The sequence below is a fragment of the Columba livia genome, chromosome 3 (genome assembly GCF_036013475.1).
Source record: "Columba livia isolate bColLiv1 breed racing homer chromosome 3, bColLiv1.pat.W.v2, whole genome shotgun sequence".
NCBI lineage: Eukaryota > Metazoa > Chordata > Aves > Columbiformes > Columbidae > Columba > Columba livia.
In genome coordinates this window covers 78729529-78799926 of record NC_088604.1, presented here as the reverse complement: position 1 = coordinate 78799926, position 70398 = coordinate 78729529, and the positions used below count along the sequence as shown (strand labels likewise).

The following is a 70398-nucleotide window of genomic DNA, read 5'->3' as shown; positions in this document are numbered from 1 at the left end:
CCTGGTGTTACTTTGTCACAGGATACCTATATAATTCTTTCCCTATAAGCCAGTCTTCTCAGCTTTCATGTATTTTTGCTGGTTCCCCCTGCTACTCCTCCAGCCTTGTGTCCATGCTGGTCAGGAGGCATCCAAAAAGAAAGATCTCACAAGAGCAATCAGACAGTTGCTTATCTCTCTGCCCTGGGATATGTCATGCAGGCCAAAACCATCCTGAGACTTCTGTTGACATGACAAATTGTAAACTCCTGTCCAATTTCCTGTATGCTAACCCTGCAAAGTCTTTCACTGCATTTGGGTCTCCTCCTCCCATAGGGTGTTGTAATTTTGGACTATTTCCTCCCTAGACATATTAGTCTATGTGTCCTTCAAGCTAGGTAATTTTCTTCCCATGTCCCATATCTTTTTTTTTTCCCTTCTGTGTTATATTCCACTCCTCGGTGGTGATTGCCTCTTCTCCCCAACATAGTATCAATTGTAGTTTTAATAAACACGCTGTCTAATGCTTTTTCTAGATCATTAATGAACATGGTAAATAAAACTGGAGCTAACACCAGTTTCTAGTAATAACCCTACTGGATGCCTCCCGGCAAGCTGACAGTTTTGTCGTTGATCACTATTCATCACGGAGCCTGCATGTCAGTGTCCCCATGTGAGGTAATTTATATTCATTTAACACCATTCATCACAGAATCAGAGAAAACCACAGCTAGAAAGGACCTCAAGAGGCTGTTTTCAGAAATATTCCTGAAGTTTCCAGCCTGCTCTTAAACATGGGCATGGATGGAGGTTTCACATCCTTGCCAGGCAGATGGGTTTAGGGCTTGTCAGACTTCCCCTTTACCAACCATCTCACTCTCTTGCTGCAGTGGGGGCCCATCATTTTTTGCCATACTCACAACAGATATAGAGAACTGTCTGGAGAACACCTTATTCCCTCCTTCTCTAAGAAATCTTTCACATACTTGAAAATTATTGTCTCTCCTAATCTCCTTCTTGCTGGAGTGAACAACCCACGTTGAATAAGCCTTTCTTTACAAGTCTTGTTTTTCAGACCTTCCTTCCAGGCTCTCCTGAGCTGGCTAAAGATCATAGCAGCACTGGGTAAAGCAGAAGGATCAGCTATGTATTTTACAGGCTCAGCTCCTCTCTGAATGCCGTGGTATGGTGACTGCCTTGTGTGTGACAAAAGGGCAGTTTTTATTAATTTCAGGTTCCTGAGCTGCTGTACTGCTCCACATCTGCTTCACTGGCTGTGTCTCATTTTGTTTCCGTGCAGCTGATTATACCTACCTCTGTGCAAAACTTTGCTTCTCTCCTTATTGAATTACGTCCTGTTTTTCAGACATTTCCTCTAACATGTCAGGATTATTTTTGATTCTAATATTATTCTCTCATGTCCTTGAAGCTCATCTCAACTTGCTGTCATCTGCATATCTGATAAGGACAGTCACTATTCCATCATCCAGTGGCAGGACCTCTGTTGAACCCTACCTACCCCTTTCTTGATTTTTGACAAAGACACCTTCTTTCTGAATACAGTTTTCAAACTGGTTTTGTACCCCTTCCTTGAGGTAATTTGTTTAGGCCATATTTTCTTAGTTTATATCTTGTAACATGAAGTGAGATGGTACCAATCGCCTTACCAAAGTCAAGACACAAGATGTCTCCTTCTTTGTTTCTATCCACAAGCCCTGTCGCAGGCTGAAATTAGATCAATTTGACATTATTTGCTTCTGGCAAATCAGCACTGGCTATTCCTCTTCTCTTGGTTGTTTCCTAGGTGCCGATGATTAGTTCATTTAATTATTTGTTCCAGTGCATTTCCAGGAACTGAAATTGAGCTGACTGGCTACAACTGCCTTGCTGCTCTTATTTCCTCTTTCTGCAGCTGGACAGGGTCCTGCTCTGCGAGGGGTCCCACTCTGGAGGAGCCCCACTCTCCCACGCTGCTCCCGAGGGCTCCCGCTGGGTCCCCTACTGGGCCAGCCCCTGCTCGGGGCACCGCTGCGGTGCTGGCAGACAGATGCTGCGGTGCTGGCAGACAGACGCTGTCCTCAGCCTTTGTCTGACCACCAGTCTGTAGCCAGAATACTTCCCTGGTCACCCTCCTGTCCTGTGCTAGTTATGTCTCTTTTTCATATCTTTCTTGACTTTATCCCTTGTTACATGTGCCGACCTTTGATGCCAACCCTTAGCCATTTACATGTATCTCAGTTTTCTGTTTGCTTCCTCCTTCCCTGTGAGGCTCCTGAAGACTGACTGTTTTAGCCAGTTGATCTTTTTCTATGTTTCTTAACCTTCCTTTGCATTGGGATGACTTATATTTGTTGCTTTGCAATTGTTACTGTAGACGACACTGACACTCCTCAAAGTCTTTGTCCCTGGACTTGTTTCTCCGAATGCTTGCTCACCAGTGCTCTGGGTTGTCTGTGAATATCTGCATTGCTCAGCAAAGCGTCTCTGTGGGAAAACACAGAAACTCAGCCTTTCATTGATATTGTGGACTTCACCGACTTCCAACTGGACTTTCCTGACCTGCACAAGATTTCTTGTTTTCAGCAATCTCTTTGTCTCTTAGAAAAGTAAGCACAGTGAGCCAAATTCTGACCTCATTTACACCAGTAAAATCTGGATTGGTGCCAGGAAACTGCTGAAGTTGTTTTGGGCTTACAGTGATGAGAATGAGAGCGGCATCTGCCTCATTAATTCTCCCAATCCACAGAAAGTAAATGATTCCAAGAGGAAATAGCTCCGCAGAAGGGAGTCCTGGAGAGAATTAGAGACTGACTAAATGGAATTAAGGGGAAAAAATGCTTTAGCGAATCCAAATCAATCCTCTCTTCAAAACATTCAACTTGCCAAAATAAATACAAACACTGGTTTGGGAAGGAAAAGGTTAAAAAGCTATGAAAACAAAATATCTTGGCCTCTTCTAATGATGTCTTGTAGCAGAATGTGCACAACCCAGAAATGGTTGCTGAGTCAGCAATATCATACCTGCTGCTTGGTGTTTATCCATGGGGCTCTAAGGATGGAAACTTGAGTTTCCCACTTCAGCTATGGGGCTCATTCTACATTTTGAGGTTGGATAAAAGACCCGTGGAAGCCAGATAGCATTACAAGTAGGGATGGGTGAACAGGTGTGGCAAATGGAAACCTCTCTCTCAGATGCCTGGCCAGCCCGACATGCAGCCCCTGGAGCCATTTTTTTCCTCAGTTAACTACCATCTTTGCATGTTTCTTCACCCACACCACACGGTGCATCGCACTGGAATTGGATGTGCCAAGAAGAAACACATGTATGCAAAGAGTCTGATTGATGCTGACGTGTTGCCGGATCTATCAGGAGCTGCAAGCAGACAGCCTGCTTTTGTGCACTCAGTTGGAAGGGGGAGATATTTTGAGCAACTGGCAAGAGCCAGCACCTTTCAGGTGGGCAGGTGCACCTGTGTGCTAGTGGGGAGGAGAGCAGAAAGGAGCACAAGGCTCACGCTGTGCCTATCAGTAATAGCTGGAGGCAAGCAGGAGCTGTGACCCACACATGCAAGCTGCCTTTTGCCATCTCCTGCCAGGGAGGTGGCTGTCACCATTTACCCAGCCACCAGCACAGCTGGGGCAAAATAACTGGAGGATGGCTGGAGCTTTGAGCGGTGTGGACATTTCTTCTCTTTTTACAGACATGATCACACCACTGCCAAGAGTAGTCAAATACTAAGTACACTGACTGTCTACTATGGCGGACCGATGACGTTTGAGGAAGAACTGGGCTTTATGCAAGGACTCCCACACTCCAAGGTAAGCTTGGCTAAATGAAAGTGTTCAGGGGGTAACTGTGAAAATGCACAGGGCCATAAAGAACTCCCTGTGGCAGGAGGCTACTGGGAACCGATCTATTTCACATAATTTAGAAATTATAAAGCAGCTTGATAACAGAATAGAAGTGCTGCAGTAGGAAAGAGATTTCTGAGTGAGAACTTCCACTTAGGAAATAACCCAAACATTGTGTGATCCAGTGCTAGAAGCAGAGGCAAGCCAGATGCAGAGAAGAGAAGAGAAGAGAAGAGAAGAGAAGAGAAGAGAAGAGAAGAGAAGAGAAGAGAAGAGAAGAGAAGAGAAGAGAAGAGAAGAGAAGAGAAGAGAAGAGAAGAGAAGAGAAGAGAAGAGAAGAGAAGAGAAGAGAAGAGAAGAGAAGAGAAGAGAAAAAGGTGCATACGCTATAGGAGGCTATAGGAGGGTAACTAATCAAAGAAAGGACTTTTCTGGCATCCTGGTAGATTCTCCAGACTTTGCAGTCTGGAGACTGCAAGACTAGGTGACTTCCTAACAGATGCATGGCAGCTCAAAAAGAAGTTATGGGCCAGCACCAGAAACAAGTAGGGGAGGTATCCTGTATCTCTTATACAGCAGGTTACACTTGATGATCATAATGGTCTCTTCTGACCTTAAACAATGAATCCCTGACATTCAGCTGTGCTCAAGTGTGGCACTTCATTGTACAGCAGTTTTGGATAAAAAATAGCTGTTATCAGTGAATTAAACAAGAAAATTAACAATGTGGTTGCTCCAGCACCCCTTGTGCTCTTTAATTTGATATTTCTTAATTTCATGTTGTCCTTAAATTTTTAGTGTGCTGCAGAACTGTGTATTGGACATGCAGGAGCACATTATAGGGGTAATTAGGAGGCAGCTGGAGTGTTTTGGCAGCTGGGAACAGGACAACAAGCACTTGGCTCTTTGAGAGGCAGCATGGATTTGTGGGAGAAGGACATTATCTGAATGCTAAGATTGTCAGCAGGGAGAGTCAAAGAGCCTGACAATAGTATTTGCATCATCTTGAAGTTAACCACTTCCAGAAGAGAACAACAGTGTGTAGCAAAATAGGAGCTGTTGTTCAGCCTGCAGACTGGTAATCTCTCAAATCTTGCAGCAAAGGGTTTTTTTCAATGCAGCTTTACTGGTTTAAACCCAAAGTATGGCTTCTGTTTGCACTGATGGCATTTACAGAGGCTTAAGGCCAAATGCTTGGGGAAAGACCCTCTGTCACAAGGCACAGCTCTTGGTGCTGTTGTGTGCTGTCAGAGTTCGTGCTGGTCCAGAGCCAGGGTCCACATCCACAGTAGTGCATGGCTGAGATAGGCTTTGCTTCATTTTCTTCACTTTGCTGTGATGAGTCTGACTTGGAGTATTTCTTCTACTCTGCAAACCACGGAAGCTGTTATTCTGCTCCCTTGTTGCCCATGAAGGCTTAAACCTTGCAGCCAGATAATGGTGGTCCTCATAGGAACCTGGTTTTAAGGAGGGATAGGAGTGAAGCTGGGGCTGAGGAGGCAGGACCAGGACATATAAGGTGTCTCTCAATAACATTTTAGCTTGAATGAAAGAAACAGATCTCCTTGTCGTGCCACATAATTGCGGTTTGATAATTCACACTGTGGAAGAGGAATGGAGCATGCAAGCTGAGCCCCCCTTGGGTGACACTGTGGTAGGAGAGGAGATGCAGGTGTGCACCTGTGGTGCTCCAGGCCACTCATGCTCAGGCCATGGCTCCAGGCTGGAGCCTGCCACAAGATAAACTGATGGACAGCACACCAATGCTGCTCCTGTACCACTCTGCTTGCTGAGGGAGACACGGCCTTTACCCTCTGTGGCTGTGTCACAGTCAAAACACTTGAATGTCAATTGTCTCCCAAGATCAGAAGTGATTAAGTTAATTTATATTTCGGAACGACCCATCAAAGGAACTGTCTTGGTCATGATGTGATTATTCTGAAGGTCAGAGTGTTCAGTCTCTGCCCTGTGACGTTCTTAGGATGTGAAGGTTGCCTTTCTGCTGAGAACCAACTCATTCCTGATCTCTCAAGTTTTCCTGCTTAATAAGCCTGCCCTGAGCAAGGCTGTGTTAATTTTTTGCTAATGACTGAGGATTAATGTGGGGGAAATATAAAGCGGTGAGGTTACACGACAGTCCTGGGCCTGGTTGTCAGAAGCCACCTTAACCCTTCAATTTCCCCTGCCACAGATGTGATTTCTAAGGTAGACGTGAACTTCCAGGACATCTGAAGCCCCAGCAGTGACCAGGAAGATCTGAAATTTCTATGTATTTTGCTGCAAAGTCTGCAATTACTTTATTTAAATCCATTTTGTTGAACTGTACTTTGGTTTCTCCTTAGTTTTAATTATCCTTTCCATCCTTCCTTGCTGCCTTCTTGTAGAGGAAAATCAAGGAGGCCTTCCAACTAGGAGGGACAAGGTCTTACTGGCATTGTCCTTACCTCCTCTGCTGGCATGTCCTTGGTAGGAACCATGCTGCAGGTCACTTTGGATGTCAAATGGGGGACGGGTGGTCCAGCCTGGGTGCCCATACTGTTCCCTTAGGTGGGTACTGACGCTCTCTGCCACCCAAGGTGCTTTCCTTACAAGTACACCTGCATATACAGGGCCAAAAGCTGTTAGAAAGAGACTAATAGCTGGGGCCTTTAATTTGATCCAGCATGGCAATTTTTTTTACATACTCTCTATCACATTTTAAATGGACATTCAGTCAGCAAGATGAGGTGTTAGTTCTGACTCTATGTCTTCAAATGTTATGTTGTTGGAAAACTGAAGTGAACAAAAAGGATACTCTGTGTGAACTCCACAAAAGGGCTAGGGATGATGGGGAAGGAAGACTCAGGACTCCTTGAAATTCAGCCAGCTCTTGACATTATTCTTTCAGGCCAGAGGAAATCTCACGTATGCTGTGAAATTCCCTTAAATTCCTGAATCCTCTTCCATTTCTCAAAGACTTGGGAAAAAAACAATTTAGAAATGGGTTGCTGTTTGCAGGCACTCCTCTGCTCTGAGTCCCCACAGTGGTGCTTCTGCCCCGCTGAAGCAGCCACTGCTGCTTAGGGGGCCGTGGTGACCTGCCACCAAAAGCCACACTGTGGCTGGCTGGCTGCGGTCCTAGAGGAGCAGAACCGAAAACTTCCAAACCTGCTTCACCTCCTGGGTTAGCCAGGCTCCCCGCCTTGTCACTGTCGCAGTTGCCATGTCCACTTGTTTGTCCGTGTTGTTTTCCTGAAGCCCTATACTTGCTAAACTCATCCAACAGAGATAAGCCTATTCCCATGGTAACCGAAACACAGAAGATGAGCAGGGTTTGTTCCTCTGGCCATCCCCAGCCTGTGTCTGTGGAAGCATCTCTGACACTGGCACAGCTAGGGGCTCAGGGATGGGACACTTTTGGGGATTAATTTCTTGGCAGGAAGCAGAATGCACAGTCCTAATGAGGCATCTCTCATTCACCCTAGGCTGTAGAACAGATGGAAGGATGTGGGGAAGGCTTCTGCCTCTTCCCCCATACATGGTCCAGCATGGCAAAGGTGCTGTATGCAGGATGCAGAGGCTGAGGCCAGAGTCTTGCCTGCCAGCGACACCGAGTCACCAGCAGAAAACACAACATGAAGGAGAAAGCCAGCACCAGCACGGGGTGTTGGGAGGGAAAGCACATGCCCCTGCAGAGGTGCTCTTCGGCCCAGGGTGATGGGGAAGGCTGGATCTCGTACCTCGTTTGTTTGCTTGCAACATCGGAGGCCATAGAAGGTGAGTCTTCCAGAGCTCCTGGAAGCCTCTGAAGACCTGCCATCATGAAGGCTTTGCTAGGAGGCTGATATGCCCCCAAGGGACTGAAATCCAGGCTTGAGGTACAGCTGGACCTGCCCCACTCCAAGACCTGCCACCACCCAGGAGAAAGGAGTATGCCCATGAAGAGAGAGGATATTAGGAGGGAGACACAGAGAAACTTCTGAAGGTGCTACTTAAGCAATTCTAAGTTAAAATCATTTTTAATTGGACTATTTTTTGGTGTCACATACTATCTCTTGTGGAGATGAGTCCTAAAATTAAAGCTGTTTTAATCTCTCTCCTGCTCTTACTCTCTCCCCTGCTTGTCTTTCTGGTTACAAAGTCAAAAAGAAATCACTGAGACTTCTTGGGCTTTGCTGAACACTGCTATTTTTAAAGTGTTATATGTGATTTACATCAAATCTGACCAAAAACTCCACCTTGGGACCAGACCTCCTTTATCAATGTTGCAGCTAAGTTACTGCTTTTGCATGCAGATTTTTAAGGGGGATAGACAAAAATTGGGCTAGCTCACCACCTTAGTGATGATAGCACAATCCTTTAATGTAACCTTTGCCCACGGATATTGCAACATATCACTGTCTCCTTGTGACAAATGCTACATCATCATCTCTCTCTTTTTTTTTTTAAAATTTTTTTTTAATAAATGTCTCTTAAATGACAGAAATGGGTTTGTATTGAATTACGAGATCCAAACACCTTCAGGTTTTCCTGTGTGCTTCTTTATCACTGTCACAGACCAACCAAAACTCTCCAGGCTTTAAAGGAGTCAGGACTGTGGTCCAGGCTGCGCAGGTCATGCCCTGTTCTGTCCTGGGAATAGATAAAGACATTAGATTTCAGCCTTCCCATTATGAGCCAATTATTACTTCACATGTGCCTGCTTTCATACCTATTGGACCAGCCCAATTTTAAACTCAAGGCCTCGAAATTAATGACTCTCTTATGGCGCAGTACTAAGACAGCCTTTCTCTAGGGGCTGAGACGAGGAGGACAGAGGTGGAAGGGGCCAAAGGTTTTGGTCCCAGACTCACCTTTTATTTCCTTGTCCTGCAAGCACTCCTTAACGCAGCACTCTGCCCAATGCCAGCACTAATTGGGCTGATGTGCATGCACAATGATGTCTGTGCATCTGCTAAGGAGCCACCAGCTGTGGACACACAACCGCAAGGGTGCTTGAGCGTGCCCATTAGTGCAGCTGGTGCTGGTTGCATGCTGCAATCTCCATCTGATGACCCCTCTTTTTGGGAGGCAGGGACAGAGCACCCTTAGGATTTCCCCGTGCTCAGACTTCAGCCCCACAGCGCCGAGGTGGGGGCAGCCATTTGGCTGAGGTTTGCTCCCTTTACCTCCCTGCTGCTGGGGTCTGCACTTTAAACTTTGGGGGATTTGTAGCCTGCCCTGCCAAGCTGAGTTGGATACTTCTGGAAGCAGCAAGATGTGATCCTGGCAGCTTCCTCAATTTAGCATAAAGGTTGGGTATTTCACAGCTTGCATAACCCTGATTTGCTTCGGGATTTTTCTGAGGGGATATGATGCCAAGGGCTGCACTGTAGAGGTTTTATTTCACTTCCAGGAGGCTGCTTGCCATTTCTGTATTATCTCACACGGCCATGGAACACTGCAGGTAATAGAAACCTTTAGTTTTCATTGATTATTCATGGCACAGTTTGCTGTGCTTGGCATCCTTGCAGGCCACAGAGCCTGCAGCCTCCCAACATGCGTAAGGGGACACATTTCCTCGCTACAGACAGTTTGGCTCAAAAATTTCCTTGAAGCATTCCAGCTCTGCAAGTAATGAATACTTGGGTGGCTTTGACTTAGGTTCACTCTTCACAAACCTGTTATGCTGTCTCTGGGCTCCCTGGATGCCCCTGGGCAGGTTTGGTAGCTCTTTTTTTCCAGGACACTGCTCCAAGATACACCTCCTCCTCACATCTAGCCATGAACTCCATGTGCTAACCCCGATCTCTGCCCTGCGGGGAGCTGGCTTGGGTCCCTGCCAGCGTGAGCTGGGACCTAGCAAGTCCTGCAAGGAAATGTTGAAACCTCAGAAAGCTCCATTTTGCTTTAAATTTTGGGGGGAGATCCTGAAAAGCTCTTTATGTAGATTGTATTTTTGCAGCAGCCTGTTTCCTCTTTGCTTCTCCTTCTTTCCTTTTCTCACCTCTTTGTCTGCTAAATAAAACAACCTACATTTTTGACCTGAATTACTTTAAGTGTCCCTGAAGGCATGTGCAGCTCCTAGGACTGTAGGAGGGTTTTCTTCTTTGCTGCAGTTAGCTACCATCATTAGAGATGACAGTCGAGCTGGATCCCCCCCCATCTGAGCACTATATTTGTAATTTGGCATGCAAACAATAACCCCATGTATTCATGTAGCTGTTCGGGAGAAGCTTCGACTGCTTTACAAACAGGCAGGCATCAATCCTGCGGACAAAATATCTCCCCATTTCTACAGGCGAGACGCAAGGAGGTTAAATAATTGCCAGCATTGCACAGCGAGGACCTGAATTTGCCCGCATCTGTTTTCACCTAAATCAGAACTAACTCCAATGCGCTTAGCAGAGGAACCAGCAGCTGACCAGAACCAAGACCCCAATATGAAGGCACCTCCCCTCGCCCCTGCAGCACCCCCTGCTTTCCCCTGCTACTGGCTCCCCTTCTCCCCAGGGAGTCATCAAGCTCCCCCAGGATCCCTGGAAGTGGTCTGAGGACTGTGCACCCTTGGAGTGGCAGGAAAATGATGGGGTGGGTTGTCCTCTCCTCTGCCTTCACCTTTGCTGCCAGAGCTGAGCAGCTAAACCCCTCCACAGAGGTTGTGTGTCGGGCCTTAGCAAAGCCCCACTCAAATCACGCGTTCCAAGTGGTGGGTTTTTTGAAAGGACAATGAAATTGCTCATTCTGGCCCATATTACACTCTCTCCTATAACATGCATGGCAGACCTGGCTGAGTTAAACCAGCCATACTAATTTCTCTTGTTAGAACAGTCCTGTGTAACACACAGAATGCCTAGCTTTGGAGGATGATATTATAAAGAAGGACACTGTAATTTAGTGGCTCATTTAATGTGAACCAAGAGAAATATGAGGCATGCCAATGCTGCACGGGGCTCTATTTATATCCTTTTTGGTGTACAGTATGATTTATAATAAAGGATAATTTTTATATAGTATTAGTGCGGTAATGGAGCTTACTGGGTTACCTCGTCTGAAGTTAGGAAATATTGTATTAGAAGAAGCTCTCCAAATGCTGTGTAAGAATAGCCCTTTCTACAGCATTAAATCATTATTCCAAGCTTCCCAAAATAAATATTAATGCACTCTGTTTACCTAGGAATCTGGGCTCTTGTTAATGCAGCAGGAGGATCTCCACCTCTGAGCTCAGAGGCTGGTGTATGCAGCCTCACAGAGTTCATTTTGTGGCTCCCATTCCCCCCGCTCAGCACCCTCCAGCACCAGTAGCACCCTCCTCTGCTGGGAGCCTGGGAGGAGGGTGAAAGGCAGAGAAAGCAAAAGAGCCATGTTTTGCAGAGGAGTATACTATCACAGCTTACAGGAAGCATTTCTTTCCACTGTCCCCCAGCGCACAAAGCCCTGCAGCCCCCACACCTCTCCCCTGCCCCGGGGCTGCCAGCGGGGAGGGGGCAGGACCAGGATTCACCCCCTCAGAGTTTTTCTGAAGGCCACACAGCGAGTAAGTGTGGAGCCAGGATGAGACCAGAGCTGCTCCTGGCACCTCGCCCTCTGCATGATTCAGAGCTTGTTTCTGAAGTGAGAGGACTGGGTAAAGTTTCATTTGTCTATCTAGAAAGCAGTGCGTTCTACTTCCCATTTAAAGCTTGGGAGCCTCATGATGATTCAGAGCGCATGCAGGAATGTGCCTGTACGCTGATTTTAATACCAGGCAACGTAATGCCTGTCAGTGATTAGTTCTGCCATGCAGGTGGGTAAAGGAATTAAATCATGTTTAGAAATGAGGGGGGAAATAATCAGATAGAGGATGCCAGGAAGAGAGCTCACACAGGCACGGCAATGCCTTTGCAAATGTCACTTCCACTGAAGCTGAAGTGCAAGATGTGGAGGGTTTTCCTTAAAGCAGCTGGCTCCACAGGGCACTGCAAACTGCTGCAGGGAGCTGGTGTTGCTCACCCCTTCAGCAAAGATGCTCAGCCCTTCCCCCCCTCCCTGGGGGGAGGCTGCAGTGCCCCTGCTGCCATGCCCCAGTGTCAGAACGCCTCCCACTGGCTCCTGCAGCTGGGGCTTAGCTTTTGGGGCACAAGGTGATGCTTTTCAATGCTGATGGGGCTGATGGTTACCCCGGCCATCCTGGACCTAGCTGCAGGACTGGCAGCTGTGAGGAGACCACCTTTGGTGCCATCCATAGCACCGGGAAGGTGACATGCAGGAGCGGGCAAGGCCAGAGCTGACTCTGCTTCCTGCAGAGCCGACCTTGGGGAAATTACCCAGCCACTTTGAATAATAATGAATTAAGTAGCCTGGCAGTAACTCAGACTATATTTTATTAACTTGGCTAGAACCAAGTAAAGTTAATCCCCCTCCCTGAAATTTCTTCTTTACTGCCTGGCTCTAATATATGAATATGTGCTGGCAAAGTTTTTGGTAGGTTACGACCCTTTGGTTAGTAACAACCACACAGCAGGGGGTTATCGCTTGGATAGGGGCTGAGCCGCAGCGTGGAGCCCTGCACAGCCCATCTGAGCACCAAGGCAGCAGGTGATGGCTTGCCCTGCCACTTGCTGTGTCACCTCGGGAAAACCCCCAGCAGCTCATCACTTTTGGGGTGAGGAGTGCCTGAGTGTCTGCAGGGCCTTGGTGGTCACTGGGTGAAGGCAGGGACTGTCTCTGGCCCATGGGGGTGAACTGCTCTGCAGAGCTGCCTCCCTCCCTTCCCCCTGAGCAGCAAAACAGCTTTTCTTGGCTCAGCAAACACCACGTCTCAATTTCTCTACAAAACTGGGGGGGCATCCGCTCAGACTGCTAGGTATGATGTCTCAGTGCCTGTCCTTGCTTTAGACATTAAGGTGCACCCCAGGGAGGAGCCTGACATCTAAAGAAAGGCAAAAATCACCTTCTGCACAGGTTCCCCACTCTGGGCCACCCACTAAATGCGGTGGAGGTCAGAAAGGGTGCTGAAGAGCATAACTCTGCCCCGAGCTCCTGCCACTGGCCCTGTGGGAGCTGCCAGGGACCAGCACTCCCACAGAGGTCTCCAGTGGTCTGGAGACACACTGGGACCCCGAGGGGCTTCTCCCCGTGTTTCACAGATGCTGCCTTTGAGCTTAGTGCCGGTGAGAGGATTGCCTTTGCAATTCCTTGAAGAGGCTGTGGGGCAAATTAGCATGTTCCCCAGCCTCTGCATTCTTGTGCCCCACGTAAGCCCTAGCAAGAAATAAACCTGTCCTGCCTTCCTTGTTTATTAACAAGAATAATCCTAATAATACTTTACACATCAGTAAGAGCTTCCATCTGAGGAAATGAAAGCACTTTACAAACATTAATGATTTAAGACGCTTAGCCCATCTCTGAGGTATGTAAGGAAAACCATCCTCTTTTTTACAAACGGGAAGCTGAAGCAAACTGCAGGTGCATGACTTATGGCCACACAGGAAGGCAGCAGCAAGGCAGGGTAAGAGTCCAGTCTCCTTCCCTACCACCTGTGACTACAACTCACCTTTGCTGCTTTTCAGCCAACTTCTTCTCTGTGCCTGTGAAGCTCCAGTGGAGCCATCAGAGGAGCCGCTGCACACTGCCAGGGGCCAAAGGCAGCTTGCTCACTGCAGCATTTGGGGGTGTTTGTCTTCCCAGAACTCACTTGCTCGAGGCAGGCTGGTCTTTGGGTGACTGCAGCTGTTCACTACTGCTCATGGTGTGTGGGACCAGGTTTGCTGCAGCAGTTCCCACATTTTGAAGATGCCCTCCAGGTGTGGTGATGCCTTGCACTCTGTAAATGAACCTGGTCCTTGGGGCAGGCAGGGGAGCCTCCTGGGGGTTTGAGGAGGAGGGTGCCCCAGAGATGTGTTGGGTGCTGCATCCCATCCTGGGCAGCCTTATCTGTCCTTTTGCTGCAGCCTCGCCTGAAAACACACCACAGCTGTGATGGCTGCCAGGCTGGCTGCGAATACGGCTGCCATCGCTTAGCCGCTGTCCTGTTGCCTGCGGGGTGGGTGTGGGGAGAAGAAACCCAATTATAAATAGTCAGATGAACTCCAGCTCACTGGGCAGTGAACTTCTTGTATATAGCTGCTTTGTAAAATGAAACTAGCCCATGCGTCTCCGGGTGGAAAAAGAAAGCGAGCAGGGACCACACCTCTTCTATTATGTGCATAGATCTGCCCATCCGGGTCTGGCAGCGCTTGCCTAGCTAAATGAAATATCGTTATAAACATGGGACTACTGGGTGGTTGGTTGTTAACTGTTTAGGGCACAACTTGAAATAATACAGTTTGGCCTGGACCATGGGCTGGAATGGGATTTTCCATCCTGAGACGTGACCAGATCTGGGTTGCCTGCTTCCCTCTGCTGTGCATAGCTTATAAATAACCCCCTTCTCATCCTCAGAACAGCTCATTCTTTTTTTTTTTTTTAAACATAAGAATTAAAAAAAAGACGGGCAGGCAAGCAATAGTGAAAGTGCCACCATGTTGTTCTATTTTAAATCCCGCTTGCCTGCAATTTCGCATGCAGGCAGGGGAGGAGACCACGGGGTCAGCCCACCACCGCCTGCCTGGCCACTGCGGTGTGCGTGTGCCTGTGTGCACTTATTGTTTTATCCTCACGTCACCTTTCAGCCTGCGCCGCTCACCCTCCCTCCATCCCCCAAACCTTTGATTAATAGGTTTGCTTGCTTTTTATATCCACACATGTGGCGCATCTGGAGCAAGGCGTGCCTCCGCTTTCTTGTTGTTGTTGTTTTATCTCCCTCTCTATCTATATGTGCGCGTTATTATTTTTTTTTTTTTTTACTTCTGACTGCCATGGCAACTGCTACATGTTTGGCAAAAAGCTTACAGAGAAGAAAAGGGGCTCAGAGCACTCAGCTGGCAGATGTCCAGTGTAATCATGCCGCAGCGCCGAAATGAGGCCTTTGGCTGGCTGCCGAGCTGGGGAGAACAAAGATGTCAGTTCCCTGTGTTGGCGGCGGTGCTTGTTTGGCACCCTTATATGGTTTCCCAGAACTCCTCGCCTTGGCGGCTTTCCATTCCCTTTAGGGCAGCAAACAGGATTAGCACACACAGACTTGTTTTTCTCTTTTCTCCTCCAACTGTTCCAATGACATCATCCCTGCTGCATTCAGCTGCCAGCAGGGTGACTTTGGGGGTGTTTTTTTTTTTTTCTCTTAAAAAAACCACCATCATGTACATACCAGCAAGCACAATGGTTTAGGTAAAGCTTGCACACCTTTCTTGTTAAGTTAAAGCCCCTGAAGTGCAGCGAGCTTCGGCAAACCAAGCCAGACGTGCTGCACTTTTTTTTCTTCTCATAATTGAATTCCTGCAAGATAAAAATCTCCTTTTCCTCAGCAGGCTGTAATCAGCGCTCGCAGAGCTGTGGTTTCCAACTGCCCTCGTCATGTGCTTCCTTATGAAACTCCATGGAGAAATCGCTTTGGCAGGGGCTCCGATTTAAAGGGCCCAGGAATGGGGAGCAGCCCCCACTGGCCCCCCAAAATGGTAGGGATGGGACCACCCAGGCTGGGGTGCAGGGGTGCATGGGGGACTGTGGGGCTGCTGCAGGGTGGTGTGGGAGGGAAGCCCCCTCTGTTAAGGAAGGACTTTGTTTAGGAGAGTTTTTAGTTGCTGCTGGCCTTGGAGCGCGGGGAGAAAGATGCGCACAAGAAACCGCTGAATTTCCTGCCTTTCCCCTCAAAGCCCAGACAAGGTTTCTGCTTCTGGACATCTTCTCCCCTGGGCATTTTCTTCTCTCCACCTGGTCTCTTTGCCAGCCAAATAGCAGAGCCATGCACCTTTCCCAAGGCAGCCTCAAGGGATACCAACATTGCCCCTGGCCAGGAGGGTGGCAGCCCTTGTTAGGGATGCTGGGGCCAGCCAGGGCAGAAGGGCTGCCTCCCTGCTCCCCCAGCCTGCCACCAGCCCGACTGTGCTCCTGTTTTCCTTGGCCAGGGCAGCAGGATATGATACTCGCTTCTTCCTGACGCTGCAGACCCAGGGAAGGGGCCCGAAGGGGATGGTGGGCTTTGCATGAAGGGTTGCTCAGTGATGGAAAAGCTCCCCAGCTCGGGGCTGGCCACAGACCACTGGATGTTTGTCAGCATGGGAAGAGATGACCGGTCCAGTTCCTCATTGGGTCACTCAGTTTTTCCACTGCACAGGCAGATAGGCAGATGGATGGATGGACAGACATAGAGGACAAAGCAGGGTTGCTAGGAAAGCTTTATGTAAGCGGCACTCAGCCAGCGGCTGACAGTGCAGCAAGTGTTCAGCTCCCAGAGCTCCACATCAAACCTGGCAGCACATCAAAACCTCTGTTTCATAACCCACTAGAAATAGGATTTTCTAACAGTGCTGAGAGGACTCGCCTTGTTGTGAGGGGACCTGGGATTTTACCAGCTGTTAATGGTTAACTAGGCAATGGCATAAAATATTCGGCAGTGCCCTTCCCCATGATGAGGTGTGTGATTTTACCAGGTGCCGTGCCTGGCAGCAGCCATGACACCCTGGTCCATCTGCTAATAACATAACTGGGGAATTAATTAGCAATTAACAGCAACCAAATAATTACAGAATCAGCTGACAGAAGAGAGGCTGTGGTGCTGTGAGCAGCTTTCCCAGGATGGGGACTTCCCTCCGGTGGGAAGGGGTGTGTGAGTGTGCCGCGGGGAGGGAGCAGGGCTGGAGGAGTGACTTCCCTGGGGAAACACAGATTTCCAGAGGCACTGAGATTTCATGGGAAGAAGAGGGCACCAAGAATTTAAACTGATGTACCCTGACTGTGATGACTTCACCCTCCTGCAGCGGCAACCCTCACCTGCTCGCCCCAGCTGACGCACGGCAAGGCTGGGCTGGTGCCAGGGCTGTTCTGGCTGTGCTGAGGGAGCAAAGTGAACGTCAGCCATGCCCTGAGCTTTATAATGCCTGCAAGACCCAGCTCGAGGAGCACTTAGCAGAGCAGCGGCTTTTGTCAAGCCTAGCTGTGGGCGAGGGGCTTGCTGCCATGCTGAAGGGCAGAGAAAACAGGGCCCAGGTCCCACACCCTGTCTGTTTGCAGAGCTGTCCTGTGCGGGAAGGAGGCAAGAGCCACTCAACTCCTCTGCTTCCAGGCACCAAACCAGACAACAGCGTGCTTTCACCTGAGCCTCTGCCCATCCTGGCTCCATGCTGAGATGCGCTGGTGGCACAGGAAAGGCACTTACATCCTTTTTTCAGATGCTGAAAAAAGAGTGAGTGCATTAGATAGATTCATGGAGATGGAAAAGGCCCAGGTATTCATCTTATTCATTGCTCTCTCCTTGCTGATGAAGAGTTATCCTTGTCTGGACATTATCCAGTATTTTGTCCAGCCTTGTTTCCAGTGATTCAATTGATGGGGCTTCCATTGGGAAATTACATCACTGTCCAATGCACTTTGCTGTTAAGAAGCACATCTTGCCCATCATTTGGCTTCAGCAGTTCATCTCTAGGCTCTAGGCCTGCTTCCCAATATTCCAGCTGCTTGTGGGCTCCCATCTCCTCCAGGTAAACTAGAGGTGTTGAGTTCTTTTCACTTTCTTCATCACTCAGTCTTAATTCTTTAATCATTTGCTGCTCTCCTCATCTCTATTGTCATCTACCCCTAACTGGCCAGACATGGCCAAAGCACCTCTGGGTGGAGAGAGCCTCCCTGGTGCAGGGCTGAGGCTCTGTGGGCTGTGGCAGTGGTGGCTCCCTGACAGCTCTGTGCTTCTCCAGCTCTGGGCCAGCAAGCATGAGCTCAGCGGCTGGCACGGGAGAGCACAGCTGGAGGGATGCTCTGTTTTACACCATCTTCTCACGGCCTGGAGGGGCTGTTCTGGCCAAGTAGGACTGCTGAGGCATAGAAACACCCTGGCCACACAGAGCCTTTTCCTTGGCCATGCTCCCTGCAAAGGAGCAGGTTTGGGTGGAGAAACTTCTCAGTGCAGCTCCAAAAGGGAGAACTTCCAGGCCAACGTGAGCAGGGTGGTCTTGGTCCTGTCGCTTCCAGGAGCATCACCAGTGCAGTTGCAGGGTGCCTTATACCTGGATGTCTGAGCTGGATGGCAGAAATACTTGCTGCACAGCCAAAATAACTGGATTGGCCCAAATTACGTGTCTGAGGGCACCTCATGTACAGCAGTCTCCTTCCCTCCATCACCTGGTGCTGCAGAGAAGCATCATCAGCAGCTGATTCTCATAATTCTCCTCAGCACTCCTCCTTGGAAGTGCAGGGGTGTCCCTATTCCTCACCTGCCAGCTTGAATTGCCCCCAGAGGAATACATTTCTGTGCTCATATTCTGAGTCCCTTCTTGTCCCCTCACCCCACTTCCATCCTTCTGTGTCCCTGTACTTAAAGTAACTTGGTATGAAGACGATGGGGCCATGAGCACCTCCGCTCTGTGCTCCCACCCTGGGAGGAGGGGGTCCCTCACTGCCTGTCCCTGTGCACACCACCTCCCCTTGTCCTCTGGGCTCAGCACAGCTTGGCCAGGGCCAGATGCCTGCGTTCCTCCTTGCCCTGGGACCCAGCGCTCTCCCTCTCTTTTTGTTTCCTTTTGTTTATGGTACTCGATCCAGCTCTCAGGCCATGCGCAAATGCTCTGCTTCTGGCCAACTTGAATTCGTGTCAAGGAAGATTGCGCAAGAGTTCAGGGCTGGTGCTCAGAGCCAGGCCTGCTGGGCTGCCTGTTTTGTCGTCTTGGGCCCCAGTCCTGCCAGAGGACCTGCTGGCACAAACCCCCGCCAAAGCGGAGTCAGCAGGATGCTGCACAGGCTGCCCAGCTGGGAGGAGACAGAGCAGCAAAGTCCAGTTGAGGTCAGGGACAGGCTTTGCAAATTTAGTTTAAAAATTAAAAAAAAAAAAAAAAAATTGAGAAAGAGCTATAGAAGTTTGTCTCAGATGCTTTGTTCTCTATTAAAGCCATGTGGATTGATGGCAGCCCCAGCTACCTCCAGGTATAAATAGCTTTTCTTCCAGTCTCACACTGGGGCTGGGTAGTGAGCTCTGCTGCTGCTGGCTGTGCAGAGGAGCCAGGCTCTGAGCAGTGAGGGAGGGGTTGGCAAGATGAAATAGCTTCTCTGAAGTCAAAGGGGAAGAGCTGGAGAGATCCTGACAGCTTACACAGCTGCAGATGTGTCCGGAGCCTGAATCACCTTCCCTCAGTGGCTGGGCTGAGACACCCTGCAGAAGCAGCTCTCTGGGTTGCTGTTAGCAGTCTGACTGGCCTTTGGTGAGAGAGAGTACTTACTACCCCTCGTCCCTCAAGCACAGCTTGTATTTCAAGTGACAGGAAAACCTTGCTTCCCGTCCATGGCTTTAAAAATGCTGCAGGCGAATAAAATAAACCATGTTTTTTTTAAATGGTTCCTAACTTTCTTTTGAAGGCGGGTTTGTTATGTTTGGTTGGTTGGTCTGTCTTTTTCAGTGACCTTGTCAACAAAGATATCAGCAAAGAGCTGATAGGGGAATACTTGGAAAAATCAAACCTATCTGCACGAGCAGGCTGTGATAGGGTGGACCCTGGGAGAGTTAGCTGACCTACTGAGCCTCTGTCAATTATTTTTGAAAAATCAAAGGGAATGCGAAGCTTTGGGGTATGGGAGGTTCCTCAGCAGCCTGTGGCTGAAATGTTGAAGTGCCTCATGACATCCATTGCCATCACAGCTCAGAAATTTTGTTAACTTTCCTGACACGGAGTCTCCCCATTTTGAAGGAATTCAGAGTGACTTAAAATCCCTCAGGAAAGCTGTGTCTTTCTCAGATGTGGGATTCATCTCAGCTGACTGTAGAAGTTTGAAAGTCACATAGTGATTCAAACTAATCATCCTTGCTCTTCTCATAGGGCATAAGGAGGAACAGGCATCTCACAAAACATGACTATATGTTCAGCAGGACAAACCTCTTGCTGGAAGTGTCCTCTTCTGTGGAGCACCGTGGTAGCCTGGGAGGTTTGGTCAGCCATAGCTGCCTATCTTAGAGAAGACAAGCACTAAATGGTATGACCCACCCTGGAGAAGGGACTCAGTTTTGGCCCTTTGGAGCCACAGAGGAGGCTCTGACGTACACTGACATATACTGACATACGGTGGATATGGAATGACATATGAATTCTTCCTCTGGCTCCCAGGTTGTCGTGCAGCTTCTTGGCTGTTGGCATTCTCATTAAAAACCCTGAAGAATGCAACGATGCGGCCTCTGAATTATTCTCCCTTCCACCAATTTCATTTGAATATATGGTAATATTCTCCCCATACTTTCCAGTTTAACATAATGCTGATAAATGATATGACAACGATAAATTTTCATTTTATTTAAAGCTGTTTATCATCCATATCTATTATGGAAAGTCATCAATTATGCAAAAAGCGTGAATGTTTAAAGAGCTGCAAAAGTGTCTCTATTTATGGATTGCATGTTGTGTCTTCTTTACTCCTTGCTTGTGCACACACTGGAGTGACTCCTCCATTAAGTATCATTTTTGCACAAAGAGCCTGAAAAATGGAACTTGACAGGGGGATCTTAGTCAAGCTGGAGGTTTGTTGCAAAATGTGGCCAAGCCACAAAAATTTCACTTTGTGGGAGAATCCCTCAACCCTCAAAGCTGGGTCTAAATCAGAGGACCAGTAAACTGGATGGATGCAGAGTGCCTGGAGTCAAAAGGCCATGCTCTACTGCTTGCCTGAAGCCACCTTCCATAGTTTAGCCAGGCTCTGTCAGTGAGGAGGAAAGAAATGGGTCCTTCATGAGCTCTCATTAGCAGAAGGGTCCACACTGCTCACAGCCCAGTGATTTCTGCTGTCTATGGTCTCTTGCAAAAGCCACAGGAGCTGCATCCCAGCAACTGGGGTAGGCTTGGATCTCACTGCAGAAGCTCATGGCTTGCAGAGTGCTCTGGAGTAAGGGAACAAGATGCTTGAAATGGCTGAGACGTGGTAAGCCAGGTAGCTATTGGTCATCTCTGAGCTTGCACAGCAACATCTTTGCTTCGGAGGGCCAAATTCTGCTGCTGGGTCGTGTCTTTGAAGCCACATTGCATTAATGCTGGTGTATCAAACAGCTTGTTTTGGCATGTGCATTAAACCACAGTAATAGGGAAATTTTACAGAAAGAAACGCACATCGGGGAGTGAACACCAAACAGAGATCCTTTAAAGGAATTGGGGATGTTGATATCTTAGATTGCTTCTTCCTTTCCTTTCAAGATGCTGACGGGACAAAAAGAGTTAAAGTAAGGAAATCAGATCACAAAAGCAAATTAACTAAGCAGCACCATCCTGGCCCGATGCTGATCTCGTGCATGGTGTGCCAGCAAATCCAAGTAACCCGGCGCACATCTGGGTGTTTCTGGAGCAGCTCTGTCTATTCAGTCCTGCTGGGGTGTCGGAGGGGTCCCGCAGCTGCCACGGCTCTCCGGCAGCGTGCGACAGGAAAGGGAGAGCTTTCTCACACGCCCAACACAAGAGGTCGATTGTGGGGATTGCTGACGGGTGACCTCCCTGTGCCACCGGTGCTGGAGCTGCTGGCTCCTGCAGCACAAGCACCCACCGGGAGACCTTCTGCTCTTGCATTACAATGCCCATAGCGTTGGTAAGTATCCTGTAGCTGCTGAAGATTTACATACTTAAACATCTCTCCAAAGTAATTAGCTGTGTTTTTAAATTACTTACAATTTGTGTAGTGGCTGTAGGGGATGTGTGGGGTTGTGACAAAGGCGGGAGAGAGAAGCTGGTGGAGTGGGAAGCACAGTGGCATCTGCTATTTTTGAACATGTCACGCAAAGTCACCTCCATGGTCTCCCCACACCCGGTGCCGGTGTCTCCCGCCCGCCTGTCCTTCATGGTGCTTGGTGGTCTTTGCTGTAAAATCTTTCCTTTTCTTTCACTCTTCCTTTCCTCTTGTAGCCATCAGAAGATGTCCTTGACAGCACCACATGCCTTTAAGCCAAGTAAGCAATAACACAAGAGAGGATTTGCAGTCATCGTGCCTTTTATTGAGTGCATTAAAGGCCTGGCATCAAAGGCTGGCTACTTCCAGCACTACAAGAATTGCAGTGGCACATTAGTAGGATTTTTTTTTCCCTACCAGTTCAAACAGCTACGCAAATTTTCCATTCAGCTTCTATTTTTTCCCTAGGCTCACAGGATGAGGAAGAATATCCTCTGAATCCTGGCTTCTCTCGTGGTAGGCACTGTCCCTCCCTGTTCTTGTCCTGATCCGACCTGGCTGTTATGAAGCTCCCTGTGGATCTTGTACCCAGAGCTCTGACTGTTGGGCTAGTCCAGAACATCACTGTTCTGTCAGAGAGAAATCTTTTGCTTTACTGCCATGAACAAATCCAGTTTCTCTCATGCCATACAGAGAAACGTTATTGTTTCGGTAGCTCTCTCCTGTACCTGATGATGAAGGGAGAGAGGCCTACCTGGGAGACTGCCCACAGCCCTCAGCATCCCAGTACCTATCTCTGCACATCAGCATCTCTGTATTTCACCTCCTCTGCTGGACACAATTTCTAGTGCATCCTGGAATCACACTTGTCTTTCCATAACTGTATCCTGTTGGTGCCCAAAATGATTAACTACCAGTGTGCCCTTTTCCCCTCCAGCCAGTTCCAGACAAGTTCCCGGTTCACAGCACCAGTTCTTGCTGTTAATCCATAAACTATAACCTTTACATTGGGTACCATTCAATGTAATTAGATTTCTATTACATTGTGTTCTTTCCTGTGGTTAAACAAGACTTGCTTTACTTAAACAGTCAGCCCCAGGTGAGGTTTAATTGTAACCTTGGTGTTAAAGCTCTGTGCTTGCATGCTGTTCTCTCAAAGCCTCCGGTCCACCACACCATCATCTGTACTTATCTTGACACGACACGCTAGCAATCAGCTGTAGCTCTCTAGCAGAGAGACCCAGCGTTGTGCTGCAGGACATCAGCCCTCTCCCAAGGACCCACTCTTTCCATGAAGAGAATGAAACCAGGACAGCTTCAAGTCAGGTCACCCTGACTGCAGTGTAAACATGTTACCTGCTCTGGTGCAAGCTAGAGTGGAAGACAAAGACACAATAGACCAAACAAAGTAATTACACACAATTTGATGCAATTATACATCTAAAACCAGGGTTCTTTGTGTGACAATTTTTATTTTGTTCTGAGAGGGAGGGAAAGCAGCCTTACACATAGTGGAGCGGCACAGGCTACTGAAATGTGTCTCATCTCACATAAAGCAGCAGTAATGCCTCGTAAATCCACCTGTACTTTGGCTGAGTGTTCATTTACCCCCACTCTCACCACCGCCATTCCCTGCAGTTAAAAAATGTTGACATGCAGGAAAAGTTTCCTCTGGCAACGCGCAGGCTGCAGCCACCCCCCTCCCTGAGCCCAGTGGCTGCTTTGATGCCACAAGAGCGTGACAGTAAGAGAAATGCCTGGGGAAGTGAATCAATAGCAGCAGGCTGGCCAGCTGCAGGGTGAGGATGGGGTAAATCACTGGAAGAAACTTTCCCAGCCACCGGAGGAGCTGGGAGAACAATGTGAAGAAGAGGATGTGAGGCACTTCCCGCCGCTGGCCAACCCCGCGCCAAGAAGTGCCGCAGCCTCCAGCGCTATCTCTGTGCCCCTGTCATCGTCTGGAGGACACTTTTGCCATTTTCTGTGGGTTTCTATAACTCATCGTTTCTTTTAGCTCTCTCTCAGAGACCTAATTGTTGCTGAAAAAAAAAAAAAAAAAGAAAATAAAATAAAAGAAAAAAAAAAGGGACTGTGTCCCTCAGCCCTTCTGGCTTTCTGGCTGACATCAACCCAGCCCATCTGAGGCAGGTCTCAGGGCCAGACTGGAAGCATGCTGGTTCCTCTCCAAGATCTGGCTGGTAGAACAGTGCTGATGTTTTATTTGTTTTCCCATCCCTTTTTCCCCACCTCCTATCCCTGAGAGATGGAGATAGTGGATTTCTTGTTTGTTCTGCTTTCCCATAACCTCTATTACCAGCCACTTGAATCTCTCTGTCTAGACCCTGCAGAGCTGCTTCCCTCTATAATATTCAAGTGCCTTTTGCAAGTGGAAAAAAAAAAATCCCTCCAAAAAACCTAAACCAAAACAAAACAACCCAGCCCTGTGATTTTCCTCCCTGCTATCAGGAAACAGGTTTGTTTGTTTTTTAATGAATGCAAAAGAATGCAGATAGCGGTGAGGAAAAGCCTGGGCAATGAGTTCAGCACTTCTTTATTTAGGCTTCTCCATGTATATCAGCTGAGCCCAGCAGGCGGCAAAGCAAGAGCTTCATGTTATTTCAGGAAAAGCCTGGTCTTTCATGCTTGAGGCAGAGTAGTATCCCTGGAGGGTAACTCTCAACTCCTGTCTTGCATGGACGATTTAGGTGGAAAAAGGACAAGGAATTCCAGCAATGCTGCTTGTCTTCTCTGTCTTCCAGGCTTTGCATAGCAGGTGTCCCCAGGGCTGCCCACTGCCACCCAGACAAGCTGGAGAGGGTTCACACCTGCAGCTTCGCCTGGCCTGGTGTTTCCCACCACTCCAGTTCTGGGCACTTCTGGCTGCAGAGGGCTGGAGACAGAACAGGGAGTCCATGGCATAATGTGGGAGATGAACGGTGGGTGATGGTGCTACTTAGGCTGTTTGGGCAAGGCAACTGTGTTAGGTGGCATGGGTGGAACACTGACTCTAGCTGTGCGCTTGCTGGAAGCAACAGACTGAAATCACAGTCACACTGATGTCAACACCAAAAAGGGAGAAAAAAATAAGTATCGTGTCAGATTAAGTGCAACATTTCTCTTGACTTACTGCTTGGCACTTCATGCTAGTTTTAGGTGTTTCTACCTTACTGAAAGTCAAATTTCAGTCTTGAAGCATCACTTCAGCGTGAAAAGTAGATGTGCATCACATAGAGCAAGCTGCTTAGACTTACAATTTTATTCAAGCAATGCATATATTCTGGCCGTGGCTCTTTCTGAATTCAGCACAGATTCAGGCTTGGCCAGCCTGAAACTGCTTTTTTCAGTGCATAAAATATTAATTGCACTTTTTTACCTGGCTCTAGCCATGATGTTGTGTGAACAACATCTTCATGATACCTCCATAGTTAAAGGCACACCTGCTCTTTGGAATCTAAGCAGCTCTGAGACAGGTCATTTCTAGTTCCAAGCCCAATATTAATTTGCTTGTGGTGAGTGTATTTCTTCCTCTGTCACACAGGATTTTTGTTTCTTTCAAAATATGTCTTTTGTAGCAGATTTTTATGCAGACTTTCATGCAAGAACTTATTACTACGTTGTTTTCTATTGATGCAGAGAAATCTTTCAAGCAATTTGCATCCCATTAACAGCTTCATAAGAGACAATCCTGATTCTAATGGCTCTGCACAATAAGCCAATAAAGCCAAATATGGAAGGGATTATAGAGTGTGTTGCTTTTATACCCACAAAATGGCTTGTACGTTCAAAAGAGAGGCATTGACTCCTCTGACACTTAAGGTTAGTCCTAAGAGTTACTACTACTCATATTTTTCAGCAGCACTCTGGCTGTCTTTTATCTCCCATTGGTTGCCCTCTCCATTTTCTTGCGCTGGCAGCAGAAACCAAAGAGGACTCTCAGCCTGCAGGGACCACTGCCTCTCATGTGGGTGTCCTACGCAGCCTGATGGGTGGAAGACACTGCTGGATTCCAGCATGGCAACAAAACGGGTGCTGTTGCATCATTTCTGCAGCACTGGTATAACAACAGAGGCTGCCTTGGGGCAGGTATAGGCACTAGCCAGGGTCTCTGCCACTAACTCCTTCCTATAGGCGTATTTACACCTTATGCTTTCCCTGTAGGAAAGGCCAGGTGTATGCACTGAGCCTTTCAGATCTGCTGCCTGTCTTTGATGCTGCTGGTGCAATGCAGGTTGATAGGCAGGGTTACCAGCTCTGAAGGATGAATAATTCTCTCCCCTGGTGTCAGTGTTTCACTCCTTGGCCTTGGGGTTTTTTTATCAAGTTTCATAAACAGGGGATTGGAAGTGAAGGGCAGTTGTTAGAAGCTGGCTTCCCGCTGCCAGAGGGATGTCAGGGAGTGCCTGTGCGGGGAAACAGCACTGAGCAGAGGGGGGGTTTCTTGTCCTGTCCCTCAGAGAGCACGTTTGTGTGCTGTTTCTTACCAGGGTCAAAAAACTACTGCTGTGATGGATGAGGTGGCGGAGGAACAAGGCTGGTGGGAAGCTGGCTTGGAGGAGAGAGAGAGGGAGCATGGTGGGAGAGGGAAAAGCAGCAGTCCAGGGCATGGTGGGACCTGCCTACAGCTGGATTTTTCCTCTTTCCACCAGATTCTTCCTTGTCTGCTCCTGCTTCATCTGGGAACAGCAGACATGGGTGAGCTCATCCATCTGGCCTCCTTGTGCCCTTTTTTTTCCTCCAGGACGCAGCCTGAAGTTCTCATACAAAGTCAAGTAATTGTCCAGACTCCTGGGAAATACATGAAAGGGCACTCTCTTGAACTGTGGCAATGCCCAGACCACATTCCCTCCCAGCGCACATGTAATGCTCTGCGTGTTGTTAACTAGCTCAAGGTTTTTACATGCCTGGTTGCCTAACAGAGAGAGTTTCTTCCGTCTGCAACAAACAGCACTCAAAAAAGTTTTTTACCTTCTTTGGTCACGTTTGTACATGCTCTTCTTCTGTTTCAAATGCTCGGTCATTATGGGGCTTCAGAATATTTTGTTTGCATATTGTGGCCTGCATTCTCAGCTTCACTGTTATCGATGTTGTCTTTATGCCTCCATTTGACTTAGAGGTGGCTTGTAAATGCAACATGCCAGGGGAGCCAACCACACAAACAGCTGCTGAACACGCAGTGGGAGGCATTCAGAAATGCAGCAATGATGAGTTGGACCTAGTCCAAAATGAGCTCAGCATAATCTTCCCCAGTACAGGAGTCCACTGTACTCCTGCTAGCTCATGAACCCACCCTCAGGTGCCAGAGACCTCCTGCCCTGTGGCACGTCTGGTTGGGGCACTAAGGCACACGTGTACAGTGGGCTCATCCTCTTGGGCTGTTCTGGATGGAGCAAACCCAGTATTGCCAGGCCATGGCCAGCTCTGACACTGCAAGGCTCATGGGGTGCACATCTTTTGGTGTGGCAGAGCTGGAGGTGACATCCGGAGGCTCACACAGACCCACACAGTATGAATGACCTGCCCGGTCTTCTGCACGCATGTGCTGCACAGGAGGTCGGACACCTTGCAGCCCTTTCTGGTAGTGGGAGGTCAGCAAGCAGCATTTATTCAGCAAGCAGCATGTATTCACGTATGCACACATACATCTGTGAAAGGCTTTCTTTGCAGTCAAAACTGAGTGCTGACACCTTTTTTTGCAGCAGCATTTTTAGAGTCAGGGTCTGTTTCTATCCACACAAGGTCTGTTTTCCTTTAACTTCATTAAGCAGCTCTTGTTGCTGCTACCAGCCTTCAAGACAGCAGCACCACGAGCAGATGACCCGGGGATTTTTCCACTTGTTGCAAAGCACTGAACAGCCATCATTCCCCATCCTGGGACCCACAGGGTGCACTGCCTGGGCTTGAGTGGCAGGGGCTGGATCCCGGCTTCAGATCTGAATTAAGGGCTGAGTCAGCCTAGTTGTGATGTCTTCTGATTCATGATCTGATGTCTTCTGGCCTCGTGTCTCCACATGACCTGGCTTTGAGCTGAATGTACACACCTCATGGGTGCACTGCTGGCTGCCTTGGAGTAGGCCCAGGCTCAGGAGGGTGCTCAGCTGTGGACCAGCATGAGAAGATGATCCCAGTCACCTCCCAGGGTGTAGGATGTCTGGGAACCACATCTGCTCCCCTCAAAATGCCATTTTCATTGCCACAGGATTTTGCACTAACCCAGGCTTTTGTGCTTCTTAAATTTCTAGCATCTGTAGGGTGTAACTTTATCAAACACTAAAAAAGACAGTTCAGCCTGCTTCAATATGTCCCTCACTTATTTTTTCTTTTCCCTTTCTCTCAGACTTTGAATTTTCCTTTCCTCTTGACTGTTTATCTGTTTTATCCTTTACTTTTTTCTTCTACAACTCTATCATGGTAATGCCTAGCAAAGACCAGGAGCCTGTTATGCACAGTCAACAAAAATGGTCTATAAGGGGACCTTTTTTGAAGTTCCTTCCTTCCTTCCTTCCTTCCTTCCTTCTTTCCTTCCTTCCTTCCTTCCTTCCTTCCTTCCTTCCTTCCTTCCTTCCTTCCTTCCTTCCTTCCTTCCTTCCTTCCTTCCTTCCTTCCTTCCTTCCTTCCTTCTTTTCCCTGTCTTCTTTTATTCCTCTCTCTTCTGTTCTCTGGAGCTTTTTACTCCTTGTCTTCTCCCACATCCCTCATTCCTGGCTTCCATTTCCTTAATTTTCCACTTTCTATCTCCCCAGTAGCCTCCAAACCCATCTCTTATCTACTAGCTTCTGCATTGGGCATTTGCACACCCTCACTGGCTCTGCTGGCATCTTGATGCCCCAGCAGCACGCAGAAAAGAGGACAAAGCTTAGTGGTCCCTTCTCCTTCAGTCTCATGGCAGAGAGAGGTAAGGTTAATTTTCCTTTTCTTCACATAGGCAGAGGCAAAAAAGCCCACTGGGGTCTCCTGCCTCTCTGCACTGGAGTAGATGCTTGCAGGAATGGCTCCAAACTTGCATTGCAGGCTGGTAAGCAAAATGTCAAGATTTCCTCCATCGCAGGAGTGTGGACTAAGGAGCTGGGAGGAGCAGCATCACTGAAACATTTGTTTTTTTCCCCATCTGCCCCTCTGTTGGCAGACAGAAAAGAATACAAAAGCCTGTCCTGGAAACATTTTGGTGGAGCAGTCAGTGAGTTGAAGGACTGGCTGGTCTTGCTCTTCAGTGGGAGACAGAGATGTGGGAGGTATGACATTTCTCACAGCCCAAGACCTCCTCCACCAAATCTGGGCCAGCTCTGCATCCTGCAAGGTCGGTGTGGAGAGCAGGCACCCATGTGGCTGTGTGGTGGCCCCGCTTTGCTCGGCAGGGATAGCTACCTCAAATGCCAAGTTAGTGGGCACAGAGCCAGCATTCAGCCTTAGAAGTTCTTCCAGTGCTGGGCCAGCATCCATGGATTTTGCCTTAATCAACACATGTCTTTGAGGGTTGCCCTCGGTAAAGAATACTTCAGCAAAATGATTATTTTCATTACAGTTTTCCAAACATTCGGTACTGTTCAGGTTTATGCTTCAGACCACAACACTTACAAGTCAAATGTTGTGCTCCTCAGTATAACTTCTTTTAGCTATGATTTTATTTCTTTGGAGGCTACTGCTAATCCTCTCTAACATTTTCCACCACAGCATTGCAATGCCTGTGCTGGCACTGGGGGCTTTTGGATTTGCTGGCTGGAATTAGGGCTGACATGCACACATACACAGAGTTGGAGCATTTGGGGTGGTTTTCTTGAGGGTTTTTGGGCAGGTTATACAGTTTTTATCATTTAGAACATTGGTGGCATGTAGACGCCTTCAGATTTTGGAGACCAGAGATCTGTGGGACTACTCTTGATTAAAAGGCGAGATGATGGGTCCAAGCATATAGCTGTGGCCTCGACAGGTTACATTTCTGTTTGCATTGTCACTTCCTATCATGCTTGCAACAGAGATAACTGTTTGCACTGTCATAACATTTCTTCTGCTGGAGCTTCCTGGCTGGGGACACTGCAGCAGTCACTGCAGGACACATCACTCTGCTCTGAGGCACGTGCTAGAGCTTGACCCATGGACCATCCTGTTCTGTTCACCAGGCCCCAGCAGGACATCCAGAATGGAGGCTGCCAGCCTGCTGTGCCATCGGAGGTGGCTCCCTGCTGCCTGCCCTGGCTTTCCTGCCCAAGCTCTCCCCCACGCACGGCATGGTGCCCAAGGGACTACCAGCTCCCGAGGTGGCCATCACCAGAGGCCCTCCTGCAGTCGCCTGGGATGGGTTGGTGAACAGGTCACACAGAATCACAGAATGGCTGGGTTTGGAAGGGACCTCTAGAGATCATCTAGTCCAACTCAAGTGGACTTAGAAATAAGATTACTCCCTTCCTGGTTTATATATTAGGTGGTCACTAACATGTCTTCCTCACCTTCCTCTCCTTTGAGCTTTCTGCAACCAGCTTAGTCTCCCTGAAGTGCAGTGGCCAAAACTGCACAGATGACACTTCAAATGAAGCCCTGACAGCATAGACAACAGGGGAAGAACAGTTTCCTGTTTGTCACAGGCTGCACTTCTGTTTGTACACCTCATTAGAGCACTTTCATTTTTTACTGCAGCACGACCACGCTCATTCATGTTGAGCTGTCATCCCTAGATCTTCTGCAGAACTGCTGCTGTGCTGGTTGTTCCCTAGCTGGTCTTGTAGTCCTTGATGACACCTACACAAACGCAGAGCTCCGCTTTGTCCCTACTGAATGGCGCTTCTGTTCCCATCCCTCTCCCCCATTTGTCAAGATTGTTTTGCATTCTCCTTCTGTTCTCCAAAGTGCTTGTTCTTCATGGTGTCCTGTGCTAATTTAATAAGTGTTCCCTACTCTTCTTTTTTTTCTTTTTTCAAAGATATTAATGAAAATACTGTATGCTGCCAGACATAAAACAGATGGCTTCAGACTTCATTTGATGCGTACTGCCAGTTTGACAGTGAAGCATTTATAACTGCTCTTAGTCTGGTTTTCCAACCAGCTGTACACTCCTCTAATAGCAGTTTCTTCTAAGCTGTGTTTCTTAACTTGGTTTATGAAAGTGTCAGATGAGACAATGGCAAAAGCCCTATTAAAATCAAGATCTAAGACCTACTGTAGAAGGAAATTAGATTGATTTGATGTGATTTGTTGTTGTCGAATCAGTGCTTGCTGTTCCTCATCTGCTTGTTGTCTTCTAGGAGCTGGAAAATAGTTTAACGAATTACCACTTACTGTATTTTTCCAGGAGTCAAAAAGAATCTGCCTGGTCTCTGATTCCTGGCTCCTCCAGTCCATCCCTCCTTTATGTGGTAGTTGGGAGGTTTGCCTTTCCCAGTGTGCAGAAACACATCCCTACACCCCTGACTTCTGTGCTGGTGCCACTGAGTGGGCTTAAGCTGCTTTCCCCAGTATGGCTTTTAGGTGTTGTCACTTGGAATATATCTGACTTATTTAGACATTGTCTGACCTCCTTGTTATTTTTCGCAGCCAGTATTCTTACCCTTGGACAGTTTATGCTGTTTGTGTTAAACAGGGCACCTTTGAGCAAAGACTGAAGGAAAAAAGTATCACTATTCCATGTTTGGCATCATCACTCAGTATCTCCTCCTCCTGGTGAAACCCAGCTCTTTTGTTGGCCCTCTTGTTGCTACTAGTGCATCCACTTTACACCCACTGCTTGTTGCATCACTTACATCTTCTCCTGTTGTTCCCCCATGCTTATGCTGTTCTTTTATACTTAGTAACATGACCTAGTTCCACTTTCTGTGTGCTTCCTATGCACTTCTGAAACTATTGAAGAGCTCATGATTCAGCCAGTTGATACCTTACCAGCTTCCCTTAGTACTTGTGCTAAGTCGCCCAGTACTGAGGAGCTCACAATTAATTCTGTTGTACTGTATCTCTTCTGACTGCGCTTTTCATACAACTTCCCAAGAGCAATGCCAACTCTCCAAATGTCCCTTCTGCCTTGGATTTGTTCCTCTGGCCTTGTGTGTACTAACACCGTGATTTAGCTAAAGTCTGTCTCCTCAAAGTCCACTGTTTTGTCTTTGTGAGTTGCTTTTTTTTTAGTTTGTTTGTCGGTTGGTTGGTTTTATGTGGTTTTTATTTGTTTGTTTCCTGCATCTTTTTCTAGAAATCATGACTGCTACCGCTTCACAGAGTCACTCTCACCCCAGCTACTTTTCACCTTCACCTGCAAAACCAGTTCCCCTGTATTAGTTCAGATAAAATTTTGCAGCATATCTATCCAGGAAGAAGCTAGAGAGATGGCAGCTGCAGCCAGTTCAGGGAAGGGCACAGACAGAGTACCAGAATAGAGCTAGACAGAGAAGCCCCTGCATATTTAACACCTAGTTGTGTCAGGAAAGATTAGTATTACCCTTCACAATTAATCTGCCCCTGCCTATGAACTTGTCATTAGTTTCTAAGTGATGTAGCTAATAGTGGTGGAAATACTTGTGTTATTTGTGTAAAACATGAGCAGTACAAGCATAGTATTATGATACTTGTCAGTTCTGTATGTGTGTCTTAGGACTTTTTTCTGGTCTTTCTACAATGAGAGGGCTTAGCCCTTACAAACATTTCTAAATTCCATGTGTATTAAGCATGTAGTTAGTGTCTTCTTTATTCAGTTATGCATTGACATTAAAGTGTGTTTTTAAAGATGCAGACTTGGGGCAAGTAGAGCTGTTTTGTGATCATTGCATCACCGACGAGTCCTTATGATGAGCAAGAGCCTCCAAATTCTCAACAACCAACAAAGACACATCTGGCCTTCAAGACCAGATTAATCTTTTCCAGTCAGCTTTTTCCAGTGCACAGTGTTGCGCTGTTTCTGGTAACATCTCACTCTAGCTACATTAGTACTGGAAGAGTTTTCTTGTGCAAAACTCCCAGCCAAAGACTTCCTTTGGGAGCTACTTGTCCTCTCTTTGCTGCTGTCCCACCCGACATGACCCTCTTGCAGCCTGGGGCTGTCCCTGGGCACCTGCCCCTGTCCTGTTCTGCAAAAGGCACACCTGAGTGGGGTGGATGCAAGTTGGCTTTTGGCTGTCATCAGTGGCTCCGGCATGTTCCTGCAGACGTCCCTGTAGGTACTGAGTTATTTGCTTGCGTGCGTTGTTGGCAAGGTGGCCAGTAACTCCGTTGTGAGTTATTCTAATAACATTACTGGTTTCATTACTTCACTGTAGTCTTGCCTCACTACCTCAAGTTTTGGTGTTAGGGTGAAGTGGCAGCTAATTAATTCAGTATAAATGATGTTTCTTTATGGGGCACCCAGAGCCAAAGAGAGCTCCTGAGGCTCCCATGAATGTCTGGGGTGGTTTCTAAAGGAGCTTTATTTTAATACTCCAAACAACCATATGAGTACAACTTTATAACTGACGACTCCTCTCTTGATATTATTGTATAAATAGAAAACACTTCTGCTGTTATAGAAGAGCTATGATGATACATTGGTAGCTGGTATCCTTGCAAGCAGTTTGATTTCTGTTCTTTATCTAGCAATTGTTGACTTCATGCATCCTCTGACAGTTGCTGTTTGAGTCATAGGAAGTTCCTCAGGAAAGTGCAGAGACCTTCAGACCTCAACGAGGATAAACTCGTCACAGTTGGTTGACTGGGTGAACCGTGGTGCTAGGCTCTGCATATTCTCCTAGTCAGATGGGTCTCACTAAGCCAACTTCTCATTAAAAAGAAAAAAAAAAAATTACAAATTGCTGTCATGGTGCATCCTTCTTTTATAGTTTAATTCAGAAGCAATTTTCATCAGTTGGAAAACACTCCTGGTCATGATCTCGGACTTTGGATCAGACTTTACAATGCTTTAAAGAAGCTGTGAAAAAGAGGTGGGAAGATTTGAAAGGCTTCCCCATAGAGACATGGATGGGTAATGTATTTATTTTGTAAACGCATACCTGGAGGCTTAGACAACTGGCATATTTACATTAACCAAATGGTATTCTGGTTAAAAGAAGTCACACTGCTGGCAAGCAGAAAACCCCTGAACCTATAGCTCATCTTCCCTGAAGTAAAATCAAAAGTAGCAGTGCCAGCTCATCATTTCAAGCTTCCTAAAACAAAACATCTATTAAAAGTAACTCACCTCAGGCAAAACCATGTTGTAGCAGATCAGCTTTCCACTGCTCCTCTGAGAACACCTTGTTGCCCCAAACCCTGCACCTAGCCTCCACTGTCCAGATCTCCCACTGACTTTGCTGGGAGAGAACTGAAAGTCACACCTCGGTCCCAGGACTCAGCATGCTATTAGCACTTTTGCAGAAGTAGCTGGAAGGACAAATTACCCTAACTCTTCCCTACTGATTTCTTTACTCCAATAATTCAATTCTTGTCCACGCTGAAGAATTAGTTCACCAAAGAGCTGACCTTGTAAGAAACTGAAGCATGCTAGAGAGAAAATAATTCCTACTTAATAAATATATATAAAAAAACCCCAAATGATTACTGCTCCTCAGTAATGTGTGAAACGAGTTCCAAATTTACATTTAAAAGCTTTCAAAACTAAATCATGAAAGGAAGGCCTGACTTTGCTAACACTGTTTAGAGTAAAAAGCCAGCATGGAAAAACCTAACTGAAAATGCATTTGAAACCTCTTTCTCAAAAATAAGAACCATAAAAAGCAAACTGGAATATAAACCCAATTTTGCAATAGTACTTTGCAAATTGCCTCAATTTTGGAAGGACACAGAGCGCATGCTAAGATCGGCTGCCTGCATAGACTATTTTATAATAAATGGCATTGCATTTTTCATCCCCAGCACAATCTCCATCCCTACAGTACTTTTATTTATTACCAGAATGATCAGCAGCAATGAAAGCTGAAGAGAGGAAGGAAAAGGCTTCAAGAACATGGCAAGAATCCCGTAAAGTTAAGGGGGAGGAATGGGGAAAGGTACTTTAAAAGTACAGGTGCTTGGTGTAAATTACTGAAATGTTTTCCCTTGGTAATTTTAATCACATTGTGAAATCAGCCACTGACATTTCTGTGAAGCACTTGATTTATCGGAAGCTCTACGCTGTTAGCTGCAGCTCAGGAGCCAGCCCTGCACTCAGCGCTGTGGGCAGGCGCGCCGGACACAGCAGCACACCCAGGCTGGCTCAGAGCCACCGCTGCCAAACACCCACCGCTGTAAAATTAGCAGCAATCATCCAAATTGGGTCACTGATGCCAAGAAGCACTGAAGTTGACCCAAGAATCCTGTGTGGACACCCCAGAGCATCCTCCAAGACACCTCTGCCTCCGAGGGGGATGCGCTCACCTGTGGAGTCATGCTGGGCTGAAGGCTGTGGGGCTGGAAGTTGGGTCTCCTCTGCTTTGTGCAGGAAATGAGCAGAACATGTATCAGCAGGAAGCATCTCTGACTCTTTTCAGAGCTGTCTGCTGGGGGCTAGTCTCCTCCTGGGTGTGCTGCTCCAGGGCCAGGGCCATGGACGTGCTGCCTCAGCCTCCAAGGGCATGTGGACAGCAGGGAGATGGCCCGGGAATGAAGCTGATTTTGAAGTATCCCATGGAGAGCTGGAAGGGCATCTTCAGGTGGTTTATGAGAGATACTGTCATAATAATGTTTGACAGATTTGGTCACATTTCCCTCCACACTGAATCCACCTCTTGCTCTTCTTCAAGGAGGGACTTCTTTTTCCAGAGTATTTGAGATTTCTGTTGCCTTCATTATCTAAGAACATTTTACTTATTTTGCCTGATGCCTGTTTTTTCCAAAAGAAGAGTTGTTGGCTCAACCCTTATATGGTTAGCAAATGCTACCAAATCTCACCCATAGCCTATCACAGTGAATGCGAAGGTGATTTAGACAAACAAGGGTTAGGATAAGCCCGTGACATTTCAGTGTGTTTAATGCATGAACAAATCTAATGTCCATCTGTACCTCACTTTGGATAAGTAAGCTTTTCATAAACAAGTTTTGGCTGCAAAGATGTTGTATAAAGGTCTTTGTAAGGACTTCAAGCAGACTGATCCTGTCTCTGTGACTGTACAGCACTTTCCACAACAGGGTGTTGGATATGATAGCAAAGGATGACAAGGTTTCATGTCTGCCTAAAAGCAAGGGTGTGCTGGATCTCTCTTCTACCTGGGAGACTTCGCTACTGCCAGCTGCCAGAGCTGATGGCAAAATTTTCCTCATCCACTTCTTTACTTTTTTCTTCTTCTTAATTGACTTAGCTGGACTTCCAGAAACTAAGGGCCAGAACTTTTGCTGGGAGCTTTGTCTTTGGCATTTATGAAGTAGTATCTGGCCTTTAATGTTCTGTATTTGAACAACTCATGCTGCCTGAATCCTAATTCAGATATTAACATGGGTTTGCAGCAGGCATAAGCACAGTGGGCTTGTTGGGACAGCTTTTTGCCTTTTTCCTGGAACAGATTTGGCAGATCCATAGGCTGAAGGATTTCCCCTTTTCCCTGTCATCATCCTTTGTAGAGGGAAATCCTTCCCTTCCCTTGGACTGCCCAGCAAGGTCCCAGCTCTCATATCAAGTCCCCAGGGGACGGGGATGACAGCAAGGTGATGAAAAAGGCAGCATGACTGGACACACCTCTCGCCCAATCCACCTCCACCATCCACAAACCAAACTCCCCTCGTTGTCTGTTAGTGTAATTTACCATTACACAAAGACTGTCCCAAATGCCATCAAAAATGCAAATGATGCCCAGCGAGCCTGAGGAGCGGGGAACAAGCAGCTCTTTGCAGCCCACCTCCTCCTGCCCCAGCACGTGTTGCACAGATGATAATCTGCTGCACCACGTTTGTGAGCTCTCAAAGTTGCATCTATTTTTTTTTTTAATCTTAGCAATGTAGCTGCAGACTTAAAACATAACAGACTTTTAGAAACCATATGACTTTCCCTAACTGTCTGTAACAGTTTCAATATAAGTCATTTTAAAAATAATTACTTTAAAGGGAGACTGCTTTAAAACAGACCTTTGTACTTCTTGTTTTTGCTTCTATCTTGGCACAGATGCTCACTGTCTCTCTAGTTCCTTTGTAGAGTTCATTATGCAAAGGCAAAGAAGCTACACTAACGTTGTAATTTTGTTTGGCAAGGTGAGCCGCAAAACATATGCTGTGTCATGCCTTTTTATTACTGTGCAAGAATTGCCAAAGCAGCCTAAAGGAGGAATCAAGGACATGATCGTTGTGAGGAAAAGAGGAAACGGTCCAGTTTTACAACACTCAGGCTTGTAACCACTTGCGGTAGATAGTTTCAGTACTGGTTTAATTTTAAATTATTTTCTTACCAACCGACAGTGGCTTCAAACTGACTTGTGTTTAATACCAGTGCTTTCTGATCCACATCGAGCCATTTTTCAGTGCCCTGGCTATCAAAGCCCTGCATGTGCAGTGGGCACGGCGTGGGCATGGGCTGACCCGTCCTCTCCCTGTGTGGGGTGATGGCAGAGGTAACGCCAGCCCCAGCCAAAAGAGAAAGCCTCCTTGGGCAGGCACTGACAGCCCTTTTCCACTATGCAGAGGGCGGTGTGTCACACCTGATTCCGCTCATGCTCCAAGAACAAAACCTGTACTCCTCAGTCTAGACAACCTGTAATCGGGCGAGTGAAGAGGAGGCGAAGGGAACAATTACGGGGTGTGATCTCAGCCTCCCACAGGCTGCTCTAAAGACTTTAGAGGACCAGCTTTCTGCATGGACATCTGTGGGCACAGGGACGAGCCCTGTCAGACCCACGTCTCCTCTGGGGCTGCCCATGCCATGGGTGCCCCACTCACGCTCCCTCCCCATGCTGCACTTCCAGTTGAAGGGGACCAAGGAAATTATTTGGCTTAAAAATCACTCAAAAGATACATTATTTTTAACTCAGTCCCAGATGTGAGCTGCCACACGGCCCCACAACACGGGGTGGGCGCAAGCAAGAAGCTCAAGACGGGCGGAAGAAAGGCGGTTTTCGCTATATAACAAAATGCCCCGTTGCAACATCTCCCGGGTGCTTTAGCTGCAATGCCTCTGAGCCCCCCTGAAACTTCAGAAACGTCTCGAGAGAAGCGGCTGTGTGGAGGGAGGGCTGGTGTCCCCAGGGGAAGCAAATGCGGTGGCTGCCCACCCCACAGCTGTGGCCTCACCTCGCCGAGGGCAGGCAGGGGCGGCGGGGGCTGCGTGGCAGTGGTGGCGGCAAAGGGCACAACTGCCTTCGCCACTTGTTCCCAGGTTTGGTGATCCTTTGGAGGGGGGAAGGGAGAAGAGGAAGGGATGTTCATCTGAAATGGTGAAAAAGAGGTAATGAAAGCGTGGCGATGCCTGTTGCTCACTGCATGCCATGGAAACACAGGGGGAGCGTCACCCTGCCAGTTAAAGCCAGGGTGTTGGCTGTGTTATGCGGAGCTGTGACCACCCCAGCACACCTGCACACCCCCCACCACCTCCAGCGACCACAGGTTGCAGAGACGGGGGGGATCACCAGAGGATGATGCGGGTCGTTACTGGTCTGTCATGGCAGGCTGTCTCAGGCACAAAGAGGCATTTCTGAGAGCTGGGAAAACACCCAAAAAGGAGAACTGGAAATGTTTCCCTCTCCAGTTTGCCCGCCATTAGCGTTTTCATACCTTCCTTCTTCTAAATAAACACGCTTTCTGTATGTCAGACTTCAAAGAAGCAATAACCAGCTTGGGGTGAATGCCTGGGGGAAAGGGATAAGGCAAGAACACCTTGAGAAATTCCCCGTCCCCAGGCTTGCTCTCGCACAGGCACAGCCCGGGAAGGCAGAGGCTGGTCAAAGATCATGATGGTTGTAAAGTGCAGAGATGCGGGGAGCAATGGAGAGGTCTGCAACTCAGGGCTCTGAGAGGGAGAGCATAGCAACATCAGTGTGTGGGAAATAAAAGGCAGGTTTCCTCAAGGACACAAACTAAACCTCGCTGTCACACTTAGCGCTGCTTTCAGCCCCGCGTATGACAGGTATCCAAAGTAAAACAGTGACACTAAACATGTCCTTTCAAAGGATGAAACACAGAAAAAACTTTCAAACTACCACCTTTTCATAACACAGGCAAAGCGCCAGAGAGGCCACTTCAGATGGCTGCCCTTCTCCTTCCCAGGCGAGGGTGCAGAGTGGACCCCAGCCCTGCGGGCAGCGCTGCAGCAAGGGATGGGGCGCAAAGGGCACCTGCTCTCAGGCCCTTCCCTCTGGCAGCCACCATTGCCTCGGTGGATTTTGGAAAAAAAGCAACAGCTGCGGAAATCTGTCACTTAAATTTAATATCCTGTTGTCTGTGATAATGTAGTCCTTTTGGGAAACTCAGTCCCGGTGGTTAAAAATAAAGCACCAGGGTGGAAATGGTGAGGCATACAGCTCTGCCCTCATGCACCCAAGCTGCACACCCAGAGACCTTGATGCCCAGTCACACTCAGCCCAGATCAACTTAGTTCCTCACAGGAAAGCTGTGCTGAAACCGCTTGTGACTGTGTCCCAGCAGTACCTGTGGTTATTCGGAGTTACAGTGACATGAGACTTTCCTATGGCCTCACCAGCCCGTTTTAAATTAGAGGCAGGCGTGAGACATGAGACAGTACATGTTGTTCATGTAGGAAAATTCCTTTTTTAATATTCAAGCCTTGGGACTGGCCTAAGGTAAAGAGATTTTTGGAGCAGTGTGCTGCACACAACGCATTTAAAATGCAGACTCGCCTTTAATGCATGAAATGTTGATGTACCTAAAATCATTGGTGCACCTAAAATCAAGCCTTCACAGGAACCCCATTTCCTCCGAGTGCCTTGTAACCATCAAACTTGCTGTGTATAGGTGGAAATATTCTTGATCTCCAGTGATCAAAGGCTGATGTCTCTGAGAGAGAAAGAAAAAGCAAAACCTCAAGAAGCTGCAGGATGTGCAGAGCTTAATTTTTACTGTCTAAATACTTACTTGAACCAACCTCATGGCATAAAAAAGCAGGCTTCCATCCACCTTTCGCCCTTGAAACACAGTTCAGAGAATTTAGAGGATACGTGGGTCTCTAGGCCACACTGTAATTCATATGGGGTTGGATGCTGAAGTGACACATTGCCCCCCACAGCCTGCATTGCTCCTGGAGCCCCTGGCCGAGGCTGGAGGGCTGTGGTGCCCCAGGCTGCTGCAGCTTGCTCTCGTGTGAAAGCAGCTGTCTGCTGGTTCTTCTTGCAGGGCTGGTGCCAGAGCAGCGTGAGGCAGGAGCAGAGCACCGGCTGTACGGCTTGTGTCCAGGCAGGGCAGGCAGCTGGGGCAGGAGCCGCATCCCCCTCACGCCGAGTCGTCTCTGCCTGTGAGTCACAGCCCTGACTCACGAGCTGGTGTGGATTAAGCTGTAATTTGAAGATGTTGCCACCTACATCTGTCTGGGCTGCTCCTCTCCTGGAGGTGGCAGAAGCAAACGCATATTCTGTCATCTGAAATATTTGGCCAGCCGTGCCAGTTCAAACCCCAGGTGAGGGTAGGATAGGGTGAGTGTGCAGGCAAGCACGCACCTTGCAGTAATAAACCTGGGGAAGGAGGTTTACACACCTACTCAGCGGTTGGAAGGTGCCTGTCACTCCCATCTGCCAGCCCCTGCGATGGCTCTCACCTGCCCCAGCCCAAACCCTTTGCCTGGCCCAGCACCCCAGGGAAGGTCTCTGCTCACCCCACACACCACCCAGGCCCTCCAGCACCTGAAACCGGGGCAGGTGTTTGCCAAATGAATGTGTCAGCGCCCTAAGGCTCACAAAGCACCGTTTCTCTTGGCATTTGCATTGCCCTGGAAAATTAGTTATATTGGGGCTGAAGAGCTAGAAACATTTGTACTGACATATATTTAACTGAAATAGCCAATTAAACTAAAATAGCTTTGATTTAAGTGAAAATTAGACAAGTGGCAGTACCCAGGATAAGATTGATCAGGACTATTTGTGAACTCCCAGTCACATTTCTGTTGGAAGAGCCAAAATTATGTACCATGTGCTTATTCTGGCTCTTGATTTTTTTTTTTTTTTTTTTTTTTTTTTTTTTTTTTTTTTGCTGGCATTGAACCACCTGCTGGAAGACAGACCATGTCTTATCCAGCATAAATGCAGCCAGTACAGCGTTAACTCATCAACAATTTCTGAACAAATGGAAGCACGCATTTGTACAGGATCAGCACTTTGCACCAGGAAGGTACCGTGTTTATGATACTTCATTGGAAGTCATAAAGCCAGGTTGTTTTTTTTCTTCTATCAGCAGCCCATGTGTGCTTTAACTAAAACGGTTTAACCTCAGCCCTTTGATTACAGCAGCACAACCCCTTCCATCAGCCAGTTCTTAGCTTTAGTTTAGTCATCGCTTTTAGTTTACACTTTGGAATTTTATTTGATGCGGGAGCAGATAAGCGAGGCATCTGCTCCGTCATATTTCCCCAGTGTCTCTCCCTTTGTTCTTTTTGCCTTTTATCTGCTGGGTTCTCTCTGCAGAGATTCCTGCCCTCACCCTGCCACTTTCCCCTTCTTTTCTAAACCTGCCTCTGCCCACTGCTGCTTCTGCAGGAGAGGCAGACCACTTGCTAGTATTTAACAATGCCTTTACTATTTACCGATGTTAATTCCCTCATTCAGAATTAATTTTCCCTTTGTTTGCCTGCACTAGGAAGGTCTGTGAAATTTGCAACGGTTTCACCTGAAATGAGAAAAGGGAAGGAAGAAACCCTGCAGCCATGCATGTGTCACCCTGCTCCCCTCCCTGCTCACAGCTCTCCCTGCATCCAAGGTAGGGGTGTGCTCGCTGAGTCACTGCCCGGGGTTGACACCTCCAGCCTTGCAACAGCAAACACCCATTAGTGGAACAAAAGCCATGTTGACAGTCAGCAGTGCATAGCTAACTCTGATTAAAGGCCAGCTCATGTCTTTAGGGAAGAGCGATGGATTCCGGGAGCAGGGGCTGGTGCCCAGGGGAGCCCCAGCACATCCTGGCTGACTCAGGCAGAATTGTCCCCACAGGTGCCCTGCCCTACAGGGCCTGGAACCAGCCCCTCCTGTGGGTGCAAGGCAGCTCCTCAGCCTCTGCAGCAGCCCTACGGCACGTAGGTCTGATGCCTCCAGGAGCAGCCCTGGGATGGGTCTGAGCTGGGCAGGACAGGCTGGGTAAGAGATGCTCCTGCCCACGCACACACAAGACTCACAGCTGGGACAGGAGCTCTTGCAAAAGAAGCTGCTGTAGGCATGAGTATTTACATTTCGTTCCAATGTCCTGGTTCCAGGGAGAATCAGGACAGTCAAACATAGTGGTTCAGAGAACAGAAATGCAGAGGTAAGGCCAAACACTATCTCCTTCCTCCAGAGGGGATGGACTGCCTGGCTGCTGTGCAGCTGCGCTGCCTTTCTAGCAATTAATTCAGCTGAAGGGGAGGGAGGAATTGCAGCCCTGCAGGCTACTGGGGTTTTTTTCAGTCTTTGCTTGGAGGGCTCACCTGGCAAAGCTGTTTCCTGAGGTCAGCAAGTATAGAGAACTGTGCCTGGTAAACAGGCACTCTGTGACACTTTGCAAAGCTTCTCTGCTGGGGGAACATGACTTGTCTCTCTGAAATACTGCTGTTCCCTGGGAATACGTACTCTGAGCATGGGGCAGAAAAGGAAGAACCAACCAAACCTTCCAACCTTATGGCATCTGCTTAAAAAAGGGCAGGGAGATGTGTTTAAATTCCCTTTTATTTTTCTCTTGGTTGGCTAGACTTGTCCTGGGCCCTAGCTGGATGGCACCAACCAGACTGTATGTCTGGGTAGCACATCCCAGGATAAGGGACACTGTATCCCAGTGTGGTCCTCCAGCATTGCCCAGCAACTCCATCCCGACTACTGGACTGCTGCAGCTGGTCTCTTAAGGCACATTAAGACCAGTGCTGGCTTTCCAGAGCAACCTGTCCCACACTGCAGTTTGCTCTGGTTTTGTCCGAGCAGGGCAACCCCTGCAGCAGGCAGCAGAAACACGAAGTACGGCCAGGCCACAACAAGCCGTCCCTAACACCGGATCTGATGCTTGGAGAAGTGTCCTAACCCTGCCAAGTTTGCTCCTTACTGGCACCCGTGTGAGCTAATCCTTCCCGGTGCATACTCAACCCTCCCTTTTCCTTCCCTGGGAAAGCCATGAGCCTTCTTACCCAGCAGTGTTGTCACTGAGCGGCTGAGCTGGTGCCCATGAGGACACTGGGATGACTGCCACTGCCCCGAGCTGGGCTTTCGGGCTGCACAGGCAGGGCCGGCATCAGGGGCTGCCCCGGCTTGCACCTCGGTGGCTTCCTCTGCAAACCTAGTAGATGCCTGCAGCAAAGAAACAGAAACCAAACCAGAAAAATGAGGCGGCTGCAGGAAAGCACATCGGTGGCCTGCTGCTGGGTACTGCCAACTCTGCTGGGGCTCCCATTTGAGTTTACTGCTGTTTGTAGTCTCCTCAGGCTGCCTTTCCAGCAAGAAAAAAAGGTGGTGATTGCTGGGGATATTGCTGCATGATAGCAAAAGTAGCTAAAATAGCGGCTGGGCGTGAAGCTGAAGAAGTTGTCTTCCTTAACACAAATGTGTTAAGGAAGTGTCCTTAACACAAATACTCTTACAGAAAATGAATCTGTCCTCCTTGGGCTTTTTTTCCAGAGGCCCCTCTGACTAATTCTGCCCAAAACAGCCAGGCTGGCCCTGCACAACAGTGTGACGGTGGCAGACGACTTGCTCACGTTTGGGTGGAGGCAGGGAAAAACTGTTTTGCAGGCCTGCCCAAAAAAATCCTCAGGCTGACTCTGCCAAAAACCACACCAAACATATGGTAAATGAAATTGCTGGCAGGGAGCTGGCTTGGACGGCAGGAGTGTTTCAGCACTGTGGACTGCTCGTTAGCTGGCCTGAATTGTATTTACGCTTCTTTAAGCATCTCCATGTTTAAGGAAGAGAAGGCAAAGAAGAGTGCAATGCCACTTTTTTGGGGGGTGTGCTTCTGATACTTCTCCATGTACATTATTTTTATGATGGTGTTAGCACAGTCCCAATGCCTGTCCCATCCCATGGTTAAGAGCAGCAACAGCGTCGCAGAGGGTTGCACTTCCTCGTTTGGCAACAGACTCCCGTGGAAAATCAGACAGAAGGGTTTTCTCTCTCAGAACAGGAGCTCTGCCTGTTTCACCATATGAATGTCCTGTACATTTTGTGGAGCTGATGAAATCGCGTGCAGATGGAACTCATCTTAACAAAGGCTTTTATTTGCAGGGCAGGTTTCTCCGCCATCTATCCTGGGCCACATTCCAGTTTGCATACCCATATGAACCAAATGCATCCACAGAGCCACATTTCCAAGCAGATACCAGACATGGAGATGCTCTGCCCCTGCTGCTGTGAGCAGCATCACTTCCTTGTGCAGCACTGTGGCCTCCCTGGAAATCTGAGACTTGGAGTCATGGCAATAAACACCTCTTTCCTCATATGGCATTCTTCACAAGGATTCAAGTACCTGATACCATTTCCAGGGCACTGATGGGTGCTGTGGAGAAAACATGGCAGAGCACCAAGATCCTAAGAAAGAGCATCCAGAGGTGCCTGATGTCTTCAGTGATTTGGGAAGCAGCCATAGGAATAGCTCTGGTGGCTACAGCTACAAAAGGGGGATGAAAATAGAGCAGCCAAACAGCAGTGCCTTTTCTTGAGTTTGGGGTGCCATTTTTCCTCTTGGAGCTATAGTGGTGCATTGCCAGGGGGAGAGCTCACCTCCAAGTCCACAGAGAGCCTTCCACCATCCTTTGTGTGCTGCAGCTCAGAGCTCAACCCTTCTCCAGCCCCACTCCATCTCCTAGCTTCTCACATTCACCTGTAGGCTGTGGCATCCTGACCCTAAATTGCACTGGCAAGAGGTTTTTGTAGGAGAAGGCTTGGGGGCTCATACCTCAGAGCTGCTGTCCTGGTCTTGCCACAGCCTCTGACTCCATGTGCACACCTTCCAGGGGCTGAGCGATCACCTAAACCAACAGGATGACCAAACCCCAGGTAATCTGTTTGTTCAACAACCTGATCTGGACAAGAAAAATGGAAGACTGATCAAAGTTGCAGAGCAAACTTTTGGATACGGTCCAGCAACATGCATCAATAAACTCTTCCCTCTGCTTTTCTTTTTCGCTGTACGTTCAGTGCTCTGTCAGTAGTGCCTTAGAAACACCTCACTGCCCACGCTCAAAATGAGAGCAGCAACAACAACAAAAGGAAATACATAGAGGGATGACTTAAGTGAGTTTGGAAATCGCTTCTCATATGAAACACTCCTTTAGTCACAGGCACAAAAAAGCATAAAATTCCCTGCCTCTGATGTAAACAGCAGAAAGAAAAAGTCATCTGGAAGGACAGGATGATTCATGCTGAGGACCTGATTCGAAATATTCATCAGTGTTGAAATTGCCTCTGCAAGATGACTACATGTGAAAACAGCACCAGCGAGATCCTGGCTTCTGCCATGAGAAGTATCATTAACAGGAAAGCAGTGTGGTGAGAATCCAGTGCCACAACCCTTGCTCATGTGAGTAATCGTAAGTCATCTGACCAGTCCCAGCTCAAACAGCAGCGTCACTCAGGTAAGGCTGCTTTACGTAAGGGCAGCAGCAGCAGACTGGAGCACGCTCAGGCTTTGCAGCCCCCTTCAACAGCAAAATGGAAGGGTTTTTTTCTCAGTCTTGCAAAAACCCCTTCCAAGAGGTTCCTTACAAAGATGCGGCCAGTGTCGAGCACTTGAAGAAGACTGAAAAATTTGGCCAGTCTTTTCTTTCATGTTAATCGCCCTGACCCAAGTGGTAACAAGGCACAAAAGGCCATGCTGACTTTATGCATTGTTAGGAGATACTTTACCCTGCATATTTGAATCTGTTTACTTAATCTTCCAGACCTTTATCCATGAATATTAAATTCCTTGATCACTATGCATTAGGAGTCATCTTTGTACCATCTGTTTGTATTTGTCATCTAACCCTTGTAAATAATAAAATGTACTTTGTTCTCAAGTTCATGGATCCTAGCGGGAGAGCAATTACCATGGAGGAAAAGTATTGTGTGAAACTATTGGCAGCGGCAGGACGCTGCTTCAATTCCCCATCTTGCCACTATACGGTAATTAAACGAAAGCCAGGACCTGCCCCAAAGAGCAATGCTTAGCTTCCATGGCTTCCTTGAAGGCCCAGAAGAGATGATGGACGGGTTTACATCCCTGGAAAAGAAGCAGGCAGCCCTGCCTACACTTCTAAAAGAAGGCAAGAGCAAAAAAGGGGAGCAGCCTTTCTGAATGCCAGCATGCCAGTGGGAGCTAGCTGACCTGCTCAGGCAAAAAGTATAATATAACCTGGCTTGGCTGGAACAGCCGTGGCTGTTTAATAGGGTGGGTAAACTCTCCATGAGGTACCAGCTGGGGAGAAACAACTGAGGAAAAAATGGGTAACTGAGCAGATACACAAAGTTGCTTTCACACCTGGGAGTACCATTAAATAAGTGAAATAGCCACCCATCAGCTGAGAGGTAAAGTTCAGGGAAGGCTAGGCAACTATCAAGGGAAACACTGATAAAGTGGAGTTGTTATGATATAAAATTAATCCTTAGAGGGAGCTCTGCTTGAAAATTGTATTAGATGATGCAACAAAGACAGCCCTGCCACATATTACTGAGGTCCAATTTCAACTTTATCAACACAGATAAATGCGAGCTTTCCTGAGGAGAGTGGTCCCGTGAGCAGGAAGAAGCACGCTGCATAGCTGCAGACCTCTGTGGACAGCAAAAGCCAGTCAGCAAGCACACCTCACACTCACGGTACCTTGCTGGAGCCGGTCAGAGACATACCTTGTAGCAGACTCACAATGATTTACATCGCCTGAGGATTTGCCTCTCTGTGCTCTTATAAATTAACCTATATGCCAGGTAACCATCAATGAGTGCTCAAATTGTTGCCATCTAGTTAAAACCTAGTTAAAGAAGGGATCATTTAGGAGGTTAAATGGAAGCATATTATTTTTATCCAGTGTGTTGGTAGCAACAAATTTAGGCAAGAAAACAGTTGCCAAATATTTGTTTAACTGGAAGTGTTATCTGGACTTGGACAAGATACCACTTGCCACTCTGCTCGGCCTTGCAAACATCCCACATGAGGAGGTTACCTATTAAGTGATAGACAATATATCTTGTTAATTGTTAGAGCATGATGACCTTAGACTTTGCCCAGGCATTTAATAACACCATCTGCTGTCTAGGTCTGCAATACTATTATTTTTACATGAGGATTACTCCTCTTGCTTCACAAAGAAGGCTGTAATAACAGTGCTAAAGGACAGCAGAGCACCATGGTATTTAAACCCGACTGTCCAAGTAAAACATACAGGCAGTGCAGCTCACCCAAAAAATCCCAGACGCTTTGTCTTGAATCTGGAAATCCTGATGTGCTGAAGGTGGAGCGGCTGTGATCCAGCCTTGCAGACCACACTCAGGAAAAACTCCTGTGCCTTGCTTCAGAAAGGGCTGGGAGCAAAATCCACCCTTGTGAGGGCTGCCAGCTCTTCGCTCTTTCTGTCACCATTGCTGTTTCCTTCCCTAAAATAAGAGCAATGTTCCAAAGGACACCGTTTAGGAAATCACTGTGCCTTCAGATCTTTTTCTCATTGATAACATGCTTTTAAATCACATACATTTAGCACCAAATAATCTCATTTATCTGGGTTTACGCCTGTATCTGTAAATGGTCCAATCCTGTTCTTGCTGACGGTGATGTGATTTTTGGCTTGGGCTTCCTAGAGGATTTAGGAGAGGGAAGAAAACAGTGGATTTTTCTGTGCAGCTGGTGTCTTATGCAGTGTTTCCACCACCCTGTGCAGCCCTGGCTTTCATGTAAAGCCATTCCCAGTGCGCCAGGAGCCTGAGCCTACTGGGTTCAGTGACAAAAGTACTAACAACTGAGATGAGTCAGTTTCTCACTCCAGAATGATGTAATTTTTGTGCAAACAGTCTTTTCTTCCCAATAAAGAGAAGTCGAAACCTGGTAGCTGGTGCGCTGCCAGATTATGAGGAAGCATTGGAGGTGTGAACACCAAAGAGCTCCAAAAAACAAGGCAAAGAGAAATAGTCCAGATTGCGCTTTAAATTAAAAAGTGTACATTTGCACTCTGGATTTTTAAAATGCTTTTATTTTGTTGTACTGTTTATTGGTGCTTGTCACTCTAGTATGAAGGATACAACAATCGTTAATCCCCCACTCTCTCCAGCTTAACTCCTGTAGCAGGCCTAAGAGGAGGACTGCTTTACTTGGCACTCTGTTGCAACAGAGAGGTCAAATATGAAACCAAACATATGAATGTAATTAGGAGGGTATGTAAAAAATGGAGGCTGGATGTCTTAACAATGTCCGAAGCAGGCATGTCTTGACATGCCGTTGGTTAAAGAGGATTTTAAATATCCCAGTCTGTCGGAGGGTGTATCCGGTTACATCTGAAAAAAGTTTCTTAGTCTTTTGCTCATATGATTTTTCTCATATTTCAGGTGTAGAAGTTTGATCCTGAAAGCCCAGCATGCAGAAACATTCACCTCTTTTTGAAGTACATGAAACAATGTATTTTTGTTACCAACACTAGTTTTGGAAAAAGATGTGAAAAAGTCCAGATTCCTCCCATACTTGCCCTGTACTCATTCTGAGGCAAAGACAGTTTTATGGATACTCATATATGCTATCTGGAGGTGCATGTAGCAAGTTGCATTTTTTTTTTTTTACCATTTGTAAACAAAGAAACCAGTATTTTCATATCATACACAGCTGAGTGGGGGTTCTTTCTGTTGTTTCACGAATGACAAGGGAATAGCTCAAATCTGTGCCAAAAGTATTTACAAAAACCTATCTCTGCCCTTCACCTACCATTTGCATTTTCTTTTAAACCTTTCCAAGTGAAGCAGTAGGCAAAACCCACGGCAACTAGAAGCATGTGCAAGGATGCAGAAAGCTTTAGAATACATTTCCACACCCTGCTGACCTATTCATCAAAAAGTCTGCCAAAACACGTAACTCGTGGTATAAAACAAAATTCAGGAGAAATAACCTCAGTTGCATTAACCTACTTCTTTCCAGGTTGCGTGCCACTGCAGCCTCTCCCGGCAGAAGAGAAGCTGAGCCCATTATGTGACTTTTCTGTCATCCCTAGGAGTTTTTGCTGCTTCTCAGTGGAGGGCGACACGGGCAGGCGCAACCCTCCTTTGGCGCTGGCAGTGGGTCAGATTGGGAGTCTGAGCTGAGCAGACACCGTGGTCCTCTGGAAGAGGCAGTGCTGACCTGTCAGCCTCCTGACCTCACATTAACCAGTGCTGCACATGATCACCTTGGGCCAAATGCCATCTTGGTGCAAATCCAGTGAGTTAGCAGAGCTGCCCCCAGTGGGAATGGTGCCCACTGTGTTCATCAGTTTCCTGAGGTCGTGCGTGGTGAGCGATATGAGGTTTAGATGTGCTCAGCTCCTTCTTTTCCCAGATCTCTCTCCATTTGAAAGACCACTCCGGTTCAGGAGCGTCGTGCAAACTCAGACTGAGGTTCCCACAATCCCAGAGAGCATTTATGGAGCCATAATGGCTCCATGGCTTCAAATGAAATGTAGTCCCCCAAAACTGAAGTAGACATGGGACTATCTTCCTCACCTCATACCTTCATTCCATATGCCAGTTTTCCAGATTTTAATACAAACCCCCATTTATATTCTGTGGGCACACATATAAATGTGCGCTCACACACACACACACACAGAGCATGTTTTGTACAAGTTAGATGTTAGGTCCAACAAGAACAACAAAGAAAAGACTATGTGGGTAGTTAAATACTTTCATAGCACTAGTAAGCCATAGGGGCATTCCTCTGCAGTGAAGAGGAGGAGCCCTGCACAGAGGTTTCCCCGCTTAATTGTTATTGGTGATGGAGGCAGGGTTCCCATCCCCCTCTGCAGGAGATGGAGCCCAGCTCTCAAGCTCCTCAGTCCCTGGTAGGAAATCAGACCCATTTCCAGAGCAGCCCCATGTTCTAGGAAGCGCTGATGGCCCATGTGTCCCTTCTTCCTCACCAGCATGCCTTTCAGAAGCTCGAGGAGGGGTGGTGGGCAATAGGATGGATACGGGTGCAGCATGAGGGGCTCTTGCAGCAGCTGCAAACTGATGCTGCTGCTGAGCTCCCTCCCTGGCTGCCCAACCCGACCTGCTCCCTTTTGCCCCAGAAGCACCCTCGGGGCAGCAGTTTGGGGACGCTGGGGCAGGTTTAGCTGCATTGTGGCTGTCGGCACTGACAGGTTTGCTCCAGCAGCCATGCATGGCACAGAGGGCAGCGCCAGGCAGAGACGAGCAACCAGAGTGTGAGAGAGCAGGACCACTTCTGGTGGCAGCACAAGTTCCATGTGTTTACCAAGGCAGAGATGCAGGTTTACTACACACTCTCCTCTGGTAGCTCACCCACGTCCAAGACCATCTGGACCAAAGACAGAATGAGAGGGTTCCCAGGAGACCAAGGCCAAGTTCGTCTCTTCAGTGTGGTGCTCTGGGATGATGATTTGGCCTGGTATTATGTAAGATTTAACAAAAGCCGTATAACAAAACTATTTGAAGTAAGAATGTTAATTGAAGGTTGAGTCAGGCTGCACAAAGATGCTTTTGAGAGGCTCGTACCCTTTTTCATTTGGTCTGTATTTTTTCCACTTAATTACAATGTGTGTGGAACAGTAGTTAGCAATAATAGTAACTGGCAGAGGGGAAATGGATAATGAAGGTGATTGTCCTCTTGCCTCTGGATCAGTAATTCAAACCCATCCCAGATGTGCGACATCCAGAAGTTATTCACCTCTGGAGGCTGCACAGGGGTATATGGGAAGTGAAGCACAGGACATTCATCCTGATACCATGACTAGAGAGACAACTGGAGGGGCCCTGGTCGCCACTAGCTAACTAGTCCTTGCTGAAATCTATGCTGGTGTGGTTTTCCCTTGTTGTTGCTCTCCCCAGGGGTTAAAGAAGGTGTGGACATGTGCACTCATAGCCCAGCAAGCTGCCATGGGGTGCCACAAGGTCTGACACAAAACCACAGTGGTGTCTTCTGTGCCATTGGCATTGCCTCTGAAGGACTCTCCAAGCAGACCAGCAAGCAAAGAGGCAACTGCTTGGTGCTCCTGATCATGATGGACTGCACACCGAACCAGGGTGATGAGACATGAATCAGCATCAAGTGGCGGCTGTGCAAGAAGCGTCTGCAGCCGCCACAGCAAGCTCACCAGCACAGCCATTCCTTGGCCATGACGCAAGGACCTGAGCAGGTCCCATTACAAAGATGACTGGTCCTCAGTACCTCATTCACTTCCATCTGGGAGACAAAGTGACAGACAAGTCCCAGCCTTTGGCAAGTTCCTTTAATGACTGAAACCCAGAGAAAGAGACTGACTTAATTGAGAGTTTCAGCACAGGTCTACTGGTTATTAATGTTGCTGGTGTTCTTTTTATCAAATATGTACTCAGCTCTACTTCCTAGCAAGCACCTCTTTCTGGAGCTCAGTATGAGGACAGATGTAGGTGCCTGGAAAAGGGATGTGTGTGGTTTCTTTGCCTGAAAGCACAAGTGGACAGGATGAGGTAATGCAATACAGCTCTGCTGTTTACATTTACAAATGCATCACTGATGCCTGAACTTGTTAAGTATTGCTCCTCAGCATTGCTACACAGTAGTATACTACACATATGACAGAATTTACAACTTCTTGTTGTAAAATACCCTCTTTTATTTCTTTTAACTTAGTGTATTACACAGCAGTGAGCAAAAAGTTAAGGCTAGAGGCTGAAGCACAGAGAAGAAGAACATTTGCCCCTCCTCTGACTGCTCAGAGTGCTCCCTGAGGGAGACCTTGCAGAGGAAGGGCACTGTCTGGGCACGAAAAAGAGAGAAAGGGAGAGGAATAAGAGGCAGTGGTGTGGGAGAGGGGGCAGAAACAAGTTTCTTTTGTATTTTACGTTTTCTCAGATTTGGGAACACTTCTGTTAACTCTTGTTGTTACAAAATTGAAATACTACAACTGCAACGACTAGCAGAAGTGTGGGCACCCCAGTGTGCCTGGAACAAACCGTGGCTGCAGCCTAACACAGCCTTCGCATGCCAATGCCCAAAATTTCTCCTGAGGGAAGAGAGGTCTGTTCAAGAGACTCTCCTGTAGCAACCACACGATGCTTCATATGTTGTGGTGCTTTCTCTACAGAGCAGCCCCCGTGAGGCTGGGGGATAAAGGGACATGGGCTGGAAGGCCACCAGTGTGGTGCGTCTTGCTACCCTGCAAGGTGACTGCACTTGGTAACTATAAACCCCTGGCAATTCCTAGGCAATCAAAGAGGAAATCCATCCCCCCTTTCTCCTCTCCCTTCAAGTCTCCTTGAACTAGCTGATCTGCACAGACGCCAAACTCATCAGCCCCTCAGAGCCCCCAGCCCCTCCGGGCACCCAAGCCCTGCAGGGAGCACGAGGCAACCACCAAGCGAGCAGAAAAGCGGGATTGCAAAACCCACAGCACTGGCAGGAAACCTTGAGGTCAGCAGCAGCAAAGGCCACCTTCAGCTGGGCTGCTTCCCCCACAGCGTGGTCCTGTCCTGCCCAAATCGTGGGGCTGGCAGCTGCCAAGGCAGGGATGCCTTTAGGGATGGTGGCTCTTCTGGAGGGCCCAGGAGGTGAGTTGCCAGCTGGAGCTGTCAGCGAGCACCAGTTTACTGCTTTGGGGGGACGTTTCAGTAATGCAGGAACTCCCACGCTGGAAACATCTTTTACAGCTCTGGCAAGCGCTTCAAGAAGGTCTGGACCTCACTTTTGACTTTTATTTTGTGTGAGGATCTCGCCGCCAACTCCCCCAGACAGGGAAAAAGCGCTACCCAGCCCAAACTCCCCACCCCAACTGAGAAACCCCTTGGCGCATCCTCCCCGGGACTCCGCTTCTTACTTTGCTCATGCACAGCAGCTCTTCAGCTCATGCCGAAAGGGACGATCTGCCCCTTCTCTGCAGCTGCTCAGTGCTTTGCACACTGCATCGGCGTGGGCTTGGGGGATGGAGCAGACAAGGAACATGACTATCTGGGAGCTTAAATAGAAAGAGTTTTAAAGTCTTCTGTAATTTTTTCAACAGAAGATCTGTTTCTGCTCTTATTTTGTAACATTTCCTCTGAAGTCCTCGCCCCTGTCCGATTTTTTGAGGGTACTTGGAAGCCTGTCGACTCCAGCACAGAAGGCAGGGAGTAGAGCTGGCGCGGTGTCACACAGGGGTCACGGCTTCCCAGGCTTCCTGTTTATTTTGGGAAGGGGTCACCCGGCCAGCTGGCCGCTCTGCCTGCGCCCTGGGAAGCCCCTGGCCACCGCATTCCTGGCCCCCTCGCCCGTGGCCGCAGACAATTGCCGACTGTGGCTCGCAATGCAGCGCGTCAAGGCAGAGTGTAAATGGGATAACCCGACATGCCTATTTACCCAGCCTGGGGATAAGGGGAGGAAGCTTTTCCACATCAATTGCCCTTTCTTCTGGCATCTGGAAGTATCTCTCTGAAGCTTTTATTCCTCTTTAGAGGGTAGTAACCTCTGAATTTCTCAAGTATTTCCATGATTTTTTCCTCACTTTTTTTCTGCTGCTACTTGAAAAGAGGGTGTAAAGTCAACTGCTCAGTTAAAAACAGAATTGTTTCCTTTTTTTATAGAAAGCGTGCAATTTCTGTTCCAAACCACCTCGGGCAGAGCCCACCAGTGAAGCAGATGCTGTAGCATCTAGGCAATTGCTTGCTATGCGACTCCCCGGCAAGCAGGCATAAATATGTGCCAAACTTTCTAGAGCAAAAGTCATAGCAGAATAGCAGCATATGTAGCACCTCCGTATTTCAGCAGATAGCCGTGAACTAGTGGCACACCTGTGTCCTCCTGGTGCTTCCTTTTCTAGGCAGGCTCTGCTTAGGTGGTGCCTCACAGCTTTTCAGAAGCTAACACCAAACAGCGGCGTTAGCAAAAGGCCCCCATGCATGCCAAAAGACAGACACCGAGTAGCTGCTGGAGTCCCTCTCAATCCTCTGGCACGTCCTGCCTCACAGGGAGCTGGTGCAGTGATCTCCCTCTGGCCTTCGTGGAGTATTTTTCTGCCAGTGCCTCTGTCATCCGCGGGCTGCAGGGCAGGGCAGCCATCAGCGCACAGCTGACGAGCAGCTCTCAGGGAAGCATGCTCTCCTCCTGCGAGCACCTAAGCGCACATGGCTTCACATTCATAGTGATGCTCCTGTTAATAAAGTTATAAGTGGCTGTAAACATCTGCAGGATCAGTGGCTTACCATGAGCCTGTCCAAAGCCTATTTATGTCAACAGGCTGCTTCTGCTGATACTCTCGTTTGTATCAGTATCTGTTTGTTTTTTTTTTTTTTCCCCTGATGGCACTAAATAAAACACTGTTGGATGGAGATTCTTCTTTTTCACTAAGATTTTCCTCTTTTCGGTGTACCATGAGGCTGGCTTTGGGACCAGCATCAATGTGAAAGCAGAACATTGCCTGAACTACTGTTTGAATTGTACATCTTGAAATCCATACATAAAAGGCTGGTGGTGATGATTCATTTTCAATATGATGGATCATTTTAGATGAAAAAAAAAAGTCTTTGTGTTTCTAAAATGGCTACCAGTAGTTCACTTTTGCAGGCAAACATGAGCAGCTGTCTACAAGCAAGATCCAACAGTTGCTTTAGGGGCTTTTGAACTGTTTGGCAAAAATCACATAATCCTCACCTAGGCAAGAAGCCCACTGAAACGCAGGTTTATTCAGCTTTCCAGAAAATCCTGTGGAGCAACCTGCCATCTCCAGTAGGAATGAAAACAGCAGAGATGCCATAAAATCGGGAGCTGCATCAGAGTGGAGACAAAGCCCCTGTAATGACCGAACTCCTGGCTGTGTGCTGGCAAGGGCTGTAATCTGCTGTCAGGTTTCTACAGGTTGAGCTGGCAGGTCTTGCTTTCAGCCATGATGGCACTGCTTGGGTGAGCTACTTGACCCCAAATCATGTGCATCTGATCAAATCCAAAATCTCAAGAACTATTCCCAGCCTCTCCCCTCTCAGTTCTCAGAGAGGAGCTCCCATAAATCATTATGGATCAAAGAAAGAGAGGTGGTAGCACTGTTCAATGTAATCACGTTTCCCACCTTGGCTCTGGCCATTTTGCTACTGCCCTGTAGGACCTCTGTCCCAACAGAAGGATAGCAATAAGGTCCATGAAGGAAGCAGTGCACATCTGCAGCAGGGGAAGGATGTGGGGCAGCCCTAGATCGGGAGGGAAAGGGGAACACCGAGGGCACAGGGGAGTAACTTGGTAGCACTGGTTTGGACTCAGAAGAAAAAGCGGGCCCCACGGAGGATGCATGCATGGATGAAGTGCAGGCTGGGGGTCACAGCTCTTTGGCAAGGGACCATGTGCAATCACTGCCACCAGCGCAGAAGAAAGGCAGGAAGGAAAATGGGACCCTGCGGGGAGGGAAGAGCAAAGAAACACAGCAAGACCTCAGTGTGGCCCAGTGAAAAATGCCAAAAAACATGGGGTGGCAAGGGGCTTGCCATGGCACTGATGTGGGGGGGCTAGAGTTCATCTTGAAGATCTGCCCCCCTCTGACCTCTTCTCTCCCTTTCCTCAACCATAGCATTGGGCACAATCAGGACAAGACGAAGGCCTCCCACAGCGTGCTGGACCTCCATCCACGCCACCATGACGCTCCTCAGCTGTAAGGTGTCCTCCAGCACTTGCTGCTCCTATCTTTAGGACTGGCATGTCACAGCAAGGGGTGTTTTTCAGAGATCAGGCACAAAAAGATGGTTTCTGTTTAAAAAAAAAAAAAGGAACAAGAAACAAATACATTATCTATTCGATTCCTGTGCACTAACTACTGTAACAGTCAGCAGCTTTGAGAAGTTGGGTTTTTTTGTGTGTGATTTGATACATAAACCACATTTCCTATGTAGCACTGCCACTATGTTTTTATCAGCTTTTTGACACTGAGCTCGGTAACATGTTGCTTTTGCCTTTTCCACCAGAGTGAATTCAAAGGCAGCAAATGCGGCAAAACCAGAATACTGCTCATCTCGACTTTTCCAAGCAGCTAGTTTTCATTAGAAATAAAGGAAAATAAATAAAGATCACATTTTCTGTCCTGCAGTTAAAAGCCTGCCACAGCTGAAAGCTTTGCTTTCTTCTTTGCCTGAAGCCTCACTCAGCTAGCACTCCAGCTCTGCTCATGATCTGAAATGTGCAAACACAGTGTTTCTTGGCTTCCCACCAGTATATATAAATATATGTAATTTTTTCCTTCGGAGAACCTGGAGGCTAAAGCAAGAGGGCAAAGGAGTACGTGACTAAAACATCCAAACTTCCTCTTTCATAAGCCATCACATGATGAAGTGCAATTACAATTCCTGCCTTGTCCCTGCCAATTGCAGGCGCATTGCCTCACCCGAGAAACCCGGCTTCTTCTCCCAGTATGTGTGTGACTGTGTGTGCGCAGGCAGCAATCGCTGCAGCCGGCTTGGCGAGGCTCCAGCTTCGGGCTGGAGAAAGAGGGCAGTGGGTGGAAGACGAAAACAAAGATCTGTTTACTTAGCATGCATGGATAAAGCGTCTTTCGAGCCGGGGAGGGGAGGAGGAAAGAGAAACGGCTTTAAAGGACTTTGATGCAATGTGAAAGGAAGGCTGCTCGGGAAAAACGAGCCCATGTTAACCCTTGCCTCTCCGGGGGCACGTCTGGGCCGCACCGCGGCCGGTGCTATCCCTTCCCCCTTCCTCCTGCCCCCCTGCCCCAGATGGCTGCTTCAGAGCGGGTACGAGCCGTGAGGAGCTAGGGGATAGCTCCAGCAGACCCGAACTCTCGCAGCAGCAGCCGTTGCCACCGCCCCGACGCGCCGGGCTGGGTCGGGGGCCAGAGCAGGTTTTTGTTTTCCTAGTTAACAGCTCGGCGCCTCCAGGACGCCCAGCCGGGCGTGCAGTTTGCAAAGTCACCCAACCTGGCACGGGAACCAGCGCTAGGAGCCAGCACCAGGAGGAGAAGGAAGGCAGGGCAGGGCGAGGCAAGGGCCCCCCCGTGCCCCAGGACGCACCGGCGGCCGCACCACTCAGCCCCCTCCCCGGCTGGAGGCAGCGCAGGGGACCGGCTGCTGCTGCCCCGCTGTCCCCTAAGCCCGCAGCGGGCCGAGGAGTAGCAGAGGGAGGCGGCGCTACACGTGGGACCGGGGCGGCAGCAGCGCCCCCGGCCTCGCAGCTCCCCGGCCCCGCCGTCGGGCAGCTGGCAGCCGCGGGGAGGCACCTCCCGCCGGCGGCTGCGGACGTCAGAGCTTCCCCGGCCCCGGTCGGCCCCCGCCTCCCGCTGCTCTTCTCTTCCCCCCCTCCCTCCCCTGTAACCTACATAACGCCGTGGGAAGGGCGGCCCGAGCACGGGCGGTGTGGGGAGCAGTCTCTGCCGTGTTTACTCTGCCTGTGGACACGCGTGCAGTCAGCTGTACGTGCCGGGAAGCGCCCGGTGAGGGTTTCCTTCACCTCCCGTGGCAAACGGGAAGAGCAAACACCCTTTTTCCTCCCTCGCCACCGCCACACCGTGTTTTGGTGTGGATGCAGGCGGCGGATGAGGGATTCGGAGCGTGGAAGCTGGACGGGGAAACATGTCTGCAGGTTTTCGTTTTTTGGGGAGGAGACGGCGTTTGCTTAGTGTGTATAAATTTTGCTAATCTGCATTAAAGAACCGCTGGTTTGTGGTTGAAAATGACAGGAAATCTAGAACGTCCTATTTCCTGTGCACAATGACAACAGTTGAAAAAAAAGTAATCGTTGTATTTATAATGGTGCCTCCTGGCCCGGTGGGTAGAACAAAGCCGCGCAGCGGCGCGGGAGGGCGCCTGCCCGGAGGTGGCACTGACCAGCCCCGCGGGGATAAGCCCGCAGCCGGGGGGCGCGCCCGGGGCGCCGCGCTGTGCCGTGCCCAAAGGTCACTAGCCAAGGGGGACGAGAGGACAATGAGTCCCGCACTGCGGGAAGTCCCCCCGCGCGTCTCTGCGCGCACGAGTGGCAGGTTTCGGCAAAGCCCCTCGGCGGCGCAGGAAACAGTAATAAAAACAATAATAATAAAAATAATAAGAGAAAAGGAGGGAGCTGCAGCGCACCCCCGCCCCTCTCCTTGTCCGAGGGCGAGACCGGCAGAGGCGCGGCGGCTCCCCAACAGCAGGAGGAATCTCCGGTGCCGGTGGCGGGGGCACGGGCAGGGGCCGGGATCACGACGGCGGGGCGGGGGCGCCCAGCGCGCAGGCGCGGCCGCCACTGTCGAAGAATCGAGGCGGCGGCGCGCAGAGGTGGCGGTGGCGGCTGGAGCCCGGCACGGCGCCGCCGCCAGCCCCGGCCCCGGCCCCCGCGGCAGTCTCCGCCCCGCCGCGCCGGCCCCCGCCGCCCCGCGCCGCCCCGTAGTAGCCAGCGAGCGGGGGAGCCGAGCGGGCGGCAGCGGCCGCAGCCCTGCGCCAGCCGCGCCGCGGAGATGCGCGTCCCCGCCGCCCTGTGAGCGCCGCCGGCGGAGACGGCGAGGAGAGCGGCGTCCCCCACAGCGGCTCTGCCTGCCGGGGCGCCCGCCGCGCCCCGCTCCAGCGCACGGAAGAGGAAGGCGAGGGGGAGGGGGCCCAGCGGACGGTCCCGCTGCGGCCGCGGCGCCCGAGCCTCCCCGTCGGGACTCCGGTGGCGAGGGGCGGAGGAGGCGGCGGCCGGAGCCGGAGCGGGGGACGCTCGCCGCTGCCCCGGGGCCGGGACATGTCGTCGGCGGCGGTGGCGGCTGCTTCCCGCAGGCAGTCGTGCTACCTGTGCGACCTGCCCCGCATGCCCTGGGCCATGATCTGGGACTTCACCGAGCCCGTCTGCCGGGGCTGCGTCAACTACGAGGGCGCCGACCGCGTGGAGTTCGTCATCGACACGGCGCGGCAGCTGAAGCGGGCGCACGGCTGCTTCCCCGAGGGCCGGGCCCCGCCGCCGCCGCACGCCAAGCAGCCGCCGCTCTCCGCCAAGGAACTCCTGGCGCAGCAGCAGCAGCTCGGCCACCCCGCGGAGGCGGCGGCGCGGCCCCCGCCGCAGCCGCTGGAGCGCTACTCGCTGGCGGCCGAGCGGCCGCCGCCCCGCCTGGGCGCCGAGTACGGCGGCGGCCGGCAGGTCAACGGCATCCTGGTGCCCAATGGCTTCCCCAAGCCCGAGGAGCCTCCCGAGCTGAACCGGCAGAGCCCGAACCCACGGCGGACGCACGCCGTGCCCCCCACCCTGGTGCCGCTGGTGAACGGCGCCGGGCTCCCCGCCGCCATCGGCGGCCTGGGCAGCCGCGCCGCCGCCGCCGCCTCGCTCGCCGCCATCTCCGCCGCGCCCGCACCGATGGCGGTGCCTGTACCCCAGCAGCCGGCGGCGGCGGCGCAGGCGGCGGGGCAGGCGGCGGGGCAGCCCAGCGAGCTGGGGCACAAGCGCCCCGGCTCCGTCTCATCCTCCTCCTCGGGCGGCGGCGCGGCGGGGGAGCACGACAGCGGCGCCAAGGAGAAGCGGGGCTCGGCCGAGAGCCTGCCGGCGGCGGCGGCGGCGGAGCTGGCCGCAGAGGGCAAGGGCCGGGCGGGCAGCGAGCAGGAGTGGCTGGCCAAGCCCAAGACGGTGCGGGACACGTTGCTGGCCCTGCACCAGCACGGCAGCCACGCCGTGCCGCCCTTCGACAGCAAGTTCAAGAAGGAGCCGGGCATGGCGGGTGGCAGATTGCTGGGATACGAGACCAACGGCGCCGTGGCCAAGCCAGGTGAGACAGCGGGGGCCGGGGGAGGGCGGGCAGGGCAGGGGGGAGCCACTACTGGTATACGGAGAGGAGGATCCCGAGCAGCTTCGGGCGCCCGGGGCTCGGGGGTGGCCGCGGCCACCCGTTTCTGCGGTTGCACGGCGGTGCCCCCGTGCTCGTTGGAGCGTTGTGGCTGCGCTGCCTTCTCACCCTCCTCCTCTCTGACTCTGCAGGGGCCCGGGCCGCCCGGAAGAGGAAGCCTTCTCCCGAGCCGGAGGGCGAGGCGGGACCCCCGAAGATCAACGGGGAGGCGCAGCCCTGGCTGCCCACCTCGTCGGAAGGGATGAAGCTGCCGCTGACGGCCACCCCCTTCATGTCGCCCCCGCCGCCCACCGCCTCGCCCCACTCCAACCGGACCACGCCGCCCGAGGCGGCCCAGAACGGCCAGTCCCCCATGGCCGCCCTCATTTTGGTGGCGGACAATGCCGGGGGCAACCACGCCTCCAAAGACGCCAACCAGGTCCACTCCACCACGCGGAGGAACAGCAGCAGCCCCCCGTCGCCCTCCGCCATGAACCAAAGAAGGCTGGGCCCCGGCAGGGAGGTGCCGGGCCAGGGGGCCAACGCGGCGGGCGGGCTGGAGCCCGTCCACCCCGCCAGCCTGCCGGACTCGTCCCTGGCCGCCAGCGTCCCGTTGTGTTGTACCCTCTGCCACGAGCGCCTGGAAGACACCCACTTCGTGCAGTGCCCCTCCGTCCCCTCCCACAAGTTCTGCTTCCCCTGCTCCCGGCAGAGCATCAAGCAGCAGGGAGCCAGCGGGGAGGTGTATTGTCCCAGCGGGGAGAAGTGTCCCCTGGTCGGCTCCAACGTCCCTTGGGCCTTCATGCAGGGGGAGATCGCCACCATCCTGGCCGGAGATGTGAAAGTGAAAAAGGAGAGGGACTCGTGACTTGCCCGCTCTCACCGCCCGACGTCACCTTGAACTCCGACTGCTCGAATTCTGTATATATCTATAAATATATATATATAAATATATATATATCTCCAAGACAAGGGAAATGTAGACTTCATAAACATGGCTGTATAATTTTGATTTTTTTGAATACATTGTGTTTCTATATTTTTTGAAGACAAAAGGTATGTACTTATTATAAAGGCATTTCTTCTAATTCTTCTCTTTTTTTTTTTTTTAGTTTTTGTTTTTGTTTTGTTTTGTTTTCTTCTTTTTTCCTTCTGTTATAGCAACTATTTGTTGTGCTTCCTTGGTGACAGTTACTGTTCAATGTAGGCTGTGACTTGCGCTGCTTTTTTTAGAGAGCACTTGGCAAACCAGAAATGCTTCTAGCTGTATTTGTATGCACTTGTTTCTCTTTTTTTCTTTTCCTTTTTTTTTTTTTTTTTTTTTTAGATGCCAAATACACTTTATGACATTGTAAAGATTGCCTTACTGTCTGTGATTCCTTATTCCTGGCCCCTGTCCTGTAGAGCTGGTCGCATGTAGGCTTGGTCTGAGGTGGTTGGGGAGAAGAGTGGCTAGCCAAGGTGGGGATGCCCTTTGCCATCCCGCCGGCCAGGCGAGCTTAGGGAGCAGGAGGGATTTCTCCCAGAAACGCGTGGCTTGGGTTGCGATGGCAGATCCGCCACATCCAGTCCCGAATTCCTCTGTGTTTCTCAAAGGAAGTTGCCTCCCAAGTAGGATGTGGAGAGGTGTCCGAGAGGCGCTGTTGAGTTAGGGATTTCTGGGTTTGTTTGTTTTTGGTTTGGTGGTTGTTCTTTTTTTTTTTTTTTTTACTGTTGAGGCAAAGTTGACCGCAGTTCACGTGATCAGTTGTAAGATTACAAAACTGCATTTATTCACCAATTACGTACCACAACGTGGAATTTTGATAACGAACTTAATTATACGATTGGCAAAGGCGCCAACGTAGCACTGCCATCTCTGAAGCTCTTCAGCGTCACTTGTGGGGCTTTTGTGTCTTTGGACAAAGCTGGGGAGGTGGAGGAGATACTTTTTTTTTTTTTTTAAATTTTACTTTAATTTTCAGATAGTCCAGGTGGACTTCGAGTTTGCTTATCAGTCACCGCTAGTGCTGTTGCTATTGTTACTATCGCTGACCCAATATTTCCAAGTAGTGGCAGGTATGGTGTGGTACAGTGACAGTGGTGACTGAGGCTCTGCCAGATTGCCCGCGGGCATATCAGTGACAGCCCAAATGTGGGTGGAGGAAACCTGTAATTTCCCTATTACATGTGCTTGAAACAAACCCACTGCTATTCTTTGAAAATGAAAATATAAACTGGTTGAAATGAAAGCAATTAGGGCTGCACATAATGGCCCTGGCCCTGCCTTTTAAGCTACTTTGGAGAACTCTTTTGTAAAGCCACTTCTTTTGATCACGCTTCTGCATCACCAAGCAGACTTCTAAAATCAATAAATCATTGGTTACTAGAAATAGTTCGAGTCTTATAGTGATGTTTTTGTGCTGTTTATAGTTCGTTGGCAACGCTGCAGCTGTACGAGCCCTTCTGTTGAGGTGTTTATAACTCGGTTATAAGCGGTTGTTTCTGAGCAAAAGGTCATCCCTTGCCGGGGATGGGCTAATAAACACTTTCAATATCGGAAGAGGAGGAGGAAAAATCTGTTCAGCCAACTATAATTTGAAGAATTTTGGGTGCTTTTTAGTCAACTGTTCTTATTGTGATAATGTTCAGACTGCAATTTAATGCAGAGTAGGTCTTTTTTGGAAGACTGCTTTTTCTCTTTTTTTTATTTTAAGAAAAGAAATGGTCGTTATTAGTATTTGAAGATCAGAACTGCACATGCACAGTAATTTTTTATGAAGTGTTTAATGAGCACACCCACTACATTGTGTTCCATATTACAGGTCAATGTAATATTAGATAAGACTTGCATGATAAACAAATTCATTGAGTCAATATTACGCTTTAAATCTTATACCTATAGTCAAGATTGGTGTCTTATGTAAACACATTTAGCCAATTTGAAGAAAACGCACATTATATATATATACTTATATATATACCTATATATATAAAAAAAACAACTGTAAAGGATTCTTTGAACCACTATGATCTGTGTAAATGTGTATTTAGGCACTTTATTAAAAAAAATGGATTTTGAGCTGATAGATGGTAACAAGTTCTTCAAAGTTGCTTGGCATAATACCTCATATGGGATGAAGCTCATGTTTTTGATTAAAGTGGTATCCCTACTCTTTTATAAAGGAAGGAAAACTGAAACCCCAAAGCCTCCCTAAAAAGGTGCCCCCTTTTGTGTTATCAGGTGGCCCAGCTCTGAGCCTGCCGAGGGCGAGACCTGCTCCTGACAGACCCTTGTTTTGGGGCCGAGGGACGCTGATGTGCCGGGGTGAGAGGCCTATAAGGAAGCACACCTTCCTCTTCCTCCCCACCGGCTGCCCGGCTCCGCAGCTCCGTGACTCCTGGAGAGGATGGAAACTCGCCGGCCGGGGATGCCACGCGGTGGCCCGGGAGCAACGTAGCTGGAAAAGAAATGGCTCATGGTGGCTACGCTCCTTGGCTGACATTCAGACCCTAGCCAAGTCTAATCTGCACCGTAAAACTTCAGAACTGCAAAAGGAAACCAGAAAAAAAAAAAAAAAAAAGGAAAAAATTCAAAATCCGAGGGTGTTCATACATAGCTAGTTTTTCTCACATTCAGTGTTGCTTTTTTCCTTTGGTTGCTTTACTGTGTTACAATAACGCTCAAGTGGATTCTCCCTTTATACCAGCTTACTGCTTCCTGGGCTACCAGCTTTTTGTTTTGTTTTGTTTTGTTTTGTTTTTTGTTTTTGGTTTTTTTTTGTTGTTTTTTTTGTTTTTTTTTTTAATTGAAGTGCTTTAGCTGCAATAGTGCTACTGTAATTTTCCTTTTTAAACTTTTTAAAAGGTGATACTGTAATTTGTGTAGTATTAAAATTGTTTTAATGAAGAATGCGTGATTATTATTTTTTTTCAAACCCAATCCCACCTTTTTTTTTTCCCCCCCCCGATATTCTTTTGTCTTGGCAGATCACCTGCATGGTGCTTTCGTTGATAGCTGCTGAACTAACTTGTTGCTATTTTTACCTTTTGTTTTTTCTTTAATTCTGGCACTAAGCATAAGGAAACTAAGAGCTTTAAATACTCCTTGCACTTTTTTGTATATTAAAAAAGAAAACTTGAAAAAGCCGTAGTTGCCCAAGTGGAATTTTTCTTTTTTTTTTTTTTTTTAATTTTTTTAGTACTGTTTCTGACGCTTATTTATAAACAGCAGTGCAGGGTGCACGGAGCTGGCGGGTGCTGCCCTGTGCCCGGGTCCCAGGGGTGGGAAAGGCATCGCACAAGGGAGGCTGTGACCGCCTTTGCCGTGGCCTCAGAAAACCTGGTATGTTTGGGAGCTCTCTTTTTAGATGTGCTGTAAACCAGGCCATGGCAACCGCGTGTTTTTATGAACTAGCACTTAGGCAAAGGGTATAAATACTTTTGAGAGTGCTCTCTAGTGGCTTGTTATGTCAACAGAGCCCCTGGATCCTTTCCTTCTGCGCCCGGGCCAAGCCCTGCTCGTCTTTCTGTCCTGCTGGCAAGGCAGCCGCTCTTGGTGGGATGGGATGGGAAGGGACAGGATGGGATGGGATGAGACACTGCTCCAGGGACACCCAGCCACCCTTTCGCTCTCCCAGGGTGAGGGCTCCCCTTCCGTGTGGCACCTGCCCTGCCACTTGCACCCGCTCCCCGTGTCTAATTTGCCCCCAAAGTGGGGTGGGACACCCTCTGTGGTGTGCAGGGTGTTATGGCACGGCTGTGGTCCCCACGCAAACGCAGCCTCTCCTCAGGCAAGAGGAGAAAAACATGGGACCGCATGGAAATTAATGGCAGCAGGAGTAGCTGCGCTTGTCGTAAATCAAGACGTTGGTAGCCATGGCTCCTACAGCTTCAGCACATGCTTCACAACAACAGGGTTACAGGTGGGAGGCATCCAATAATTAGGCTTGGAAAGGCTCAGACCCCAGCATTTCATGTTTCTCCTTCTCAAGCACTTGTGCCTAGGTAGCTCGGTTGCATTTTGGAAAATAATTTTAAAAACACCTTTCCCCAGGTGGAGTCTTGTTTTGTTCATGTGCCACAGTGCAGCCCAGTATAAAATACACCTTCAAGTCTGTGCTCCCAGAGATAATGAGGCAAATAAGAAAAAAAAAAAGAAAAAAAAAAGAAAAAAAAAGCACACTCTTTCCCTTGTTGAAACAGAAGGTGAGCCTGGGCAACGTATGTATTCACCTTCTGCAGCAGATGTGTTGCAGCCGGCAGCTCTCACCAAACAGGGCCATGGGAGGGCTCCCATGAAGGCCCATGGAAGCCTGCAGGACTCCTGAGTCACCTCCTTCCCTTGCCCTGTGTTCCCAGGAGCAGGGATGCCTTTCCCAAGGTCGGGCAATTCTCCCAGCTGATGAATGGAGTGCTTGCTTATCCACTTCATCACCAGGGCTGCCACACTGGAGGTAACTCTTTCGCTGCCTTGGGGCGGCCTCCTGAGCAAGCCGCGGGCTTTGACCGCTAAGTGCAGGGCTCAAACTGGAATCCCTGAGCTCCCTGAAAGGCTGAAGCCTCCCTTCAGGGAAAGGAGGAACACTGATGTCTCCCACAGAAATCTAACTGCATTTTAGTGTCCATATGGCTGTCTTGCTTGGTTGGCATAGGTGCGCTGAAGATGGGGTGATAACTCTGCAGTTATTTTTATACACAGGTCACCCAGTTTTGCTTCCCTTTCTGCCACTCGATCCAGTTTTGTGAAGAGTGGTATAGCAGAGCACATGCTAAAACCCAAAACGTTGCATCACGTGAAAACCTCCTATAAAAGAAAATCACAGAGAAGACAGGAAGACTTCGTGAAAGCTTCCTGCTGCAGTAGATGTTACTTCCATCACCTTTGACTCAGCAAACACTGCAAGAAGCATCCTTGCCTATTAGCTCCCACCTCCAGCAGTGCTGGGCCAGGGGTGAGAACCCACCCTGTCCTGCACAGTGCCTGGTCGTGCCCCCATCTCGGGGTCCCCTTCTCTGACCCCCCTCTCACCTGCCACCACTTGCCCTGGTGCTCCCCAGCCCTGGGGTGCCCCTGTCCCATGCCAGGGGACCTTGCCCAGGGGCACACCAGCAGAGTGCTCTCCTCTGCAGAGAGCTGTGGCTTCCCTGGGAAACCCTGGGGAGCCTCTGATTTTCAGGGAGACCTCAGCCACTGCCTCTGGGAAGGAGTGCATTCACTGTTTCCTGCAAAAATGCCAGGTATGCATTTTCTTTTACCCTTTTCCAATACAAAACACTTGTTTCTCCCTCTCTCCCCCACCCCGCCTCAGAGATGCCTCTTGCCTTTTTTTTTTTTAATTTATTTTTCTTTTTTTTTTGGCAGCCATTTAAAAACAAACAGAAGATGAGTTAAAAGAGATGAAAGAGGTTATTGGTTCACCAGGTCATTCCTTGCATTGGGAAACGACTCCAGTTCCTGGAGCAGCTGGCTGGTGCCTGGGAAGTGAGCAGAGGGTGGGCTGTGGAACCGAGCCTCACCAACCACCCACTTAGCCAGGGGCACAAGAAAGCAAGCTGGATTCTCCCCTTCTCCCTCCTGTGATTTTTTTGTTTTGTTTTTGTTTTTCTTCTTCTTTTTTTTTTTTTTTGCATCTTTATGAGCTGAAGGAGGCCAATTCCTTTTTTTTTTTTTTTCAAATTAAGTCCTTTGATATTTTTTTTCCACCAGAAACCCAGGTTTTCCCCAACCCTTTTTTTATAGGAGTCTAATGTTCTCCATCTGTCCAGTAGTAAAAGGTCTTACAGATATCAGGCAACAACTGCATAGCAGAAAAAGGCACTTAATTTTGTCCAGACTATTTACAAATATATATATAAATATATTTATTTATTTTTGTCTTACCTAATTCAGCTGCTGCTAAGCAATAGGAACATACAATACAATTTTCTCTTTTAAGATGCATCATCCCTCAGCTGACAGGAAGCTCAGAAACGAGGCCACTGTATAAAAGACTTCAATGGGAGCAGGGGAAGGTGATGCTGAACATCACCCTTCTTTCACTTCTCAAAAATCAGGAAACAAATCAGCTCATGCACACTGACTCATACTTTTACAGATCCTACTTTATGCATCGCAATGAAGACAAACCAGCACAAGCACCACTTTTTCCAGGTCACTTTCAGACCTGTTTGTACCGTAATAATTTAAAAAACAAAAACAAAAACCAGCGCTAACTTCCCTGTGATTTTGTGGTGGTGATTGAATAGAGCTTAATCCATTTTCCTGATGAGGATACAGTTAGGGCAACTCACCCTTCAGAAATTACAGAAGGAGGGTGTTTCTCATTACTTTGCAGAAAACTGTGCTGTCTGTATTAACTCTGGGCAACGAAGCGCTTCCTGCAGTAGAGGTACTGGGTATGGCTTCCCTGCACCTGGGAAGAAGGGGGTTGGATGTGCCCTGCTGGGACTTCAATGTGTCATTCCAGGAACTCTAATTAGTTCAAAATTTCTGCTTAGACATCTAAGCCGCACCTTCTGGCCTTCCAAGAGGTAAAAAACCATGACAAACAGCATGCAGCAAGGATTTTTAGCTGTGCTTTTTAATGGCAACTTTGGTAATGATTTTCATATTGCCAGATCCCTTCTGTTTGTGTTAACCCTCTGCCTTTCTTTGGAGAGACAAACTGTGCCCGTTACTGGACGGACTGCTTTATACCCCCATTAACATTTTTATAGCCCAGACAGTTGTTTCACCTGACCAGTCCTGCTTCTTTGGGTTACTGTGGCCCAGACCTCTTTGTCTGACCCTGTTAAGATGAACTTGCAAATGTGGAGGTCTGACTTCTGCTCCTCTTCCGCATAATTCAGTTATTTCCCAAAATCTGCCTCTTAATGGCAAGGCTTTCCAGGTAGCAAGACTTTCTGGGAACGGCAGTGAGTGCTGGGAGGTTATTCATTTGGCCTCTGGCCACCCCTCAGGGAGAACTTGCAGCAAGGGCTCCACAGGGTTTGTGTGGTCCCGGCGCTGGTGGAAGGTGTGGATCATCAGCCCAGCCCAGCCACGCTGCCTCCTAGTCATCTTTCGATCAGGAACATTTTGAACTGCAGCGGCAGCAGCATGTGTTTCTTCATCCTGTGTCACAAAAGTTTCCTGACATTTAGTGTTTTGGGGTGGATCCCTTCCTTTTCTATGAAGAGTGCCAATTTCAGTGCTGCTTTTGATGGATAACAGTCCATGAAGCACTGGAGTGATACCAATAAATCTGGTTTGCGCAGACGAGCTTCCGGGCTCCCTTTTTAGCTGCTTGCTGGCTGCAGAGAGACTGAGTTACCTGCCCTACCAGCCTTCCCCTGTCCTTCCCCCTGTACCCCTGCTGCCAGCAGCAGCACTTTCCTTGGCAGAGCACCTTCAGGGGCACCTGCAGGGGAAAGGGCTGTCCGAGAGGGTTGTGTTTCGGCCATGTTCACCCTTTGTACTGGATGCAACCTCAGGGCTCATTTAAGCCCTTCCTGATCAGCTGCAAAGAATCATAGAACACCAGGTTGGAAGGGATCACGAGGATTGTCTGGTCCAGCCTTCAAGAGGTGGCATGCCACTGCTTGTTTCATCCTGGTGATGATCATGGGGGTCAGGTAGTAGGTCATGGGCTACGTTTGACATATCAAGCCTTATGCATGTGGCTACTTCTGTTGGTAGAGGGCTTTCTCTTCCTTTACTGAGCCTAATTTTACCACAGGCTTTTAGCTCTTGCATGAGAACTTCACACAAGCCCCTCTGAAAGATGAAGCCATGTTTAATCCATGGAAAGAGGTACCAGTGCCTCTTTTGGATGAGAAAGGCAAAAGGGAAAGGGGTTATCTCCTAGTGAGGTTGTTGCCAGTAGAGCCAGGCTGAGCCTCTCGGTGAAATGTGTGCTTTCCAGCTTGCCTTGAGTTCCTCTCCTGAGCAAAACTCTGACGTAGGTCAGTGAAAACAGCACTGCAAGATCTATTTCTATTTCATTTTATCCCTTTTCAAGAAGGGAACAGTAATGAAGCATTCTTTCTGTTTACTGCTTACAGCCACAATCCCATATTGCTTCTGTGAAGCACTTTATACCTCACCAGAGTTAAGAAAACAGTCTGATTTCAAAGCAGAGATTAAAGACTGTAATGAGACTGGCTACTTTTTTTAAAACATGGGCTAAATTAGGTGCCATCCATCCCTGCTTCTGCCTGTTGACTGTGGGAGCTGGAAACTAGGTGGTCTAACTTGCTCACCACTTCTGTGACCTAAGGCCCAGGCTAGAACCAGAGGCAAGTTGATGATGGCAGTCTGAATTTAATCCCTCTTGTTCAGATGAGCACACTCCTTCAGGTAACACTCCTCCCATCACTTTTCAGTAACCAGACTTTGGGTCTTGCCGTGGTACCCGCAATGCATCAATTAGGTTCCACATTGCCACTGTGCAAAGTCAGGCAGGAGTGCTTTAGGCTGAGTGCAGTGCAAATAGAAAGCAATACATGTGAAACAGAGTTAGTGTCATCTGTGTTTCATTTGCTTTTAAAATGGCCTTAAGGAAGGCAAAATAAGGTGAATTTACTCTCCAGGTGAAAAGTAGAGCTCATCTTTCAGGGACTGAATTGCTTACTCTTAGATGCCTTAAAAAACAAAACAGAAAAAGCAACCTTTTTCTTTTGCAATCCGTTCTTCTAATCCTAAACTGGATCCCAAGCTGCCAAAAGTTCTGTCATAGACTTCACCACCTCCACAGGAGCATTCCTGTGGGTAAAGTTACACCAGTAGTGCAGGAAGAATCAGGCCCTAAATGTAAATGATGAGTTACAACACACAGTTTTGCTCTAATTATTTATAAGAAATCATTTCATTATAAATAGGTTTTTCAGTTAAATGTATTGCTAGAATTACCTTATTACATATTCATAATTAATTAAATCATAGCAGATTTCTATGTTATTATCATTTCCATATACTATAAATAATTCAGAAGAAATATTGGTTCTTTCAGGATACATTGTATGTGTAGATAAGGTGAAGGAACAATCTAGGCCTGAGTAGAGCAAAGCTGCTCCTCTGAACTTGCTCACAGATTATCTTTAGAAAAGCTGAGAAGGAAAGGGGCAGGGGGTGGCCAACGAGTGGAATAAAATGCTTGTTCCTCTTGTCAGCATTGCAGTTCTTCTGGCTCCACATGGGGCATCTCCTGGCCCATGTACTCCTTTTCATGTTACTCCTTTTCAGAGTAACCAGGAGGAAGTGCAGAGCTTTAGGGGTGAAATACTGGAAGCTGTTGCTGATCCACCAATCTGCCTTTTCTCCACAACATTTGCTTGGGCCTTGAAGTAAAGGCAAGGGTGTTTTGTTGTTGTTGTCACTGCAAGCTTGATTGGCCTTTTGAAAAATGAACAAGAAGTGTTGGAAAATTCACATCTAAACTAACTTTAGAAACATATCTATAAGGGATCATATTTATTTGTTTCAAGTGAATTTACTTGGGAAACAAAATCCTTATTAATGAATAACAACAGCAAACCATCATGTTCCCAAGCAGAATGTCACATATATTTTAAGACTTGGGTCATTGGTACTGGCATCTCAACGGTTTATAAAAAACAGGAAGGACTGGAAGAGTTTCTTGAAGCCATTTATTACTGTTGCTGTCTCCTTAGCAGTGTCCTAATGGGAAAGAGCCTTGTGAGCTCTGGGATGCAAATGGTGCGGGCATGGTAGGGGGAGTGCCTAGACTCTGGAGATGGGGTGTGCTCCACCACCCCTGCGCCCACTGGGGAGCTGGCAGAGGCAGGAAAAGGGGTGAACATAACTAGGTCAGGGGCATGAAGGATGCGATAAAGTCAGGTACTGCTTCAAAATTGAGGAAATTAAAAGAATAAGCCCGAGAACGGAGCTGAAGCAGTCAGATTCATTTGAATCACTTGATTTACTCCACAAGTGATTTTCTGGCTGCTGACACGTCTGTGCTGCACATGGGCATTTGCACCTCAGGAAATGTTGGCGTATCATGACTTTGAGGAAA

General features: G+C 48.7%; 1 protein-coding gene and 2 long non-coding RNA genes across 5 annotated transcripts; 2 read left to right on the top strand and 1 right to left on the bottom strand.

Annotated features, from left to right (window-relative positions):
• The first annotated feature begins 13767 nt into the window (after positions 1-13767).
• On the top strand, positions 13768-45523 carry LOC110363461 (uncharacterized). Of its 2 annotated transcripts, XR_010471881.1 has the most exons (3): positions 13768-21411; positions 41152-41271; positions 43752-45523. It is a non-coding gene; the product is annotated as an uncharacterized LOC110363461 (long non-coding RNA). The 2 variants fall into 2 exon arrangements; XR_002421565.2 differs by lacking the exon at positions 41152-41271.
• A 5739-nt stretch (positions 45524-51262) lies between these two features.
• On the bottom strand, positions 51263-56880 carry LOC110363452 (uncharacterized). Its single transcript, XR_010471882.1, has 2 exons — positions 56006-56880; positions 51263-55374 (listed from the first exon to the last, which is right to left on the bottom strand). It is a non-coding gene; the product is annotated as an uncharacterized LOC110363452 (long non-coding RNA).
• Positions 56881-58150: 1270 nt separating this feature from the next.
• Positions 58151-63293, top strand: IRF2BP2 (interferon regulatory factor 2 binding protein 2). 2 transcript variants are annotated; one of them, XR_010471879.1, is made up of 3 exons: positions 58151-59344; positions 59554-60457; positions 62625-63293. XR_010471879.1 is itself a non-coding variant. In XM_065059721.1 (2 exons), exons 1-2 carry the CDS (start codon positions 58333-58335, stop codon positions 60267-60269), a joined length of 1728 nt encoding a protein of 575 aa, XP_064915793.1. In that variant the 5' UTR covers positions 58151-58332; the 3' UTR covers positions 60270-63293. The 2 variants fall into 2 exon arrangements, 1 of the variants encoding a protein (XP_064915793.1); XM_065059721.1 differs by having other exon boundaries at positions 59554-63293.
• The last annotated feature ends 7105 nt before the right edge of the window (positions 63294-70398 follow it).

Excerpts from the sequence above, each read along its gene's own strand:
- IRF2BP2 (XM_065059721.1), top strand. The coding sequence starts at position 58,333 with ATGTCGTCGGCGGCGGTGGCGGCTGCTTCCCGCAGGCAGTCGTGCTAC. Across the intron at positions 59,345-59,553 it reads CGGCGCCGTGGCCAAGCCAG|GGGCCCGGGCCGCCCGGAAG; the intron begins GTGAGACAGCGG and ends CTGACTCTGCAG.